This window comes from Engystomops pustulosus, chromosome 1 (assembly GCF_040894005.1).
Source record: "Engystomops pustulosus chromosome 1, aEngPut4.maternal, whole genome shotgun sequence".
Taxonomy (NCBI): domain Eukaryota; kingdom Metazoa; phylum Chordata; class Amphibia; order Anura; family Leptodactylidae; genus Engystomops; species Engystomops pustulosus.
Window position 1 is genome coordinate 36134240 of NC_092411.1, and position 69494 is coordinate 36203733.

General features: G+C 42.6%; 1 protein-coding gene across 1 annotated transcript; it reads left to right on the forward strand.

Moving 5' to 3' along the window:
• The first annotated feature begins 9053 nt into the window (after positions 1–9053).
• Positions 9054–35774, forward strand: TBCA (tubulin folding cofactor A). The gene is made up of 4 exons (XM_072137894.1): positions 9054–9229; positions 31177–31282; positions 34373–34459; positions 35526–35774. Exons 1-4 carry the CDS (start codon positions 9177–9179, stop codon positions 35604–35606), a joined length of 327 nt encoding a protein of 108 aa, XP_071993995.1. The 5' UTR covers positions 9054–9176; the 3' UTR covers positions 35607–35774.
• Positions 35775–69494: the final 33720 nt, after the last annotated feature.

The window sequence follows — 69494 nt, forward strand, 5'->3', positions numbered from 1 at the left end:
TCTTAGTTGGCACCTACAGTAAGGTCATTGGTCACACAATTAGGGACATACACTATACCACACAGCATACACCACAGACACATACAGCTAATATAAATCATGGATACAGTCTATATACATCATATATACACTCACCGGCCACTTTATTAGGTACACCTGTCCAACTGCTCGTTAACACTTAATTTCCAATCAGCCAATCACATGGCGGCAACTCAGTGCATTTAGGCATGTAGACATGGTCAAGACAATCTCCTGCAGTTCAAACCGAGCATCAGTATGGGGAAGAAAGGTGATTTGAGGCCTTTGAACGTGGCATGGTTGTTGGTGCCAGAAGGGCTGGTCTGAGTATTTCAGATTTTGGCGTCAACAACATGAAAGCATGGATCCATCCTGCCTTGTATCAACGGTTCAGGCTGGTGGTGGTGGTGGCATGGTGTGGGGAATATTTTCTTGGCACTCTTTGGGCCCCTTGGTACCAATTGAGCATCGTTGCAACGCCACAGCCTACCTGAGTATTGTTGCTGACCATGTCCATCCCTTTATGACCACAATGTACCCAACATCTGATGGCTACTTTCAGCAGGATAATGCGCCATGTCATAAAGCTGGAATCATCTCAGACTGGTTTCTTGAACATGACAATGAGGTCACTGTACTCAAATGGCCTCCACAGTCACCAGATCTCAATCCAATAGAGCATCTTTGGGATGTGGTGGAACGGGAGATTCGCATCATGGATGTGCAGCCGACAAATCTGCAGCAACTGTGTGATGCCATCATGTCAATATGGACCAAAATCTCTGAGGAATGCTTCCAGCACCTTGTTGAATCTATGCCACGAAGAATTGAGGCAGTTCTGAAAGCAAAAGGGGGTCCAACCCGTTACTAGCATGGTGTACCTAATAAAGTGGCCGCTGAGTGTATGTTATATACATGTTATGCTACAAAATATGCACATCCTCCACTTTTTAGTGTGCCAGGTTGCATGCAGGGGCCCCCAGACACTGTGGGCCCCATAGCAGCAACTACCCCTGTCGTTTCACCCCTGATGTGGTTCATATATATGATGTTATATGATGTTACATATGGTTGACACTACAAAATTGAAATAAGGGGCTATGCTCAGAACTGGCTCCATGTGAGCTCAATGTCAGACAGCTGCAATTAAAACGACTATTCCCATTTAATTGTAAAGAAAATGAAAACGAGCTTTGATGTCATAACATAATGCTATGTAACCATTAGTTTGAGAAACAAAATACCTTACAGCAGCGCTGCTCAGATCTTTAGGATTACTCATTTATTTTAGAATAAAGGCAGCTTCCTCAAAGTGCCCTTCAATGTATTTGATGTCTATTATTCAAAGTTCTAAGGCTAAAGTTGTAACGTCTTCATCTGGCATGTGCTTTATGACACACTATGGAGGTCAGCGCAATGTTATATACAATTAATTGCTGAAATGTACATGTTTACATTATAAAAGAAAGCTTTTTTCAAGTTATTTTCAAGTTATTAAAGCTTGAAGCTTTGAAGATCTAATAAAGAAGAGAGGAAACGTTCATGGAAACCTGTTTTCTTTTCCCAACTAAATGGCCTTTCCTATGGTGCTCAACAATTTGCTTTCTGTTGATGAAAAGTCAGGGTATAAGTCAGACAATGAGGGACACGTTTTTGACCACTCTTGTTTTTGACTTACAATACTTTATTTAAAAAAAAAGAAATTACAGATGTTAACTGGACTGAGGATGTGCCTAATTCATTAGGAGCAATCCACCTCTTAGATAATAGGTCAGACCCCCTTACACTATGGGGCAGATTTACTTACCCGGTCCATTCGCGATCCAGTGGCGCGTTCCCTGCGGTGGATTCGGGTCTTCCGGGTGATTCACTAAGGTAGTTCCTCCGACGTCCAGCAGGTGGCGCTGCTGCGCTGAAGTCCGCCGAGGCCCGCCGGAATGCACTGAAGTTCACTGGCCTATTCTTGGTGAAGGTAAGCACGAGTCCTGCGACACTGTTTTTTTTTTAATGCGGCGGATTTTCCGAATCCGTCGGGTTTTCGTTCGGCCACGCCCCCCGATTTCCGTCACGTGCATGCCAGCGCCGATGCACCACAATCCGATCGCATGCGCCAAAATCCCAGGGCAATACAGGGAAAATTGACGCAAATTGGAAATATTCGGGTAACACGTCGGGAAAACGTGAAACGTCCTTCAGTAGTCTGTCTCCTTCTTGTTTGCCTTAATTTATGAACTTCACAAGAGTTGCTTCTATTCTGTGGACTTGGCCACTTGAATATTGGTGGCTGAAGGGTTGTACTCCGTTTTATTCCCAAGGAGGATGTGAAATTGCACTGATGTTAGTTCCCATCAGGGCCTGCGCCAGTCTGGGCAAGTGCCGGGGCCCATAGCTGCTGAGGGGGCTCAGATTAGACTGTACATAAATCAATGGGGGCTCTATCTAATAAATCCATGGGGGGTGAGGGGGGCTTTATATAAAATAACCATGAGGGGCTATTTGGGTTTATAAACTAGGAATATATTAGGGAACAGGAGTTAGGAGTTTTAGTTTGAATTTTTAATGCCGCCACATGAGTTCACTGCAAAGTTTTGCTATTTTGCCCAGGGGCCTACTGATACCTTAAGCTGACCCTGTTTCCCTTTGTGCCTTTATAACAAAAAGGAAAAAAAAAAACAGCTGATCCTTATGGTTGGGTGGTTCATTCTGGAGCATGCCTGATCATTATCGTTATGCTATATAAATGTTTATCTATTTTGGGGCAAGACCCCATCAACCTGACAGAAACTGATAGCTTGTAGCCCCAAGCTGGACATCACAAGGTGTAATGGGTATGCACACAAACCCCGCTCATGCACCAAGTCCTCAGTGCCACTTCTACCAATGTAGCCCCTAAAATTAGGGATTAGTTTATCTTTGGATAGCAATTTAGTTGTTAGAAAAAAACTACTTTAGAAGCAGCCATATTCATGGTGGATGTGATATGATAAGTGCATCAAAGTTTCTCTCTTTACAGCAGAATATCATCCTAATGGGAAGATTATTTAATATATGCAAATCACACAGCAAAATGTACCTTAGTCTATGTGTAATCCAATAGATTAGGCCAATTAAGGCATCTTTGAAATATAACAGGCCAGGAAGAGGCATGGGTCCTATCGGCATGTCTCACACATGATTTCTTGGGTGATAATTTCCATTTTTTGAAGGCAATGTTAAGATATTAAAGTACTATTTAACTATCCTCATTTTACAATAGCCCTTCATAGTAATTTAAAAGCTCAAGAGCCAAGTTTTTAATGACAGTAAGTGCAAGGCAAATGTCATGGGCATAGTCAAAAAATTAGAATCAGAATTGTTTAATAAGCTCGTGCTATGATCTTAGAAGCGGAAATCACCTACCAAAGTGCAGGAGTCAATTAAAGCAGCTGCTCATTTATACTAATTTTTTACTGTTTCCGTTACAGATAGGTAAGATTAAAGCAGTAATAAGGTCAATCCAACAGAAATCTCAGCTACAGAAGTCTACGTACTCACCGGCCAACGTGCAGGTTATAGTTTAATGGACTTGGTATAAATTACTACTATAAGCACAGTCAGAGGTGAAGCATTATGGTACTAAGTTCTTGTAGTAAAATAAGATGCTCTATGTTGTTTTTGCCATTCATATTTTTGTTATACATTCGTAAATAATCATTTCCAAATTACAGGTTTTACTGCATTCAGAGTTTTGGTTGTCCGGTGGTCCCTAGCACTGGTCATGTGATCTGCTGTCCCCTATCACACATGCATCAGCCTACTCTGCTCTGCTTCCACTACCTTCTCCATTCCCCTGTGTCAATAGATTATTCCAGGATTCTGACATCTTCCCTGTGTTCATCCGATTATACAGAGACTGTGAGAGAGATTTATCACATGATCCTGTCTTTTATCGGACAGACATGGGAGAGAAAAGACTGAGCTGAGACTGTTACAAATGGAGGAGAGGAAGCGGGGAGGAAGGAGGTGAACTGCTGTACATGTCAGTTTAAACTGAACTGTCTGCTGTGAGATGGGATGTAGTTGAGGGATGTGAGCTGCAGGACTTGCTAGATCAAACTGAACTCTCTGCTGTGAGATGGGATGTAGTTGAGGGATGTGAGCTGCAGGACTTGCTAGATCAAACTGAACTCTCTGCTGTGAGATGGGAGGACGTAGTTGATCAAAGTGAGCTGCAGGACTTACTAGATCAAACTGAACTGTCTGCTGTGAGATGGGACGTAGTTGAGGGAGTTGAGCTGCAGGACTTGATAGATCAAACTGAACTTTCTGTTGTGAGATGGGACCGATGCATTTGAGGGAATTGAGCTGCAGGACTTGCTAGATCAAACTGAACTGTCTGCTGTGAGATGGGAGGACGTAGTTGATCGAAGTGAGCTGCAGGACTTACTAGATCAAACTGAACTCTCTGCTGTGAGATGGAGGTTGTGTGGGAGGAGAGTTGCAGGACTTGCTGGATCAGAGGGAGCTGTCTATGCAGTGAATGGTAAGGGGGAGGGTAGAGAGAGAGAGCTGATGATGAGCACTACAATATGTGGTCACCAAAATAAAAACACAACATCTAGGGATTTAAGGTGCCACAGATGGGTGTCATCTGAATGAGGAGCTAATGCCGTGTACAAACTTTCATCTTCTATTATATTACCATTACACCGTACAGGCGGTTTCCTACGTAAGGACACCCGCCTCACAGACAATCCCTAGTTAAAGACGGACTCCTCTGCCCACTGTGACCTCTGGTGAAGCTATCTGGATATTACTATAGTCCCAGACTGCAATGAACAGCTGTAATGTGTCTGTAATGATTATTGATTATCCTTGGCCCCATTACAGCAAAAAATTTTGAAACTCCAATTGTCACTAGGGAAAAAAAATGTTTTGTCTGGATCTACAATTATAAAATATACAGTTTCAACTTACAGACAAATTCAACTTGAGAACAAACCTATGGAACCTATCTTGTATATAACCGGGGGACTGCCTGTATATATATGCGGAACTGAGCAAGGAATGGTATAACCCCTTGGTGGCCACCCATACAGTTTTTACTTCGGTCACTAAGAGGACTAAGGCCCCTTCCACACTAGCGTTGCGTTTCACGTCAGGGTGCAATGCGTGAAAAACGGACGTTTTTGGCTGCGTTTTTGTTCCATTTTTCCTTGGAGTAATTAGCGTTTTTGCGTTTTTCACGCGCGTGTTGTTAGCGTTTTTTTGCGTTTTCGGCGCATTTTTCACGCGCGAGTCAATGGTTTGGGATTAAAATGGGTTATTTAATTGAAAAATAATGTCTTCTGATAATTTGCAAACATCTGCGATCTATTCTTCACTGTTCCCCGTGTATATTATCTCCCGACAAGTTAGCAGATGTGAAGAACAGTGAAGAATAAAATAAAAACAGTGAACACAGTGAACACAGGATCATTTAAGAGAAAAACAGAACACAGTGCAGAATAGATTACAGATGTTCGGCACATCTGCTTACTTGTCGGGAGATACGCGCGGAACGGTGCGCCCAAAATAGCATGTGAAGAACAATATATATGTGTGTGAAGAACAAATTGCAGATGTTTAAATACATCTGCAATGTGTTCTTCACACATATATATTGTTCTTCACATGCTATTTTGTTCGCACCGTTCCGCGCGTATCTCCCGACAAGTAAGCAAATGTGCCGAACATCTGTAATCTATTCTGCACTGTGTTCTGCACTGTGTTTTTCTCTTAAATGATCCTGTGTTCACTGTGTTCACTGTTTTTATTCTATTCTTCACTGTTCTTCATTGTGTTTTTTTAATTAAATGATCGTTCTCGAGCAGGGGAAATACTGTCATTCTTGTCACCTAGCAACCCTTACGTTTAAAACACATTGCACTCGCATTGCACTTGCAATGATTGCGAGTGCAATGCGTTCTTGATGCATCTCCATAGACTTGAATGGGGCGTGAAAAACGCGCGTGACACGCAAAAGTAGAGCATGCTGCGATTTTGACGCGCGTGAAAACGAACGCAAGCACGCGCGTGAAAACCAACGCTAATGAAGAAAGACCCATTGAATACAATGGGACAGAGTGCAATGCAAGTTCTGCGCATCAAATGCACGCGCAGAACTCGCACGTGAAAAACGCCAGTGTGGAAGGGGCTTAAGGCTAGGCTGATGGGTTTCTTAGTTGGCCCAACCTAAGTTGTGCTGTGAAAGTAGAAGTGCAGTGATTCAGCTGTGATATGACAGATGGGCCCCTGCTCTAACAGTACAGATCGGAATGACACCTGATCTGGACTGTTAACCTATTAGATCCAGCAGCAAAAAAAAATAGCAAGTCTGAAAAAGCCCATTGATTACAATGGGTCAAGTGCAATGCAAGTTCTGAACATCAAAAGCAGGCGCAAAACACGCGCGTGAACAATGCTAGTGTGAAAGGGGCCTAAGGGGAACACTTGCTTCCTGGATGGGGTGGTGGGACATGCTGTGTCCCTGGGATTGACACCTTTGTAATAGTCAAAAAGGGTTGGGACTCAAAAATATCACCAAAATACCACCATAAAGAGCTTCTTAACTGGTTCCCGACTGCCTGCCGTGTATTCACAGCGTGTGTCGGGTCCTGGTGCATAGAGGGGGCTTACGGCCTGAGCCCTCTCCATAACCAGTAATTTTTTGCTGCATATTGCAGCAAAGACTTACCGGTAACACCCGTGATTGGTGCTACCGCCATATTGCCGAGGATCGTCGCTCCATGTGACGTCTTCAAGGAGCGGTGATCTGTTGCCATGACAGCCTCAGGTCTTCCAAAGACCCAAGGCTGTCTCATTTTAACCCTTTCATTACAATGTGCTATCAGCACATTGTAAAGAATGAGGAAGAAAATCCCCATATACTGCCATACTGTAGTATGGCAGTATATGATAGGATCAATCAGACAACCTAGGGTTGTAGAAAAAAAAAAGTAAAAAAAATTATAATTAAAAAACCTAAAAATTCAAATCACCCCCCTTTCCCTTGCACTGATATAAATATAAATAAACAGTAAAAATCATAAACACTTTAGGTATCAACACGTCCGAAAATGCCGATCTATCAAAATATAAAAACGTTTTTTCACTGCATTTAACCCTGTAACGGAAAATAGCGCCCAAAGTCGCAAATGGCACTTTTTTGCCATTTTGAAAAATTAAAAAAAAAATCTATAAAAAGTGATCCAAAGGTCGTGCAGTCCTAAAAATGATATAATTGAAAACATCATCAAAATTTGCAAAAAATGATACCACCCACAGCTCCGTACAACGAGGTATTAAAAAGTTATTAGCGCCAGAAAATGGCAAAATCCCCCCAAAAAATATTTTTTTGCATAGGTTTTAATTTTTGTAAATGTATGAAAACATTATAAAACCGATACAAATTTGTTATCCACGTAATCGTATCAACCCAAAGAATAAAGTAGACATGTCATTTTGGGCGCACAGGGAAAACCGTAAAATTAAAGCCCACAAGAAAACGGTGCAAATGCGTTTTTTCACCAATTTCACTGCATTTGGAATTTTTTTCCCGCTTCCCAGTACATGGCATGGAATATTCAATACCACCACTATGAAGTGCAATTTGTGAAAACAAGCCCAAACACAGCGCTTTTTGAAGGTGGGGAGAGAAAAATGGAAATGAAAAAACAAGAAAAGGGCCTGGTCCTTAACCGGTTAAAGGGGTTATACCAAGTTAGAACAGGATAGGAAATAACAAGCTGAATGGTGAGGGTCTAACTGCAGGGACCTGCATCAATCACAAGAACAGGACCAGTAATCCATAGAACATGGTATCACTAACAGGTGGAGCAACAGGTCCTGCTACTACATCCAGAAGTATGGAAGGGTCCGAAATTGCTCAGCCAGGGGCGTAACTTGAGGGGTTGCAGAGGGTGCGGTCGCACCCGGGCCCAGGAGGTTTAGGGGGCCCTTATGGTGTCACTTTCCCATATGAGAAGACTATTACTATAAACCATACAGCAGTGGTGGCGAACCTATGGCACTGTGGGCACTTAGGCCATCACCAGAGAGGACTCCAGGTATCTTCCTGCAGTCCCAGACAGCCCAGGACTTACTGTGCACAGAGCTATTTTAAAGTGACTGTGCTACCTGGGACTACTGGAGGAGTGGGGAGGTGTGGACAGATCTGGATTATCATTAGAGCTCCTGCTCCGGCCCTGACAATTCTTCCTGTTTATGGAACCCCGGAGAGAAGCTACAATGATCATCCAAATTTCTTAGAAGAGAAGGGAGTATAAATCACAAATTAAATTTCTGTGTTGGCACCTTGTGATAAATAAGTGGGTTTTGGTTGTAGTTTGGGCACTCGGTCTCTAAAAGGTTAGCCATCACTGCCATACAGTATAGTCGGGGGCCTGGCACAGACTTTTGGCACTGGGGCCCATCAGCTTCTAGTTACACCACTGGTCCTCAGTGCTCTGACATCTCAGCAAATAAAGCACCAAGGGACATGCTGGACCTGTTACTAGGTTATTAGTCATAACTGGACCCACATTCTCCGCATCGCTGGGGGTCCTATTCTTGTGATCAGTGGAGGTCCCAGCGGTTGAATCCATCAGCTTGTTATTTTCTATATTGTGGATAGGGAATAACATGGAACAACCTCTCTTAGGCAGCAAAAATCTGTTTCAGGGTTTTTTTTATGGTTTTTAATGCGCATTTTTCCTGAAGTGAGGCTCAGTTCACATTACCATCAGTATTTTCGTTATTTACCTCTGGTAAAAAAATAAATAAAAAAGGGTGAGAGGTAAATGGAAATAAAGTAACCACCACAGAGGGCGCAGTGGAAACATAATTCGCTGTGTGAATACACCCTAAAGAAAATATTTGGCTGCCAGTATTATGGGGTGTACAAGTATGTGACAGCCGCTGTGTTACCGCACTGATATTATAGTGTGTGTGTACAGGCCCTGTATACACAGGCGGCAGTGACCCACACTGTACACACCGCTGCATAGCAACCAGAGACACGCACGCATGCGCAGACGCTCTCCCCGTTCTCAGTGACACCCGCCGCCCGGCTCACGCTGCCCGCGCATCCTCCGTGTCCTCCTGGTGACGGCATCGCGCTCTTATCATCCCCGGTAAAGATGGCGGACCCACGGCTGAGGCAAATCAAGATCAAAACCGGCGTAGTGAAGCGGTGAGTGCCGCGGGCGGTGGTCGGGCCTGTCAGTAATGGCTGCTGGGCCTGACACCACACAATGGAGGAGCCTCACCGGCCTGACAGGAGGGGCACGGGAGACCCTGTGTCCGGTGACAATGGAGGGGGCCATCACGTGCTCCTGTGTCGCTATATAATAACCTGTGCCCCTGCAGGAGAGCTGCGTACATCTGTCCACCCATGTATCCCCCCTACAGAAGAGCTGTGTACATCTGTCCTATATATCCCCCCCCGGGGGAATACCTAGACAGACATGTGTACACAGCACTCCTGCAGGGGGATACATAGACATGTGTGCTCAGCACTCCATCTATGTATCCCCCCATGCAGAAGTACTGTGTACACATGTCCATCTATGTATCCCCCCATACCTAGTCATACATGTGTACACAGCACTTCTGCAGGGGGATACATAGACATACATATCTACACAGCACTCCTACAGGGGGTGATACATAGACATGTGTGCACAGCACTCCATCTACGTATCCCCCAATGCAGGAGTGCTGTGTACACATGTCCATCTATGTATCCCCCCAATGCAGGAGTGCTGTGTACACATGTCCATCTATGTATCCCCCAATGCAGGAGTGCTGTGTACACATGTCCATCTATGTATCCCCCAATGCAGGAGTGCTGTGTACACATGTCTGTCTATGTATCCCCCCATGCAGGAGTGCTGTGTACACATGTCCATCTATGTATCCCCCCCATGCAGGAGTGCTGTGTACACATGTCCATCTATGTATCCCCCCCATGCAGAAGTACTGTGTACACATGTCCATCTATGTATCCCCCCATACCTAGTCATACATGTGTACACAGCACTTCTGCAGGGGGATACATAGACATACATATCTACACAGCACTCCTACAGGGGGTGATACATAGACATGTGTGCACAGCACTCCATCTATGTATCCCCCAATGCAGGAGTGCTGTGTACACATGTCCATCTATGTATCCCCCAATGCAGGAGTGCTGTGTACACATGTCCATCTATGTATCCCCCAATGCAGGAGTGCTGTGTACACATGTCCATCTATGTATCCCCCAATGCAGGAGTGCTGTGTACACATGTCCATCTATGTATCCCCCCCATGCAGGAGTGCTGTGTACACATGTCCATCTATGTATCCACCAATGCAGGAGTGCTGTGTACACATGTCCATCTATGTATCCCCCCCCATGCTGAAGTGCTGTGTACACATGTCCATCTATGTATCCCCCCCATGCAGGAGTGCTGTGTACACATGTCCATCTATGTGTACACAGGAGTGCTGTGTACACATGTCCATCTATGTATCCTCCCAATGCAGGAGTGCTGTGCACACATGTCTGTCTATGTATCCCCCCATGCAGAAGTACTGTGTACACATGTCCATCTATGTATCCCCCCATGCAGGAGTACTGTGTACACATGTCCATCTATGTATCCCCCCATACCTAGTCATACATGTGTACACAGCACTTCTGCAGGGGGATACATAGACATACATATCTACACAGCACTCCTACAGGGGGTGATACATAGACATGTGTGCACAGCACTCCATCTATGTATCCCCCAATGCAGGAGTGCTGTGTACACATGTCCATCTATGTATCCCCCAATGCAGGAGTGCTGTGTACACATGTCCATCTATGTATCCCCCAATGCAGGAGTGCTGTGTACACATGTCCATCTATGTATCCCCCCCATGCAGGAGTGCTGTGTACACATGTCCATCTATGTATCCCCCAATGCAGGAGTGCTGTGTACACATGTCCATCTATGTATCCCCCAATGCAGGAGTGCTGTGTACACATGTCTGTCTATGTATCCCCCCATGCAGGAGTGCTGTGTACACATGTCCATCTATGTATCCCCCCCCATGCAGAAGTACTGTGTACACATGTCCATCTATGTATCCCCCCATACCTAGTCATACATGTGTACACAGCACTTCTGCAGGGGGATACATAGACATACATATCTACACAGCACTCCTACAGGGGGTGATACATAGACATGTGTGCACAGCACTCCATCTATGTATCCCCCAATCCAGGAGTGCTGTGTACACATGTCCATCTATGTATCCCCCCCATGCAGGAGTGCTGTGTACACATGTCCATCTATGTATCCACCAATGCAGGAGTGCTGTGTACACATGTCCATCTATGTATCCCCCCCCCATGCTGAAGTGCTGTGTACACATGTCCATCTATGTATCCCCCCCATGCAGGAGTGCTGTGTACACATGTCCATCTATGTGTACACAGGAGTGCTGTGTACACATGTCCATCTATGTATCCTCCCAATGCAGGAGTGCTGTGCACACATGTCTGTCTATGTATCCCCCCATGCAGAAGTACTGTGTACACATGTCCATCTATGTATCCCCCCATGCAGGAGTGCTGTGCACACATGTCTGTCTATGTATCCCCCCATGCAGAAGTACTGTGTACACATGTCCATCTATGTATCCCCCCATGCAGGAGTGCTGTGCACACATGTCTGTCTATGTATCCCCCCATGCAGAAGTACTGTGTACACATGTCCATCTATGTATCCCCCAATGCAGGAGTGCTGTGCACACATGTCTGTCTATGTATCCCCCTGCAGAAGTGCTGTGTACAACATGTATGACTAGGTATCCCCCCCCCCATCCCATAAATACATGTGTACACAACCCTCCTGTGTGTGTGTGGGGGGGTGCCTAGACATACATGTGTACACAACACTTCTGCAGGGGGATACATAGACATGCATATCTACACAGCACTCCTACAGGGGGTGATACATAGACATCTATGTATCCCCCAATGCAGGAGTGCTGTGTACACATGTCCATCTATGTACCCCCCCCCATCCCATATATACATGTGTACACAACCCTCCTGTGTGTGTGGGGGGATACCTAGACATACATGTGTACACAGCAATCCTACGGGGGGATACCTAGCCATACATGTGTTCACAGCACTTCTGCAGGGGGATACATAGACATACATATCTACACAGCACTCCTACAGGGGGTGATGCATAGACATGTGTGCACAGCACTCCATCTATGTATCCCCCAATGCAGGAGTGCTGTGTACACATGTCCATCTATGTATCCCCCAATGCAGGAGTGTTGTGTACACATGTCCATCTATGTATCCCCCCATGCAGGAGTGCTGTGTACACATGTCCATCTATGTATTCCCCCCATGCAGGAGTGCTGTGTACACATGTCCATCTATGTATCCCCCAATGCAGGAGTGCTGTGTACACATGTCTGTCTATGTATCCCCCCATGCAGGAGTGCTGTGTACACATGTCCATCTATGTATCCCCCCCATGCAGAAGTACTGTGTACACATGTCCATCTATGTATCCCCCCATACCTAGTCATACATGTGTACACAGCACTTCTGCAGGGGGATACATAGACATACATATCTACACAGCACTCCTACAGGGGGTGATACATAGACATGTGTGCACAGCACTCCATCTATGTATCCCCCAATGCAGGAGTGCTGTGTACACATGTCCATCTATGTATCCCCCAATGCAGGAGTGCTGTGTACACATGTCCATCTATGTATCCCCCAATGCAGGAGTGCTGTGTACACATGTCCATCTATGTATCCCCCCCATGCAGGAGTGCTGTGTACACATGTCCATCTATGTATCCACCAATGCAGGAGTGCTGTGTACACATGTCCATCTATGTATCCCCCCCCATGCTGAAGTGCTGTGTACACATGTCCATCTATGTATCCCCCCCATGCAGGAGTGCTGTGTACACATGTCCATCTATGTGTACACAGGAGTGCTGTGTACACATGTCCATCTATGTATCCTCCCAATGCAGGAGTGCTGTGCACACATGTCTGTCTATGTATCCCCCCATGCAGAAGTACTGTGTACACATGTCCATCTATGTATCCCCCCATGCAGGAGTACTGTGTACACATGTCCATCTATGTATCCCCCCATACCTAGTCATACATGTGTACACAGCACTTCTGCAGGGGGATACATAGACATACATATCTACACAGCACTCCTACAGGGGGTGATACATAGACATGTGTGCACAGCACTCCATCTATGTATCCCCCAATGCAGGAGTGCTGTGTACACATGTCCATCTATGTATCCCCCCCATGCAGGAGTGCTGTGTACACATGTCCATCTATGTATCCACCAATGCAGGAGTGCTGTGTACACATGTCCATCTATGTATCCCCCCCCATGCAGGAGTGCTGTGTACACATGTCCATCTATGTGTACACAGGAGTGCTGTGTACACATGTCCATCTATGTATCCTCCCAATGCAGGAGTGCTGTGCACACATGTCTGTCTATGTATCCCCCCATGCTGAAGTGCTGTGTACACATGTCCATCTATGTATCCCCCCCATGCAGGAGTGCTGTGTACACATGTCCATCTATGTGTACACAGGAGTGCTGTGTACACATGTCCATCTATGTATCCTCCCAATGCAGGAGTGCTGTGCACACATGTCTGTCTATGTATCCCCCCATGCAGAAGTACTGTGTACACATGTCCATCTATGTATCCCCCAATGCAGGAGTGCTGTGCACACATGTCTGTCTATGTATCCCCCTGCAGAAGTGCTGTGTACAACATGTATGACTAGGTATCCCCCCCCCCCATCCCATAAATACATGTGTACACAACCCTCCTGTGTGTGTGGGGGGGGGGTGCCTAGACATACATGTGTACACAACACTTCTGCAGGGGGATACATAGACATGCATATCTACACAGCACTCCTACAGGGGGTGATACATAGACATCTATGTATCCCCCAATGCAGGAGTGCTGTGTACACATGTCCATCTATGTACCCCCCCCCATCCCATATATACATGTGTACACAACCCTCCTGTGTGTGTGGGGGGATACCTAGACATACATGTGTACACAGCAATCCTACGGGGGGATACCTAGCCATACATGTGTTCACAGCACTTCTGCAGGGGGATACATAGACATACATATCTACACAGCACTCCTACAGGGGGTGATGCATAGACATGTGTGCACAGCACTCCATCTATGTATCCCCCAATGCAGGAGTGCTGTGTACACATGTCCATCTATGTATCCCCCAATGCAGGAGTGTTGTGTACACATGTCCATCTATGTATCCCCCCATGCAGGAGTGCTGTGTACACATGTCCATCTATGTATTCCCCCCATGCAGGAGTGCTGTGTACACATGTCCATCTATGTATCCCCCCCCCCCCTTTCCCAGGAGTGCTGTGTACACATTTGTCTATGTAATCTCTCCACAATAATTTATCTGACATCTACCACCAGGCTGAAGCAATGTAAACCAAGCACACTGACATACTGGTGTGTGCCCCCTTTCGGCTCTAACATCTCTGGATGTCCATTTGCATAATCTGAAAAGCCTTTTTTTGTTGTTGTAAAAACCAGGACAAAAACAAGAGCAGATCCTGCCAGAGGCACACCGGTAGGTCCCTCTGCTTGGTTTACAATCCTTCATGCTGGTGGTAGATGTCCTTTAAGCTAATGGTCCCCAACCTTTTTTTTTTTTGCCCCGGGACCGGTGGGTGGGGGGGATTCAGTCTGTCATGCCCCACCATATCCCCCGGTGTGCCCAGCTTATATTGTCCCCCCTCCTTTAGCTACCCCCAACCTCTTCTTGCAATGTCCCCTTTCCCAGCCAAACTCTGTAAAAAAAAACAAAAAAACAATCCAATACTCTCCATCCTTGTTCCCCTGCAGCAGTCTTCTCTTCCTTTGTCTCTTCTGCATTAGTGCATGGCTCTATTGTCAGGAGACGCAATGTGATGACATCATCACACACATTGGCAATAGAGCAGTGCATTAACACAGAAATGAAGTAAAAGAATAGAGAAGACTCCAGCAAGGGGAACAGGGTAGGTGAGTATTTTTTTTTTATTTTTTTTTTTACAGAGATCGGCCATGGCCCGAAACCTGGTGTTCCACGGGCTGGTCTTGGGCCGCAGACGGGTGGATGGGGAACACTGCTATAAGCAATCGGTATTGTCTTGGCAACCAGACCCCCACCTGTTTTACCTTTGATGTATCCCTATAAAGTGTCATTCCCATTGGTGGAATCCTCCTCTTCAAGAATGGCACCCTTTCAGGAGCAAATTGAGCCCTGCTTGGGTGTTACAAAGCCAAGACCTGGCAGTACGGTCTGTGATCTGAGAGGATACTGTACCTTTAGGGCAGTTTCAGACTACCATAGAATTGTGGACCATGTAGTGTCCTGTTTCACTGACCAAACACAGAGCAGAGTCTGGGACTCTTTGCATTATAGTAATATAGTCCTTTCTTCCCCATCAAATGGCAATCATTACAGTTCACCGCTGCTGTTTTGTGGGGCAAAAGGGACTCCTTGTATTAGGGTCCTGTCCTCAGTGTTGTGGCTGATCCTTGAAATCCAGCTGGTCCACTGTATATGTTTAATAGACCAACCTCTGCCGTTTAACCCCTTACACATATCTGCTGCGGGTGTCTAGAAAGGACTTAATGGATGAGCCCTCTCCATACATGGTGGGTGTGTGCTGCATATTGCAGGTGTTAGCCCTTTTATTATGATTGTCATCGGGGAGAGATGATCTGTCGCCACGAGGATCTGTGTATTTGCTGAAGATCTGTTACAATGTGCCAGTGGCACATTGTAATACATCATGTCTGAAAACCCTATATCCTGCCATACTATAGTACGGCAGGATAATCCGACAACCTAGGGTTAAAAATGTTTTTTAAAATTTTAATAAAGTAAAAAAAAAAAAAAGACAATTGAAATCACTTGATTGCCTTTAACTGATATAAAAATAAACAATAAAAAAATTATAAACCTGTTGGGTATCCCCATGTCCCAAAATGTTTGATCTATCAAAACGTAATGATGGTTAATCTCGGCTTTTAAACCCATAACGGAAAATAGCGTCCAAATGTCCCAAATGCAACTGTAGAGAGTCCGCAATTATGGGGCTAACACTCCCTCCTGGGGCAGAGAAGTAATGATAAATGTCCCCCACTGAATGGAGTGGCTGGTGGAGCATGATTCTCGCTGCTCCATTCAATAATAAGGTAGTGTTTGAAATTGCTTCATTCGATAAGGAAGAACAGGACCCCCCTGGTTCTCATGATTAGCGAGGGTCACTGCAGTCACATAGTCCTGGGGATATGGGATTATTATTTTTATTTAAATGGTTCACATACATATCATTAAGAAAAAAACAGCACACATTCAACGCCTACAGGTCACATACAGCCTATCAAGCCATTATTTGTGGCCCGCAGTTAGAGTTCAGTGAGCACTTCCATAACTGATGAACATGACTGATGGAAGTGCTCATTGATGGAGGAGGCCCGATAGCGGTGAGTTCTCACTTGTATGCATCGAGGTCAGGGCCCAGAACAAAGCGCCGGGAGCAGAGGACCCAGAAATAAGTGCTTGTCAGCTGTACTCTACTACTACCGGGTCCTCTCCTGCTACTGGCGCAGTTCTGCTCCGAGTCCTGTTGCCTTTGCATACAACCAGCACGGGAAACAGAAGAAAGCGGCACAAGGACCCGAGAAGAAGCTGCAATGTGCTGCAGGGAGGAGAAGAGGAGCCATTTTTTGTCTGCTCTACTATCTCCAGTATTATAAGTTTTATACTGGGGGGTCTCCAGTATTATTGTCTGTTCTGGGGGTCGGTCTCCAGTATTATCTACCATGGGGGTCTCCAGTAATATTGTCTTCTCTGGGGGGTATTTATTGCTGTACTGTGATGTGTACAATTTCTGTGGTGGCATTTTGTGCTGTACTGTGGTTATTAGTACATCTAGGGTGCTGGTTACTGATGCGGCCCCCTAAGGTTGGGCAGTATGGCCCTTGGACCATATAAATGTTCCCCTAAATCCAGGAATAGAACAGACATTTAAAGGACATTTTTATAATTGATTATGTTAGTGATGATGTGACTGTAAGCGCTATAGTTCTATTGATCACTACAAGTGTACCATTCGTGTGGGATCAGGCACTTTATCGTTGGTTGATGGACTTTTGGACTTGCAGGTGGTTGGGATGGATTTCTGCTGACATGGAGGTTTAGTGTGTGATTTATGACCTTGGTGCCATCCCGGAGAACATATGTAGAGCTATCTGTGTGATGGGGGCTTCTGGCAAGGCCATAAGTTAGTCTTTAATTGCATAAACTATCCTTAAATATGTCTTTTTCTATTCATTTGGAACTAATAATGGCTTTCAATTTAAAGTGAATACAGAGTGCTGGGGCCATGCAAAAACAGCGCTGACACCGTCCCGTTGTTTCCTTCCGGCTAAATGAAAGTGACATGGGTAGATTAGAATGAGACTAAGACAATTCACATTGCAATTGTGTTAGTTTAACTTTAACAATCTTTTAACACTCTTGTTTAAATGTAGCTGACATCCCATAATTACAAATCTACAAGCCTTGATTAAGAATTTTACATCTGAACCTGTGGGGAGCATGGATTGCAGTATTTTTTTCCAATAATTTTTTTGTGTGTGTGAAATTCATTTCCCAAATCCATTGCAGTAAAGGGTTACATTATAAAAAGAAAATCTAATGCGATGTTTGGACTCAAGTTCTGAATGGGGGTCACAAATTATTTATTGGTGTATTAAGATCTCAACAATGTTACTTCTTGAGAAAAATTCCATGTTTCAGGTCTATTAAAAAAAAAATAGACTTGCGTAGAGGGCGTATTGGACTGGTTTTTGGGCCATTTTTAGTTAGTGCGTTTTCAGATCGTAAAAAACGCATGCGTTTTTGACCAGTTAATTGGTTAACTAAAAACGGCCCAAGAACGGCCTAAAAACGCCATGTGAGTCACCACCCTTATACAAATAAGAACTAAAATGTGCCAGCCAAACATGTATCTCAGTGGTGATCACTATCAACATGTCGCCAATTTTCTAAGTAAATATATTTCAAAAGGTGCTACTGAAAATTCTCATCAAGTGTCCGTAACAACCCATCCAATCCACACTGGCAAAGCAATCAAGTCATATATGTTTATATATAAAGTTATACTGAGAAATAACACAGGGAACAAGCATTGAACACGTGAAGAATAAGGCCCCTTTCACACTTTCGTTTTTCACACGCGTTTTCTGCGCATGCTTTTGACACGCAGAACTTGCATTGCACTCTGACCCATTGTAATCAATAGCTCTTTTCAGACTTGCATTTTTTTCACACGCACGTTTTTTTAACTCGCATTTAAATCTCAGCATGCTCTACTTTTGCAAGTCACGCGCATGAAAAACGCACCATACAAGTCTATGGAGACGCATCAAAAACGCATTGCACTCTGAGACACATGCACGTGCAATGCGTTTTTCACGCAGCAATTGCTATAGAAAAGATAGAGCTCAGTCCTGAGTCCTTTCACACGCATTACCTGCGCATGAAAAACACTTTGAAATTGCATTGAAAACGCGGGTGAAAAACTGAGACTCTGAACAAACTGACTGAAAACTGATTGAACTGATGCAAAATGTGCGTTTTTCACTGACCAAACCCTGATCGCACCCTGATCAAACTGACGTGATCTGCAGCGCAAGTGTGGAAGGGGACTTAGAGGTACAAAAAGCCTTGGGGTGCGGTCACACGTCACGTTTAACGCATGTGTTTAAAAACGCGTTCCAACAGCTGATGATGATTAAACAGCTGTTAACACTTGTGTTTACAAAACGCAACCGTTAACACGCATGCGCTAAGATCGTGTTAACGCATGTGTCAAAGCAAGTGGTAACAGCTGTTTAATTCGGCAGATCTCTCTTCAGCTGTTGCAATGCGTTTTTAAATGTATGCGTTAAACGTGGCGATGTGTGACCGCGGCGATGTCAGTAATTAGAAAGCAATCCTGATATTTAGTGAGAACATATCAACTGGTTTAGCTGAACGCCCCAAAATGGGCAAGGCCATTGAGTTGTCTCCAGACCTCATTGTTGCAAGAACATATTGTTCCGTAAACAATGCAATCTTTAAACTACTTAAAGGAAACCTACCACTTGGGATAGGGCTTATAAGCAGCACATGCGTGCACCAGCTCGGGGTTATGTTTTTAAACTGTTTTAACACTTTATTAATGTTTATATCCTTACTAGCTTCCCCGCACCGAGGTCCGCGCTCGGCGCACCATGCGCACAACCGTGCGCGCATTTGAATAGGAAGTGGTAGCGCGCATGGTGCGCCGAGCGCGGACCTCAGTGCGGGGAAGCTGGTAAGGATATAAAGATTAATAAATTAAAACTCTTTAAAAACGTTTTAAAACATAACGAAGATAAGCGCCGGCACCAGCTCACCCTGAGCTGGTGCACGGCATGTGCTGCTTATAAGCCCTATCCCAAGTGGTAGGTTTCCTTTAAGGTGCCAGTGAACAATGTTTGGACCATAATCCAGAAGCACGCCATAAATAATTCCACCATAAACTGGCTACAACCAGGTTCTCCCTGCCAGATTTCGGGCAAATAGTTGAAAACGATTCTCAGAAGAGTTGTCCAAGGGCCACCTGCGGGAAGCTACAGGAAAGCCTAAAACCAGCAGCTACGAGTGTATCGCCATCCCAGCTGGTAGTGGCAATCGCACGCGGCTCTGCTTCTCAGCCTGGTAGATCGCTGGGCCGTACATGTACGTCTAAATGCATTATGGGGTTAATGAGTGGGACAAGTAGACGACCAATGCCAATGTACATATAGGTGGGTAGAGAGTCGCTTCTTGTTAGCCCTGATATCGGATGGTCGGATTACGCTATGAGACGCCCCGTATCTTGTTGGTTTTGCTATATTTAAGTAACGGCACGTTGTAGATTTTAGGTAATTGTCCTTGTTTGAGACTTATAATGATAAAATGAAAATATGCCTAAAACAACCAATTTTTTAATCAAATTTAATAAATATTTTCACTTCTTTCAACCCTCTTAAATTTTTATGTGTTTCTAAGACAATAATTGGATTTGTATGCTGGCGGTCAGAAACCGTACAGACTTGTCCGTGTAAAGGTTTAGTTTCTGTGAATGTTGTCTGGGTTAGAGAATATACTTGTTGCAGAAGCCAGCAGGCGTCCATAACACAAATATCATGCGTGGCATATTTCTGCTATAGATATTACTGAATAGACATGAGAGTGGTGAACGTATAAGAAAGGCACGTTTTTTTTTTTTTAAAAGCGAGTATAAGGACAAGGTGTTGATATAAAAAAAAGTTTCCAGCTTCTTTTGTTCTGCTAAGTACACAGTACTATAAAGCATTGTGTGTCAGAAGAGACAAATCTAAGGAGAAAATGCACCTAGAAAGCTGCTCCCAAAAGGTTCCAATAGCCTACACTGTGCAGATTTGAAAATTGTCTTTGTCTGTATTCTGAATCATTTCAGTACTTTATAATGGTTTATTTAACATTACCTGGCAGAGGTGGTATTAGGCAAAGGGTTTATAGGGCATCCGGAACACTCCTGAGTGTCTTTAGGCTAATCAGCCCACCCCTGTTGCACTTGCTCCTTATTTGCATATTCAGGCAGTCCCCGGGTTACGTACAAGATAGGGTCCGGAGGTTTGTTCTTAAGTTGAATTTGTATGTAAGTCGAAACTGTATTTTTTATAATTGTAGATCCAGACAAAAAAATTTTTTGGCCCCAGTGACAATTGGAGTTTAAACATATTTTGCTGTAATGGGACCAAGGATTATCAATAAAGCTTCATTACAGACACCTTCCAGCTGATCATTGCAGTCTGGGACTAAAGTCACATCCGGAGACTTCACCAGAGGTCAGAGGGGTCTGTCTGTAACTATGGGTTGTCTGTAAGTCGGGGACCGACTGTCTGTAAGTAGGGGACCGCCTGTACACATTAAAAAAGTTAACCCCTTATCGCTGCACCTGTTTTTCACATTAGTGCCTAGACTGTTTTTTTTTCTGTCAATTCTTTGTACAAGCTATAGACAAATGGGGGTCTTTTTTTGTTTTTGTTTTTCAGGAAGAAATGCAGTTTTTAATTGCACAATCTTGTACACTATATTTTAATAGGTTTTTGAAGTTTTTTCTAATAAGAAGGTTCTTCCTTTCTAGTTGAACCTAAATATCATAACTTTTTCTTTGGGTCAATATGCATAAAATGTTGCAAAATTTTTACATTGTGTTATTTGTTTTGTTTTTCTTTAAATTACCTTCCTTTGCATAATGAAATACCTTTGGGGGCCTTTCAAGCCCCATAACTTTTTTGTTGATATGGCGGGAGGTCAGGGGTTATTTTTGCAAAAAGACCGGTGGTCTTTTTTGTGCACACTAGGGATTTGTAACGTTATTTGATTGCATTTAATATAACTTTTTGTGTGATAATTAAAAAAAAAAAAATTCTATATGGGCATAATTTTTTTTTTTGTTTTTTTGTCATACGAGATAAATACATTTTTAGTTATTTTTTTTTTAACCTGGGCTTGGAGGGGTGTGAAGTTACTGTGCAACACCATCGGCACCCTGTGATTGCCGCCTCAGAGAGCCGGTGGGTGGCAGAGGGAGGTCGCCTTTTCTGCACCCGCTTAGACACTGCAGTCCATATTTGACAGTAAAGTCTAAGAGAGTGTGAGTGAGAATGATGTCAGTCTTTTGAAGGAATCTGCTGAAGTAATTTCCTATTTGTCCCCTTAGAAGTGGAGCTGTTCGAGACATTGCTTGTTTCAGACTAGTCTATAATTAAAAAATTGAGTTCTTGGTGACGGCGCATGGTGTATGTACGTCATCAAGAGGATTCCACTAGATGGTGAGGGCTCGCACGCTGAGCAGGTGGCTGCTGTATTATAAAGCAGACACTAAAGAAACCTTTTTTTTTTTTTTATTCATCAGTCAAACTGCACACATGCCAGTGTCTCCGGCAGGTAAATACATGCTGCCTGTCTATGGCCAGCACCGCTGAGGAAAGGTCCTGTTCAGAACGGACTATCCCATTTATTGACCTCCTGCTAAAACCGCAGAAAAAACTTTTCATGTACAGGTAGAACATTTCTGATATGGGCTGTAGATTGCAGTGTATGCCCTCTTTCTTAACGAGCAGTCGTTCTCTTAATCCACAGCAGTTGAATGAGTTTACATCTGAACTTTACTTGCACGTCAGGTCTGGAGAGTCAACTGCGTTGTCCATGGACCCAAAGAAGTCGGGCTCACATCTGCATTCAGCTTTCAGATTAGGAGTTTCCGTTTTTTCGAATAAGAGATTTTTATTTTAATGGATGTTTTGACGGATCCTAAAAGAGTAAAGTATTGGTTAATCTAACAGATACCTCTATTGGTATAAGTTCTAAAAGACGACTACCTTGCTTTCCATTAGAACGCATTGTAACGCATGTTCAGGATAGAATAGATGGTACAAAACAAGACCATCCGTCTTGTATAGTAATCTTCCGTTAGCTATCCTGTACTTCAGACCAACAATATGGTGCTGCGGTTCATGTCAAACTATCGAACATAACGGAAGGCCTAACAGATGATGGAAAAAACGGACACTTTTTACTTTAAAAATCCGTTTAACGTTACAAAATGGAAGGATTGCGCAGATGTGAAGCGTTTTTGTGTTTCTCCATGACCATAACGATCTATACGCTTTGTTCCAGATCTACGTATGCAACGACCTCAGTATATGACGAACATTCAAGATATTTTCCTCACGTTATTTATTTCCCCCCCCCCCCAAGCTCTTAGATGAGGTCAATGTATCTAATGAAAATGAGGGAACCTTCATTAACTTGTGCGCCAGGCATTGATCTTCAGGTTTTACACAATGCGTTTACAGCTTAACTACCTGCCTATTCAGACCCCGAAAAAGCCAGATTATGATTAATTTCTTGGCTGTAATAAAGAAATCCGTTTGAGTCGGTGGCAGCATATTCCTCGACCGAAATAGAAATTCAGTGAACAGTGGCCTCCATTCCGTATCATTTATAATTCGGCAACGGCGTCGGGCGCACATTTACTAAAGTGTGACCTTGGGCGAGACCTGCAGTCAAGAAAGTAAAGGAAAATGAATCCCTGGCCCCCGGCTTTCCTTCTGGCTGGAAGTTAAAAACACTGTGCATGGCTTTTATACAGTTTTGCACATTTCAGTTAGCTCCGTGCACAGCGGATCCCCTTAATAAAATGACAACAGTAATTTGGTTTTGTCATTTGAACCGGCACCGGCTACATGCCTCAAAAATACAGTATTAGGGTTGCTGAATGTGTGTGTCGGGTCTAATTCTTTTTTCCATTTTCCAGAGAGCGGCTTTTCCATTAACTTTGGGAAAACACACTGGCAGATTCGTTTAAGAGCGTCTCAGCTCCACCCTGGCTCTAAGTGACTTAGCCGCCGCAATCAGAAATTAAGATCAAGGGACGTTTTTCTCATTAGACTGTCGTTTTTGTTATTTGCATTCCGCCGATGGCATTGTGACTCGCAAAGCCTCGGGAAAAGCGCGGTATAACTCATCTCAAGGAGTCTTAAGACACTCGCTGTAGCATATGTTAACTATTACAAGATGCCTTGATGGAAGGATATTAAAATTACTGATAATTGACATAAAATATGACAAAGTGTTTTAGGCTTTCTGAGCAAAGCAACACACATTACGGAGGAGCAGCCCCATAATGTAACTGATTAATGAAGGATTGCCGAGGCATACGCCGCTGATGTTATGAAAAATGAATTCTTTGTTGTCTCGCCGACAACCCAGGAACTGCAGCCGGAAAAGACTATTAGCGAGAATCATTATCAATAGCAATATTTTCAAACTCTATTACGGCAATCAGGTTGGAATTTATTCAATAGATTTACTTCATTTGGCGGTAATTGATAAATAATCAAAATTTATCAATGCGCTTGCACACATTTCACTAACAATCAAGCGAAAATGGTCCATTTACCACCTGACTTGGTCCAAATTAGGATTAAATTGATGATCAATTAATCTTCGAAGGGGCAGTGTTGTATTTTGTAAAGGAGCCGCGTCGAGGAGAGGGAGAGGAGGAGAAAAAAAAAATAAGCCAAATAAATGGAGTTAAGACGGAAGATTAGGAGAATGAGCCGAGCTGCTATGGTTCACAGCTAATAGGCACGCAGCTGGATTACAAATGGCTGATTTTATAGGGATGGTTGGAAAAATAAAGCGCGTTTACGCTGCCAGCGTCGTGTAGCTTCATGCAGTGGATATTAATTTTCTTAGGATTGGAATGACGAGTGCTCAGAGGTTCACCGTATACGAACACCAGACAGTATATGAATACAACATAATAGCACAACCTTTCCTTGGAATATTTTTTCCCACTTGAAGGCTTTAAAGTGTTGAGATTTCAAGTTATCGCCTATCCAACCACTAAGTATGGAAGAATGGGGTTCCTGTATGTAGCCCAAATGAACTTTAACTTTAGGTGCTACGGAATTGTCAGAGGTAATTGAGCATTATAGCGGTCTTCTCTTCACGCAAGTGAATAAGTTCAAGTCCCAGTTCAACATCTGCAACTGGTTTGTATGTTCTCTCTGTGTTTGCAGGGGTCTCCTACGGGTCCTCCGGTTTCCTCCCACACTCCAAAACCTACTGGTAGATTGATTAGATTGTGAGCCCCATTGGGGACAGGGACCTATTGGCAAGCTCTGTGTAGCGCTGCAGAATCTGTGTGCGCTCTATACCTATTATTATAAATGTATACTATGCATACTCCACCCCCTTTATATGGGGCATATAGGACCTCCATACCAGTCAAAATTGAAGTTCTGGTGGGTTGACCACCACTAATCAGACACTTATTACATATCCAATGCATTGGAGATGATTTATAATCTTGGTATAATCCCTTTAGAAGATTATAGGAACATAGAAGTTGTCTAAAAGTGTTGCAACTCTGCAGTTTTCCTCATATCACATGTACCTTTATGGGAGTAACAAAAATAGTGGAGCACATTATACCGTTTCTGTGACTCCCGGCCTAGTGGTGCTCACAGGTCATAATTGGTTGAATCAAGAATATTCCTTTTTAATTTAATTAAATGTCAGTAGAACATAGAAGATGATATATTAGCGTTGTTATTATACAAGACTGTTGCAAATTTCCAGGATTTATACTGATATTTCATATTGCAAAGCTTTTGAATACACTCCTGATTCACCAATTTCTGTTCAATCGGTTGTCCTTGGTTTTGAAGTATTGTGATGTTGCATGTCCGATCCCATTCTCGTGATGGTCCTACCACTGGAACCCCCACCGTGGATAGGGTTTAACTTGTTGTGACTGCACAATGTCTCTAAGGCTCCATGTATATGGCCATATTTTAATACCATTTTCATGTGACCATGTAAAAAAATGAAAACTGCATAGACCACATGCTGTCTTAGTTTTATGCTGCACCAAGATTGTGTCGCTCACCTTATCCTGGAGACACTTTACCAGTTGGAGATTGGGAGATGTTTCCACACATTAGTCAGCCTGAGGAAGTGTCTGTAGCCTGAACCAATAAAGGGAAAGGGGTGTGTTTAAGACTCTCATTAGGCAATGTATCACAACTCTGTCCTAACTAGTACCCAAGATGTAAGAAAAGTCAATGGCGGGTACAATCCAAACAATTGCTTTCCAGCTCTATAATGCCACAAAAATTTAACTTTTAAAGGGAACCTGTCACCACAGATGTCATTTGTGTAGAAATAACTTTTACTCCTCCTCTTGCCCTCTGAAGATAGTCAGGGAGACGCGGGACCTCCAGTACACAGTCAAGCTGCTTCGCCTCCTCTCAGCCGCTCACACTCCTGTGCGTCCCTTGCTGTCGCTGGCCTGCTACCCGTGTGCACCGCACGTGTGCCGCTTTGGTGCATCCCATGAGCGAGCATTAGAGAGGGGAGTTTCTCCTGAAGAGTACTAAAGAATAAGATTACGAAAAGATCCCACAATCCCGGAAATGCACAGGATTGGCACCGAGCACAAGGGGGCACTGCACATGCGTGTGAACCATAGAGGAAAACATTGCCGGAGGGAGCACTGGGCCAGGAGTGTGAACCGTGGGAGCTTGACTATATACCGGAGCTCTCCCGCCTCCTTGACTTTATCTTTGGAACTCAATAGGTGGAATATAACTTACTTTTACATTAATGGGAGCACCAATAATGAAAAAATAAGATATCTTTGGAACACTTTTAAACTTCATTACTGCTTGGAGGGTGACCCGTGGTGACAGGTTCCCTTTGAGATGTGTTTTTGAAGACTAATGTGGTTTGTGTGTTACTTGAGAAAAGCAAGGCCTTTCCAGGGCTCCTTTATTTCTTTTTACCATGGAAGCGATCCGTCTTAGAAGTGCACGTATGGATCATATTTTGATCTTTGTGAACATTTTCTGACACATGAGATAAAGTGATAAAGTAATAGATGTTAGCCTCCATTTGCTGGGAAGAAGAGAATTGAGGAGCTCGGGCTGGCCGGGAATCTTCCTGGCAGATACAATGAACTGGGATTGTCTTGTATGTGACAGATGCTAAAGATAAGGTTGAGATTGTAACAAGCAATATCTCTGTAGTAATAAAGGAGACTGAGCTGTTATTATCATGCGACTCTTCTGTCATACACTCTCTCTTTCACAGCAAAAATTGTTCTATATTTTTCTTCTGTCACGTGAAAGTGTGATACAGAAGACTATATCCCTAGTCCTCCCTTAAGGCGACAGATCCAAACGGGTCGTATTAAAGAGGATGGATCTTGGCTTATCATTGCTATTGGCACCATGTCAGTAACCACTGGAAGCGGTCATCTATATCTATGTAGCAGGGCTTTATCCATGAGGGTAGTCTTTGTACAGTCTCTGTAGCTCTTCCCACATGCCTGACAAATTATAAATTCTTTTCTGAATAAAACTGCATTATTCATTGCATAATGATTTTTTCAATTAAAGGTAGTCTGCTGGTAACATGACCTCAAGTCAGGAGAGATATGTGACTCCACTGTTGTAATGTCCAGGGGGTGGGTTCTTGACACTGAACATACTCGGCCCCTCCCCTCTGCTCTGGAGTGACTGCTCTAGCCTTCACTTTGGAGACCACCGCTTAACTGTATCAGATTGAGTGTGCCATTACTTTGCCACAGAAAATGGTGGTTTTCCCATGAATGAAAATTCTCACATTTCAATCCCTTAGTGATAACACAATATTTTTACCCCTTAGTTTACAATGTTACTCAGTGTTATTGCTGTTTCAGCTCTTATCACTACCTAGGCTGCTCAGTGCAAAATCCCAGGGTGTGAGCGGGGCCTCTTTAAGCAGACACATTATCATTCATCTAGTTTGTGGAGTGACAATGCGGTAACATTATCAGGGTACAGGTGTATATACACTGTCATTTGGCTTCTGACATTGTACTAACACACTGACACAGAAAGAGAATTGAGACAGATCAGAGATGAGATGCAGAAGATTTCTATTAGACAGGGGCTTTCTATTTTACACTGTTACACTTTTAGCTCTGCTACATCTCACAGATATGTGCCTGCCTCCCCCTTCCCCCAGATCACTTATCTCCTTTTAGTTTGCAGCCTCTCTCTCTCTGCTCATGATTTCTTGGCAGGAAGTGATCTGTGAGAGTCTCTGCGCTACATGCAGGGGGCATGGCTACAGGCTCAGAGCAGAGAGAGACAGAAATCTCGGCTCCACGTTGTCACACAGAAATCCAATATGGCGTCCCCGACCCCAAGTCAGAAGTTACAGGGTCATGTCTATGGGCCACTGAAAATAGAGATGCTGTATTTTTGTTAATAACTGTGAAATAGAGAATGTGTTATTTTGATATCCCGAGTACATATAAGAAACTTGTCTTTGTGGGAATGCCCCTTTAAGCCCAGAGACGCCATGAATGTCTTGCATGTCTAGCAAGATGCACCAAATTTATCATAGTGGCCACACCTGTCTCAAATAAATTTAAGGACCATATTCGTTAATCTCATTGAAAAGTATTTCCCTTTGACCTTTCTGACTAAAGCCATTTTCTGAAGTCAGGTTCTGATCCCCTTCTATAATAAAATAGCAGACATCTCTTTCATCCCCCGGCCCCACACTATTAGATGGACCTTCCATTAGCCATCCGTTATTAAGTCTAGTGGGAACAGAATGAATGGAAGACCACCTGTTCACTTTCCAATTTTTTTGTTCCCAGTACACTCTCCTTTAACACAGTAAAAAATGGAAACCCCTGACGCAGGTCTGTACTGAGCACAATTTATTCTCTTTTGTATCAATACTTCTGTTTAACTCCACTTGTAGATCAAAAACTACTAAAGCTGTATTCACACATTCCGGTTAAATAGAGTTTTTAACGCAATACAGCCGAAACGGGGAGGGTCTGACGCAAAACACACGTGATAGTCACCGTGTGTTTTGGAAGCACCTCCCCAGTTTCAAAATGCAATTCACCTGGAACGCGTTAGGGACCTATGTCAAGAACAGGCACAATAAACCTTACTTGCACCACCCACCCCCGTCCTGCTGTGCTTCACCACTTAAGATTGCCTCCTCCCACCAGTAAAATCCTTCCCCAAACTTTTCTGCCTTTGACTATGTTGGCTCCGCCCATCACTAGGTATGTTAAGTGGTGAGAAGATTTCCACACAGCGCTCACTGCTAAAATCACAATGCTGTGAGAGGGACAGCATTTCGGTAGGGACAGCATTTCGGTAAGGACAGGGAGAGGGCTTCCTTTCTGCTCAGGCTGATATCTGAAGACACTGAGCTGTCAATGAAAAGGAGGCGGAGCTCACTGGCAGCATGGACAGAACATGATTCTTCTCTTCAGAATTTGACTCTTCTATACTTATTTGCATATCAGAAAAAACTGCTGTAATTAATTTAGAGAATTGCTTATTTTTGCTTTGTGCAATGTTAGGAAAAAGTTTTTAATACTTTATAGTTGTACTTTGGCAGAAAGATTTCAGCTTATGACCAGTGGATTGTGAATTGTCTTTGTGCGTAGATTATTTACTGGACGGCTCAATATATTTTTTTTTCTCCTACATATGTTGATGGTTTTTTTCCCCCCTGAAGTAGTTTTCTGATGAGGACAAAAGTCAATCCATCATTTCACATTTTCCCTATTTGTCTCCAATGTCTCTGTCAGGTTTGAGGAAGCATAAACCTCTTCTGCCACTGATCTGACTCTAATCAGAGAAACTTGACTGATTTAACAGGGCGTAAAATAATTCTCTCTCAAATGGTCCTCCAGTTGTGTCAGGTCATTTTACTTGCCACTAGCCATTTCCTCGTGATCTTCTAAATGTAAATCCCGGTATTTGTATTTATTTTACTCCTGTATTTTCTCGGTGGTGGCGTTGAAGCGCTGTAATAAGAACAATGAAGGCTTGTCGGCTCTTGTTTAGCGGCTGCAGACATTTTGCGCACATCTCGCGTTGACCTTGTGAGGGGGAAGAAGAGCGTTGCCTCTCAGGTTGGCAGCTTTCATTTGGGCTCTAGGGCCGGAGAGTTGTTGTTCAATTTCATTAGTTGGGGAAGAACCTTGATGATCAATGAACTTGCGTTTCTGTCATGAAATATTTACAGACAATTTTTATTTTTTTTCAATTTCTAGGGGTTTTTTTGGGTTTTTTTTTAAATGTACTATAATTTAGGATAACATCGCCTGTGCAAACTTCTCTAAAACCCCAAAATTCATTTGTAAATTTAGATACAGGCAGTGCCCAAGTTACATACAAAATAGGTTCCATAGATTTGTTCTTAAGTTGAATTTGTATGTAAGTCATAACTACAGTATATATTTTATAATTGTAGCCCCAGACAATTTTTTGTATTCTGAGATTGTGGGACACGAAGGAGTGATGGTTTTTTATCACTGAATAGGACCACCCGCTTGGCTCCTACACCCAGTATGAGGAGAGGGTTAAAGAGAAGCATTTGAACATTTTGAAGCTACAGTATTTGTTTTCATTTCAGAAGTTAATACAGCAGATAAGTAACTTTGTAATACACATAATTTAAGGAAAGCAGCTTCACTGTGACCTTTTCTGCTTCTTTCTCCTGTAGTGAGCAGTGTATCTGAAATCCAACCATCTGAGATCCATCCACCTCAGACAGATAAGGAGGCTAATGATAATGAGTAGATTAGACTGAAGTGATCGCTTTATCAGGTTCTTTTATCTCTGAGCTGTCAGTGGATACAGGGCAGAAAGCTGATTTACACAAACTCCTTAAATAAGGAAGAAAGAGAACAGCAGAACAGATGTATGTAATAAAGTATATTCCAAAGTTTACTATCATCCGCAATATTCATTATATAACCTTTTTTTTTTTTTTTTTTTTTCTAACGCTTGACTACTTTTTAAATGACAAGGTAAGGATCCCTGACTGGCGTTTTTAACATTTGCGTGCTATTGCGTTTTTTCGTGTGCAGAGCGTACTGATCAGCATGCAGACCACGGACCTTAATAGAAGTCTATGGATTCTCCAAAAAAAAATAATTGACATCCATATGTGGTCTGTTTTTTCTCAAATGTTGCAACCTGCTGGGCAGTGCAGGAAGGTGTATGCGCATGTGGGGAAAAAACGGGTGCCAATAGAATTCTGACTGCACATGGACATCACACGTCTGCTTTTTTTTTTTTTTTTTTTTTTTGTACACGCAATGGACACTTCCATCTGAATAAGCACTTATAAAGCAGGAGAGATGAAAGCATTGCTTTGTGGGTAATGATGTAGTTTTACATGGTGTCAGAGATTACATTTTTGTGGTGACCAGTTCACTTTAAAGGGGTATGTCTCCAGATACTAACACTTTCTCATCATTCTGGATCCACGCTCTCCAGAAGTTTATATGGTTCATGTTGTTATCCAGGCGGTATTAGATGACTGGTACTGATGCTGTTGGCTTTTGTTCCATACAGATTGGCAAAGGAAAAGTTAATGTATGAAAAAGAAGCCAAGCAACAAGAAGAGAAGATTGAGCGCATGAAAAGTGAAGGAGGAGATGAATATGTCATTAAAAAGCAGGCAAGTGACCGGGTTACTTGTATTACAGGAATGTGTCGTCAATTTTTGTTTACAGCTTAAAGGAAATCTACCTTTTTAAATCCTTCATGATACCAGAGGCACTTACTCATAGTCCTGGCGCCGTGACTGTGGTAATCTTCTTATATTTGTTATTCATGGCCTTCTTCCTTAAAAGCAACTTTTAAAATTATGCTAAAAAGACAAAAGGGCTTTGAGGGTGTCACTAGACCCCCCCCCCCTCTGTGCTGCATATTCACAGACTGTTCGTGTGCAAGAAGAACTCGCCCCCTCCCCTATCACTGTGTTCTGAAACTTCCTCTGCTGCAGTGAGATAACATCGTGCAGAGGGGGAAGAGAACCCACCCTTTCCAGAAACCTTCAGGATCAAAGCTTACTATGCTACAGACAGGGGAAGGTGGAACAGTGTAACAGCCTATGAAGCTGCAGCATGGGAGGGGGGCTCCCCATGTCATAAATTTAAAAGTTGACTTTCATTTTGATGCTAGATTTTCTTTAAAATCAGTGAACAAAATATAGAACTTTTTTTTTCTAATTTGTGGTTTGTTTGTTTTTTAGTACATTAGTATTCTTCTCCCTTTTTGCATTGGGTCTATTCAGTAGCTACTATTACAACCTCCATTCCTACACAGGTATAAATCCGCTACACAACTGCTGGAGGCGCCTTGTGCATCACTTGATATTTTATGTGTTTTCTTATGTGTTTCCATAATTTTTTTGTTTTTTGCCTTATTCTACTACGCAGGGACAATAAAGTGCTGACATGTTCTAGACGTTAATTTTGTCATTTCTGTTGTATTTTTTTTTTTTTTTGTTTCATGTCGAGGATGAAACGGGAAGGTTCATATTATTACACCCATCACAACATCATCGTCTTACAGTTAAAAATGGTATAATTTGGCGCGTCGTCTGCTGAATAGAGTATATCGATCCCAGTTCAGGCGGCCCGGGCCTCGCGTTCGCAGGGAGACAATAAACCCGCTAGTATTTCTTATCCTTAACCTAAGGATTTTCACAAAACAACATTTAAGAGTATGTAGGCAGGAAAAATGTTCACCTCCGGTGGGGTTCCAGTTTAGTAATTTTCCTCCCGAGCGCATGGTGAGAATATCATCTCTGCTAAAATGAAATGCAGTGATAAGTAATAACTTTTTATGCATGATAAGCATCAAAATATGAACCTGCTGTTTTCTGCTTTTCATTTTCTTTTACTTTTCTCTCTCACTTAAAGCCTCCCGCGGCGGCCGCTCCACATGATCAATATACTCAATGACGCTTTTTTCTCCCGGAGTAATTATCTCTATGTGATATTATCTCAGCACAGTATTTCTTTATTAACCAAAAGATGCCGGCGATTTCCATGCAGCCAGCTGATCCCTTTCACGGGGAAAGGGGGGGAGGGGGGGAAGCAGCAGAAAGAGTTTATTTTTAAGTAAACTTTCCAAGCTCAGGCTGCGATTTCAGCCACTAACAGGGAAGACACGTATACCGCGCTCCGCACACCGGCTGTGGTCATGGAGAGAGGAGTTCTTGCTCTTTAAAGTGGGAATAAAGCTATTAGATTTTTATTGTTTTACTATGTTTTGAGGGGGAGAAGTGGGAATGTGTTCTATATATTTTAAGATGATGGTGTGTTTATTTTAAAAGGTCATATTACTGTGATGTGGTTCGGACTGCTACAGGTGGAAATTGTACTTTTTACGCTTCACAATGTATAGTCACCAGTGAAGACTACTTAAAGGGGTATTCCGGGAATATGAATTTCTAGTGCAAAATTCCATAGTGCCATAAATAAATGTATACAACAAAACTCAAGGTCATTCATCACAAAATTGCACTTTTTATGATCCACAAAATGTAATGTGGATCTTAACTGACTTCCTTAGTAAGGTTATTTTATCTTCAGGATGGCCCCCCATCTACAACTACAACTCCCATGATCCTTCAGTTCAGTAACAGCTCCTCCCTATTATGCTTTGTTCCCAGTGATGATGTAACAGACTGTCCTGCTCCGTTACCATAGTAATGAGGTGTAACTGTCATCACCAAAACACCGGCTATACTGGATACACTGCAACCAACCGACTACAACCAAACGTAGTGCTGATCACATGACCTGCCCAGGCAGGGGAAGGACGTGATATGGACATGTGACCAGCGGACATCTTCTGTCCGGTGTCTCCTCCACAGGGACAACCGCAATGGACTCATTAAAGGGCCGATAACAATTTGATTATTTATTATAGTTATATCCACAATGTTTTTCTGCTAAGGGGAGCAAAATTTTATACTACTACTAAATACATGTTAGCTTATAATTTATTGACCCATCTGAATATGAATTGTGCTTATTCCTGGAATACCCCTTTAAAGAAAATCCAGCATTAAAATCCAGCTTGATAAACCATCGACTCTTACTCATAGATCCAGGCACCGTGACTGGTAAGTCTTATATTTGTTACCCATGGTCTCCTTAGTTTTAGAATCAAGTTCTAAAATTGTGCCCAGTAGCGTTGGGGGGTTATGTTACCTGAGCCCTTCCATTCTGTAGCTTTACAGGCTGTGCAGGACCACTTCCATCTCCTACTGTGTGAGATTCAGCATACATGGAGAGAGGGTGGAGTGCTGAGGGAGACAGTGTAACAACATATGAATCTACACTGTGGAGGAGCTCTCATAACCTCCTCCAGAGCCCTTCTGGATCATTATCATAATTTTAGAAGTTGATTTTGGAAGGAAGGAGGCCATGGATAAGAAATATAAGAAGATAACCACAGCCACGGTGCCTGGATCTATGAATAAGTGTTCGTGGTTCATTATGATGGATTGTGATGTTAGATAACCTTTAAAGTAACCTTATAGCATCTACATTGCATGAAATTCAAAGAAGATCAGATTTAGTATTGCGCCTCTATTGACCGGGACAAAAGCAACAGACCCACATCTACATTGTAAAACCTAAAACAAAATAAAAACTTGTGACTAAGTTCCATCTTTTTCAGTCATCCCCAAGACTCCAGATGACAGAATCCTTCCTTCTGTCATTTCACATTCTCATTTTTATTGTTTCAGACGGAAATTTTACAGGAATCTCGCATGATGATCCCAGATTGTCACCGCAGGCTTGAAGCGGCACATATGGATCTTAAACAGATCTTAGTAAGTATATAAACTATACGGACTTGGCAATATGAGATTATAATCATTTATTATTTTACCTTTATTACATAAAACTCCTGCATATGATATAGATTAGGGGTGGGCTATCAATATTCCTATGGGGGTTACATGAGGAAGTGGAATTGTTTTAGAGGGCCACCTCTCCTTATGCCACCCATATATAGTGCCCCCTCTACTTATGCCTCCACATATATAGTGCCCCCTCTACTTATGCCTCCACATATATAGTGCCCCCTCTACTTATGCCTCCACATATATAGTGCCCCCTCTACTTATGCCTCCACATATATAGTGCCCCCTCTACTTATGCCTCCACATATATAGTGCCCCCTCTTCTTGTGCTCTCTTCATATATAGTGCCACCTCTCCTTATGCCACCCATATATAGTGCCCCCTCTACTTATGCCTCCACATATATAGGGCCCCCTCTTCTTGTGCTCTCTTCATATATAGTGCCCCCTCTTCTTGTGCCCTCTTTTGTATTGACCTCATTTATAATGCACTCTCCTTTTTGTGTCCCATTTGTCCCTTCGTTTAACATTTAAAGCAACATCAACAAAAAGAAGTACTCACCTTTCTGGTCCCTCCAGTGTTGGTTGTCCTCTGCCCTGTAGTAAGGCTCCCGGCAGTGTAGTGACATCTTTACGTTGCAGGTGCAGGGAGCCGTGCGGTGCATAGCGGCAGCACAGGGACAGGTTACGCCATAGCTCGGCAGCTGCACCCAGGCCACGAGCAGTACTACTTTATGGCTTCACTCTCCCCGCATGTCGCCCACCACAATAGTTGCAGGTGATGTGATTGTGGCGGACGGGTCGCTTAAAAGTTATCAGCAGGCCGCACAGTGCCCGGTCCTGATGTAGAAATGATGCTATATATGTCCTGAGTTGTAGGAGGGAAGGAAGATGTGAGACTGTAAGAAACTAAATGACCCTGTCCTGACATCACCTGACATGTGGGGAGAGTCTGGAGCCCCCACACACCTGGATGGATTGCTCCAATACATATGTTACCCTCCATCCTGGAAATGACCATTCTTCTCTCTTAGGATAATGAAAAAGAATTGGAAGAGACGGAGGAATATAAAGATGGCCGTGTCATGCTGGACTCTGTGAAGTTAGAAGCCTGAACGCCCTCCGGCCTGTGTGTTTTCTGCCTTGATACCATTCCACTGTCCTTTTAAAATAAATAAAATAAATGGGAAACTTGAATGCATTTCCAAAAGCCTAATTATACAAGGACAAGATTCCAGTTGTTTCGCTTCAAGGATGTAGAAAATAAATAGCTTTATCTTGTAGAGATGTAGCGGTGCAGTTACTGGCTAGTACAGGGACACTGCCTATGGTGTGACACTGGCACTGAGGGGGTTGGCCATATCCCCTCCAGGGGGTGGGGGACGTATAGTGGAGAAATGCTCATACGCAGATTAATACAAGGTAATATGTAAAACACTAGAGTAGGCGCACACACCTATAGTAGGGAGGGGATGGTAAATCTCAGGAACACCCCATGTCACTAGCTTTATATCCCCGTGTGCACATCTGTCCTTTTGAGGCTTGTAAATTCTATATAGATTTTGCAACCATCCGGTCATGAAAGTCTGTCTATATTCTTACCCGTTACACTATTCGTAGTTAACTTCATGTTTGAGTCGGTAAGTGCTCATGTTCACCGCTGCTCTACTCCGCCATCATTGTCAGTCTTATAGACAGGCAGCAGATGTGGGTGACTACCTCTTCATTTATATGGGGTACATACATCCCCACATAATAGAGGTTCCTGCTGTCAGAACCCAGTGTTTTCATAGTAAGTGTTATTCGTTGGGCAATCTCTTTAAGACAATGAAACAAAGTATTTATTTGGGGTCTCATGGTATTTCCTATAACTAGTGTCTGTAATGCGTGTACACTGTGAGAGCTTCTCTGCTATATACTCCTGTTCACTGTCATCCAAGAACACATGACGGGAAATAAAATCTTACCTTCCTGATTCTCTTGTCTGAAGTCTTCCAATGTTTCCTCACTGGTTACGCTTTCTCTGTCTGCTCCTTCATCTCATTCTAGGACTATTTTTTTTATTTTTTTATTTAAAGGGTTTTACAACCTTTAACAATCTGATCTGTGGGGGTGTGACTCCTGGGACCCCCCCGCGATCACTACAACGGAGGTCCCATTCTCACTAATTGATGGAGTGACAGGTCAAGCATGTGCCCTGCTGCTCCATTCTATGGAAGCCTCAGAAATTGCTGAGCTCAGCACTCGGGAGTGGTGGCGATACCTGAGTGCTATCCTCAGCAATTTCAATAACCCCCTTGTAGCGGCAGAAAGCAGTTGGTAAAAACCAAACCATCGGTTCTCTAGATCGCAACAGAGATGAGGTGACCCAGATTAGATGAATTGAAAGTTAAATTTTTAATTTTTTTTTTTTTTTTTGCTAATAGGGACGGTGATCATATAGGGCAATTGAATATACTAAACCACTGATCAAAATTGTCTGATGGGTTACCCTGGATACAACATATTAAATGTATAGTAGCCCAGCAACTTTTTTTAGTGTTTTTGGTGTGAGCATCTAGAGTTTGATCAGCGGTCTCCTTAAAGATGAAGATATCACATGACATTTCCTTCAAGGAATCTGTTGATCATCCAGATCTGTATTCACAGGAAGGCCGGATAAAGGTTAGTGTCACTGTAGAAAGAAATATTATGGAATAAAATAAGCCTTAATATTCAGTATAGTTAGATAAAGCACATCATTGACAGATCTTGACCCTTTATTTAAAGCCCGAGAAGAACTTGAATGGCATATCCATGAGTAGTATAATTTATGTGGATCAGGAGAGGCCTCTATGAAGGGGATTTAAGTTATACCACACAAATATCATACACTGTTGCCTATTGATGATTGCCAGCAAGTCTTCATAACAGATGATCTACTTAAAGGGAACCTGTCACCAGGAATGTGGTTTTTAGCTGATGACAGATCCATTTATCCTATGCTACATTGATTTTGGAAATATCTTTGTCAGCATTCTGAATCATTTCAGTAGTTTATATAAGTTTGACTCGTATTAGCTGGCTCCCTGTCAGCAGTGTGTGGTGAGTCTCGGGGATGGGGCAGCGGCAGCCTGTGTGTACCTGTGTCAGTTTTCTGTCATTCAGCTCCCTCCTTCCTGTCATGTGCATTGAGCAGGGGAGGGAGGGGGATGGTGTAGAAGAAAGGAAAAATCCATGAGGACACACAGGATCTGCAGCTGAACCTCCCACGGCACTCACCACACACTGCTGGTAGGAAACCAGGTAATGTGAGTCAAACCTATATAAAGTACTGAAATGATTCAGAATTCTGAAGAATGCATTTTTAAAATCCGAATTGGAATCTGTCACCACATGACAGGTTCTCTCTAAAGGGGTTTTCCAATGTTATTTGGGCATTTTCCATTAAGGATTCATCACAGCATATTATTGTTTTTATATTTTAATAGATTGGATGTTTTAAGACGGTGAGATGCGATTTCTAGGGAAAGGGGTGATTTAAAAAAATTTTTTTTCATTTTTTTAACTTTAATTTTTATTTTTTTACTATTATTTCAGCCTTCCTAGAGTACATGAACCCCAGGGCGTCTTATCACTTTACAATTTCAGATGTGTTTGAGTAAATTGTATAAGGCCCAAAAATGACATCACAGAGAACTTCGACTACTATTTAAAGATGGCGGCCCACAGCTGCAGGCATGTTAGGTGCTGCGGTTGGGTTCAGTCGCAGGACCTAAAAGATTAACTGCCGCGAGCAGCTGCAGTTCCCATCAGGGGTCAGCTGTGTAATACAGCTAACACCCACCACGTATGAAGAGGCCTCGCTCCATACTCCCCTTCACGAACGCCCAACTTATATGGGGGATGTGAAGAAGTTAACTTTCACCGCCTCCTCTCTTTATCCCATCCTGGCATAGATTTCCAGACCATAAATTCTGATCCGGAATAACTAAGGAAACCCTAATTGTAGGTTTTTGTGCCGGCTGTGCCTTAAAGAGTAACTGTAAAGGTTTTTTATTTTTCACAAATCAATAGCTCTTGGGATGTGAAACAACTTTGCCTATTATCTTTATTACCTATATTCAGTAGTTTCCTTGCTATAGCCCTCACATTACCTCATTGCTGTAATGGCTGCCTCCTCTCCATGTGCTGATAAGCCTTGTGAATCCGTCAGACAAAGAAAGTGTAAACAACAGATTTATGGAAGGGGAGGTGCTGTTGTTTCAGGAGGTCATGTTTCAGTGAATTTAGCAGAGCTGGAAGTGTTCTGAAAATGAATTCAGCAGAGCTGGATGTGTGTGCAGATGTCTCCTGCACAGAATAGTGAGGTACAAGATCTTTCTGTTACCTATCAGTTCCTCCATCCCAGTCTGTGATTCTACAGAAGTTTCACTGTCTTTGCTCTTCTCAATGCTCCCTTCCCCCTCCAGTATCAGCTCTGTCCAGATAAGCTATTAACCATTTGTGCTCACACAGGCTACAGACTGTATGTTATAATGATTTCTACCACTTATTACATGTTCCCTGCTCCTCCATGTGATGGAAGCTTCCAGGCTGTCACCATATACATCCTGTATGTACTGTGCATGTCCCCTGCTCCTCCATGTGCTGGAAGCTGCCAGGCTGTCACCATAGACATCCTGTATGTACTGTGCATGTCCCCTGCTTCTCCATGTGATGGAAGCTGCCAGGCTGTCACCATATACATCCTGTATGTGTCCTGTGCAGTGTTCACTGGATTTACTTGTGGGAAACTAAATTGATTCAATGCTTACTTTGAGAGAGAACACAAGGCATCATGGTATCTGTGGGCAATCTAATTGGCCTCAGCTTGAGGGCATAGACTGACAGACATTAGTCTCCGCCCATTTCACCTCTGGTGAGAAAAATTTTTGTCAAATACTTTCAGAACAGAAAATGCCATAACTTTGGAAAGAAAAGGACGAGCAGCACAAAGAAGGCAAAGGGGGAATCACATATAATAATTTGGTAAAATCACTATAGCTGTACAGTTATCGCCCCCCCCCCCCCCATATGTGTTTAGTATATCAGTGACCTGGGAGATGACAATGTCCCTTGAAGTCTTTAGTTACAGTAACAATTAAAATTGTTTTACAGTATAAATCAAAATGAGTTTGCAATTCCAGATTTCACGCTTACATCCAGCTTATAGACGAGCAATGGCTCCAGCGATGTAGAGACGCAGTCGTCTTAACAAGCCAACTTTCTTCTATCATTAATACGACTGCCCTCTCCAGGGATGTGTACAGGATGGTGCCACTTACGTTTACTCAATGATTTATGTTTTGCTTGTCACGGCGGTGCGTATCGCCAGTGGCGCTTTAGGTACAATGCTGTTCATTGGTGTGTACAGGCATAACTGTTGTCTCCGAGCTGCTTATGTAGATAAAGCAATCGATATGGGAGGCGACTTCTTGTCTCATAAAACCTTACTTATTTTTGCAAGCATGAAAGCTTTGTACGCCAGGGTTGATGGAACTTAAAATAATAGGAATCTTCTTCTTATGTTCTTAAACTGCAATCCGTCTTGGCAAGCCATCATTCTTCAATAATCACTAACGTTTTATGAGAGAATAAATTGGTTCAGTAAATTATATTATTCTTGAAAGTGAAGAAATGAAATGTGTCTGATGCCGAAACATTCTCCGTGTCACAGCAGCGGCGTCCATGCTTTTCCAATTTTTGCTTTGATTTTCCTCTTAATGTTTAGCCTGTTGCAAATCATTTTTGTATGTATATATATATATTTTACCCAGTTTTGCCATATAATGGTAATCCATTTTTTGACATCCATTACTATAACAATTGCCAATTTTGCACTTCCGTGTAATAGTGTATTAGATTGCATCACTTGTGAAAGTACAGCTATCTATCAAAATGTATTATTTAATTGATTTACATAATTTAAAGAGGACAGAGTTCTGTAAACCTCTGCTCATTTGCCACAGTGCGCTTCATTTATCATAAAACCTTTGGAAGAGGGAGAAAACCTTATAGAGACCCTTCCGCTATTAACTAAAGTAAAGTAAGGCACCAATACAAATTATTTTTATCACTGGAGATCAAAATCGGAGAAGAATGTATGATCACTTTTTCAGAAATAATGTAATCTCCATTCATCAACGTTTGATGGATTATTTTTAGTAAGGGCTACACCATGCCACTAGAACAGTGTTTTAAAGGAAACCTACCACTTGTAGTGGCAGGTTTCTGATGGAAATACCGGGCACCAGCTCAGGGTGAGCTGGTGCCAGAGCTTATTTTCGTTAGTGTTTTAAACCACGGTATCGCGGTTTAAAACACTTTTTAAACTTTATAGCCGGCGCAGGCAGGTACGCGCTCGGCGCTTACCATGCTTGCGGCTACATAGGAAGTGAATGAGAGCCGCGCGCATGGTAAGCGCCGAGCGCGTACCTGCCTGCGCCGGCTATAAAGTTTAAAAAGTGTTTTAAACCGCGATACCGCGGTTTAAAACACTAACGAAAATAAGCTCCGGCACCAGCTCACCCTGAGCTGGTGCCCGGTACAGGCGGTCCCCTACTTAAGGACACCCGACTTACAGACAACCCATAGTTACAGACGGACCCCTCTGCCCACTGTGACCTCCGGTGAAGCTCTCTGGATGCTTTAAAATAGTCCCAGATTGCAATAATCAGCTTAAAATTGTCTGCAATGAAGCTTTATTGATAATTATTGGTCCTATTACAGCAAAAAAATTTGAAACTCCAATTGTCACTGGGGCAAAAAAAAAAATTGTCGGGAACTACAATGATAAAATATACAGTTTCGACTTACATACAAATTCAACTTAAGAACAAATCTACAGTCCCTATCTTGTACGTAACCCGAGGACTGCCTGTATTGCCATCAGAAACCTGCCACTACAAGTGGTAGGTTTCCTTTAACAAAATTTAGCAAAAAACGTGATGATCATAATAAAGAACAGCAATGACTGCAGCTCAGAGAAAGATTATAATTCTGTTTTCACTAGTCTCTCACACTGTTCTTGTGTGTTTTTGGTCAACTTCTCTTTAAAGGGGTATTCCCACCTGGGCATTTACATTTAATTAAAATCATTTGCCATATGTAAACATTTCTTCTGGATGTTAATAAAAAAAATGTTCCCGTGTGAAGATAATTTCCTATAAATGTTGCCATGTTGTCCCTTAGAAACCAGATAGCTTCCTCAGATACAACCACCTCACACTCTGGCAGCTGTGGCCAGACATGCGCTATTGAGTCCTGCCTGACAACCAGGATTCAGCGATCATTACCACAGACTGGCAGTAGGACATGCAGTAACTCCCAGACACTTCATATACAAAAACGTTTTGTTTCTTTGTGCAATCCATCCAGCAGAGGTGGCCGTATCCAAGGAAGCTATCTCATTTCTAAGGGACAACATGACTACATTTATGGGAAATTATCTTCACACAGGAACATTTTTTTTATAACATCCAATTGAAGAAATGTTTATATATAGCAGATTAATGAAACTGAATGTGAGTGCCCAGATGAGAATACCCCTTTAAGTCTCTTCCACAGTTATGTGACTGTTGTGGGTTTCTTGGCCATAACATTCCTTAAACCATAACACTTCCTCCACCACCTTTCACTGACTTCATTACACACTATGGGTTCAGTCTTTCCCCAGTTTGTCAACAAACATAATGTTTCCGATCAGATCCAAATGAAGTAAACTTGCTTTCATTACTAACATGAACTGTGGACCACTTCTCCTCTTTCCACACAACATGCTCCTAAGCAATGATGACTCTAGCTGGTAATGAGCGGTTTGGTCACTGCAAAGTGGGCTCTTAGTCTAAATGCTCTTAAAATTCAAACCACTGTATGATTAGACAGATCCATTCCAATTACCCATGGAGATTCTCTGCATTATCCTGTCCTCTCTTGCATTTCTATTTGGAGGGCAACCTTCTTGGGGGACTTGAATGAGTCTGAGTCTGGTGAGTTTCTGGCACTATGGAACGGACACACCATTTTTGCAAAGTCAGTGGTAACTGGAATGTTATCCTTCCAGGTAAATAGGGTGCTAAGGGAATTAGCAAAAGGTGCCAGATTAACACCAATAACTTGAAGTTATCTGAATTTTGATGATATGCTATATAGATTTTTCACTTTGCCTGTAGGGAAGCTGAAGGGAAATGGATGTTTTTTGCAGCTCTCACCAGGATCAATGAAAGCTTGGTCATACCATGCAAGGTAAGGCCAACCCAACCACAAAGCAAGAGACAAACTGGAGTGATGCCATAGAGAGACCAACAATCACTTTGAAGAAGCTGCAAAATATAAACTTTTCTCCTTAAATAGCAAAAAGTTATATTATCTAGGTCTGTAATGAGTTAAGCTCTTAGAAGCTTTAGCCATCCCGCCTGGGCTGTGCACTCTGCCTACAAAGACTTCATTATTGCTTTCCAATAAAAGACAAGAGAGGAGGAACAAAGGGACAAAAATGTACCTAAATCTAATATATTACAAGGATAACTATGATACCTGCACTATTGAAAAAAAAAAATGGCTTCAAAATTATTTAGGTAAAGGGATTGTCCCAACTTCTCAAGTTATACCCTATCCACAGTGTGGGGTATAACAATCTGATCAGTGAGTGTCTGGCTGCCGTAACCCCCACCTCCCTACTGTGCTTTTGTTGAAAAGTGCAGTGCAGACATCCCAGCTAAATCTGCCTCCTTCAACCAGTAAAATCGTTCCCCAAACATTTTCTGGCTTTGTTTATGTTGGCTCTTCCCCTTTGTGGCTTGGCTCTGCCCATGGCAGGTTATGTGAAATGGTTGTAAGATCTGCAGCTTTGCACACTGTGCTCACTGCTAAATACATCATGCAGTGAGAGGCACATCATTCTGGTAAGGACAGGAAATGGTCAGGCGGATATATGAAGAAACACTGAACTGTCAATCAAAAGTAGGAGGCGGGGTTCACTGGCAGCCTGGAGAATCCATGACTCTTCTTTTCAGAAGTTGACTTTGTCTACTCATTTGCACATCAGAAAATAAGCTGTAAGTAACGTACAGTGCCTCAGTGGCAGATAATTTTTGGTGATATGGAGAGAACTTGTAACCCTTTACCAGCAGGTATTATAGTGTGAGGGGAAAAAATCTTGTGACAGGTCTTCCTTAAGTTTAGATTCTCTTTAGATGTGACGGGATACTTTTGACTTATATGAGAAGCTGTGAGACATGTTCCGCTCATTGTAAAAGCCCGTGAATCTGCAGAAGAAATGAGCTCTGGTAACATCTTCCAGAGACCTTTAGGCTCAATAGCATAGTTATAAAAGTTGATTTTAGAAGGATGGAGGCCTGGAGGAGAAGGATGGATAACAAATATAAGAATATTACCACAATCAAGGTGCCTGGATCTATGAGTAATGTCCCTGGTGTATCATGATGGATTTTGATTGTAGATTTCCTTTAAAGGGGTTATCCGGGTTTAAAAAAATTTTTATGGCCGGGCTGGGGAGGGCTATTTAAACATAATAAACATGTACTTACCTCCTGCGGTGCTGCCGATGTCCCGTGCCGCGGCCCGTCTTCTCCGTGCGCCGGTTTCAGTACAAGGCCGGCCGGAAGCTCCCATGCGCACCCTCTCCCAGTGCTTACAACGCTGAGAGATAGGGACGGATGGGAGGAGCCGTCCACAACGCGGACCGGAAGCTCCCTGTGCGCGGCTTCCGTGCCCCTGTTTGTTTACAGGGGCACGGATCGAAGTGACCGCGGCGCGGGACATCGGCGCCGGAGGAGGTAAGTCCATGTTTATTATGTTTAACTAGCCCTCCCCAGCCCGGCCATAAATAAAAATTTTAAACCCGGATAACCCCTTTAAAGATTAATCGACAGTAAACATCTCACACTAAAATCGTACAATATATCATCTAACATGGACAGGAAAAAGTAGAAGGTGGCAAATGATTGCCAATAAATACAATGACCAAACCAAACTGAGCACTAAATAATATGTAAAAGATCCTGTTGAAGGCAGGTGTGAACCAAGCCTAGACTGCAGCTGATAATTTTGGATAATTCTCGATTGCTTATTTGATGGCTGATTGATGCCATACTCGGATGAATTCCGGCCTCCCGCAATAGTTTTTCTTTGATTCGGTTATTATCTTTTCCTGGAAATCTTTTCATTTTGTAATAAGAGAAAAAAAAAAAAATCGAATTTCAATTACCATATATACTCGAGATTAAGCCTAGTTTTTCAGCACAAACAAATGTGCTGAAAACCCAAACTCTGCTTATACTTGAGTAAAAAAAATATACCGTATATACACGAGTATAAGCCAAGACCCCCAATTTTACCACCAAAAACTGGGAAAACCTATTGACTCGTTGACTTGAGTATAAGCCGAGGGTGGGAAATGCATTGGTCACATACCCCCCCCAGTATATAGCCAGCCAGCCCCCTATAATATACAGCCTGCCCCCTGTAGTATACAGCCTGCCCCCTGCAGTATACAGCCAGCCCAGCTTGCCCCCAGTATTATACAGCCAGTCCCCAGTAGTATACAGCTTGCCCCCAGTAGTATACAGCCTGCCCCCAGTAGTATACAGCCTGCCCTGAATTTAAAAAAATTATAAACTTATATACTCACCCTCCAGTGGCCCCGATGCGCAGCGCTGCTCCCCCGATGTCCGCACGGATCGTCTTCTGGCTTCCCGGCTCCTCTTCTGTCACATTGTGCTGGATGCCGCCATTGTTCTCTCCTGGGCGGTAGGCCAGGGCCGATTCTTGCATATTTGCTGCCTGAGGCGAATATTAAAATGCTGCCCCCCCCCCCGCTGCTCCCTGTTCAGTAAATACTGAAAACTTTACTAACAATTAACATCCCTACAGACACCTTACTGACACTGTGTGACTGACTACAGGTTCTGGGAGTCATTAGTGGCATCTAGAACCTTATAGATGACAATCTCTTCCATCAGGAGGACTTTATTCCGGGTTCTCCAATCCATAACATATCACTGCTGAATTCACGGCCAGATATCTTCAGCTCCGTGCAGCATCTCCACCCGGCGTCCCTAAAAATACCACAGTCACTTACAGTATGAAGTCTCCTGGATAACAACACTGCGCTCCTAAATAATATATACCCCTCACAACGTAATGGACGTCAATCTGCCCACATATAAAACATCCCTTCACTATAATATATACATTCTACTGGAATTATAGCATGCACAGCAGCAATCAATATACAACACCCCCAATTTATTAATACAGACCCCCCCCCCCCCGACATTTGGTTTACACGATGCAAAGTTGTATCCTATTGTATCCTATAACTAATATATCCCACCCTTTTACATAAGATTTTATATATATTTTAATGCACAGCACACCCCCCCCCCAGATAAAAGTATTATGGCCCCATATAATATTAATAGCATTCCCCCCCCAGATAAAAGAATTATAGCCCCATATAATATTAATAGCATTCCCCCCCCAGATAATAGGATTATGGCCCCATATAAAATGAACAGCTCCCCCCCCCCAGATAAAAGGAATATGGGCCGATATATATAAATATATAGAAAAACCTCCCCACCCCTACACAGCTATATTAACTATATAATCCTATATCCCCCCTTATTGGCCACATTTAATTAGTAGCGGGACATCAAAAATAATAAAGCTTATACTTACCTCCGGCAGGGTGCTTCCACGGAGCGCAGCTCCCATGTTCTCGCGGCTCTCCTGTCAGCCGCGGCTCTGATCAGAGACACAGGCGGGTGACGTCATCATCCGCCGCCTGTGTCTCTGCTTAGAACAGAGCGACGCTCCGCTAATAAATCGCGCCTGTCTCTTAAAGAGACAGGCGCGTTTTATTTAGCTGGTGAGCAATGCGGGCGCAGCGGGCGCCCGAATCACCCACATTAGAGCGGCGAATATCGCCGCCCTTTACAGGGACCCGCAATCTGCCGCCTGAAGCGAGATTTTCATCTCGCCTCATGGCAGATGCGGCCCTGCGGCAGGCGTATAGTATGACGTGCCGCTGCTGAAGTCATACTAGGCACCGCCCGGGAGAGAACAATGGCGGTACCCAGCAAAATGTGACAGAAGAGGAGTCAAGAAGCCAGAAGACAAGCCACGCGGACATCGGGAGAGCAGCACTGCACATCGGGGCCACCGGAGGGTGAGTATATAAGTTTTTTATTTTTTAAGCCCATTGACCTAAGTATTGACTCATGTATAAGCCAAGGCTTATACACGAGTATATACGGTAGGTTTTACCAGGTTTTTGTGGTAAAATTAGGGGGCTCGGCTTATACTTGGGTCGGCTTATACTCGTGTATATACGGTATATTGTGACCTGCTTGTATTATTCCACCTTTAGCTGAGGGCAAAAGCCAGGATTCTATTCCATGCCTCTCTAAGAAGATTGGTATTCTGGTGGCATCATCAGATAAAAACATTCCTGCTCCGACAATGGAGCCCCAGGTTCTGCCTGCGGTCTCTGTGCTGTAATGTGTAGATCAAAAACAGAGACAAGAAAAATCTGGTTTAAAAAGTTGGTTACAGTCCAAATGCAAACAAGGTTTTGCTGACAGATGGCACGATAAACATATAAATGTTTTCTATAATTTTTTGGCTTCTCGGTGCGAGAAATTTTGAATATTCACGGAGCAGGTTGGCTGTGGTCTGCTATAAATAATTTAGATGCTACTGTGGGTTCAGCAATCGATGTGATTTAGAAAAATTGAATTGTCTGGACATGTAAAAATGCAGGCACTATGCGTTTTTAACAAACAAGATGGTGGAAGGGAAAAAAAATTGAGAGAGAATAATTGAAAAAGTTTTCTAGTCTAGGAAAGATTGTAAACTCTTACATGTATAATGTTAGCTTTGCCAGATGAGAAGTCATTTATTTGGAATATAATCATCTGTTCTTTTTTCTGTTATCAGTCCATGGAGTATGAGATATAGTATTTGAGCTCCCATTAATAAGCTTCCTCAAATTAGGATTTATCTTTAAGGAGATCATCATTTAAAGGGGTATTCTCATCTGGGCATTCACATTTAATTAAATTCATTTGCCATATGCAAACATTTCTTCAATTGGATGTTATTAAAAAAAATGTTCCTGTGTGAAGATAATTTCTCATAAGTGTAGCCATGTTGTCCCTTAGAAACGAGATGGCTTCCCCGGATACGACCACGTCACACTCTGACAGCGATGGCCAGACATGCGCTAATGAGCTCTGCCTGACCACCAGGATTCAGCGATCATTACCACAGGACGGCTGCGGGACCTGCAGTAACTCCAGGACATTTAATATTCAGAAACTTTTTGTTTCTTTGTGCAATCTCTCCAGCAGACGTGGCCGTAACCAAGGACACAGTCTTGTTTCTAAGGGACAACATGACTACATTTATGAGAAATTATCTTCACACAGGAACATTTTTTTTAATAACATCTAATTGAAGAAATGTTTATATATGGCAGATTAATGAAACTGAAAGTGAATGCCCAGATGAGAATACCCCTTTAATGTCAGATTAGATCAGGGGCAGATTAAGACGGCCATGTGCCCTGGGCTGTATGACTATTATAGCCCCTACAAGTCTGGAATAAATTCCTACATATGGTACTAGAATCAGCTTCTTGGGGAATGGAGGATGTGTCCCTTCTGCTGCTTTCAATCTGCTGTTTCTGGACCTTTTTAGGACCTTCAAAGGTCCTAAAATAGCTCTTGGCTACATGTGTGTTCAGAGCATTAACAAATGTACAAGGATTTCATGGGTGAATGTCCTTTTTATTATAAAATTTGGTGAATGGTTCAGGTGGCCATGCGGCCCCTAGAAGGTGTGGGTCCCGGGTTACCACCCCAACCACCTATTTTATAATCCACTGCTGGATTAGTGGATACCCTACACCCAGAATCTCTACAAATCAGTTTAATATCTTGCAAAGAACTGAATAGAAGGTGAGCTACAGTGACCCACATGGCACCACACAATGTGCTGTAGGTGCCTACTTCTGTTCTCCATTTACTGTTCTATTTTCTGCAGATGTTGGCACTGGGATATGGTAACGGGTGGCCGTGCCCCTGAAGCCAGAAGCTTCCCGAGCATAGCTCCCGTACACCTGTAAACAAGCAGTGAAACGGATCAGATGGACCGAAGCAACAACCCCTTTAATAAAGTTTTAGGTTTGAATATTTAGAGAATGGAAAGGGAAATCATAAATGTAGTAATATTTAATAACCCTAAGGGGATTATTTATCATAATTCTGTCTTTCATCATGAACGAGGAGTACAATAGGTGGGTGAACGTGTGTTCCCAACCTCTTCCACCTAGTGGAGCATATAAGGAAGTACACGTGGTGGAGAACTATGTTAAAAAATGAATTTTATTGGAATCAAAACAGTAAAATCCACACGTAGTGGAGGATCAAGAGGATAAGTGTATCGATACAAAAACCGACAAAGAGGAGGGAAAGTTGGGCTATGGTGGTGCGCCCAATCGGGTGTGTGGGGCAGGCGGTCCCTATGAAACCCTAACGGGGTGGTGTCGGGACCTGATGTGCCCTGCTTGAAATGCCTAAACTCGGGGCCACAGCCCTATGCGGCTGCCGCCCCGACTGGAACCTCACCCTTCGCTCGGTCACCTAACCCTAAGATGAGTGGGGAGAGGGAGGGGTGTGCCAGGATGCATGAAGGGAGAGGGAAATGGCCTTACGTCCTAATTGGTCAGAGGTCGAGTGGGTGGGTCGAGTGGGATATAGGCTCCTCAGGGGAGATGTGACCTGTTGGGAGAATCAGATGCCGCATCAATATATGAGTGCGGCTGGGGCTGAGTAAGTGTGACTAATGAGAGGCACTTACCAGAATTATGGGTGCTTGTCGGGGATCGGGTATCCGGGGTGTGCTTGTATGCACAATGGACCAATTATCTGTGGAGGGGAAGGCACAATAAATGGCCTAAGTGCTGGTGATGTGGGCTAAAGAAGGAATGGAAATCATTCTTACCTTATTAGGAGGGTTTGGGGCAGGATGATGTCAATGCGGTAAGGCACTGGTTGCCTGCCGCCAGATGGCACAGTGGTGTCGTGCTGGTGCGCTGAATTAGGAGCGTCCAGATGCGAGGAGTCAGTGGAACTCGTGGTGAAAGAATGCCGGTGTAGATGTCGCTTTAAGAGCGCGTCAGGTACCCTCCCCCGGGCGGAGCAATGGGCGGGGTTGCGGCCACATGAGGGCTACAACAAAATGGCGCCCATGCTGCGCATGCGCGCCTGGAGGACGGGAGCCGGGACATCCAGTGGAGAGGAGGGGGCGCGGGAGAGGCGTTGCCAGGCGACCGTGAGGACGCGAGGCGGTGGGTGGTGCTCCGACACGTGCTCCGGCACGCCCCCGCTCCCCCTAGTGGTGCCCAGTAAAAACCGTCTAAGCGCAAAGCATGAATCCCATGTCGCCAGGTCCTAGGTAAGTAGAGACATGGATAAGTAAGGTGATTAGATAATGGGGAGGGGTAAAGGAAAGGGTGAATATTTCACCGGATGAATAATAAGAGATAGGTCCGTGGACCTAAAGAGGGGGTTTTAGTCCCAGCCCAAGATTGGGGGGACAAACCCAAGAGGATTTAGGCTGGTTTTCTTAGTAGAAGAACAGGATGAACGGTTGATGGGATGTGGTGCCGCTGTTATGCTAAGTAGGGAAGGTATCGGGTGGTGATACTGCTGTAATCGGAGTCTTGGCTATGGGGATGCCTGATGGGCTCACATAAAGCAAGTAAAATTCAATTGTTCGTTGAGGCCTGAGGGAGTGACTGTTTTGAGGCGATAGATCCATTGTGCTTCCTTCTGAAGCAGGATACGATCCCAGTCTCCTCCCTGTTTGGGTGGATCGATGAGGTCAATTCCTATGAAACGTAGGCCACTGGTATCACCATCGTGGGTTTCGTTGATGTGACGGGCTACAGGTTTATCACGGCCATTCCTAATGTCCCCCAGATGTTCTCCAACGCGGCGGCGAAATTCCCTGAAGGATTTCCCTATATATTCTTTACCACATTTGCATGATGCTCGATAAATGACCCCTTTTGAAAGGCAATTGATGAATCTCCGGATAGTATAAGAGATGCCTGTAACATTGCTGGTAAAAGTCCTAGCGCTGGTCATGACCTTGCAGGCAATGCGTCCGCTGCACCTAAAGCAGCCTTTGATCTCTCTATGGATCCACGTTGCTGGTGTAGGGGGTCTTGTGTAGTGGCTATGGATGATCCTATCTCGGATATTGCGGCCACGGAGGTACGTGATACTGGGGGATGTAGATAGGTAAGGTGATAGATCTGGGTCCATCCTAAGGATGTGCCAGTGCTTGTTGAGGATGTTCTTTATTTGACCAGACGCTCCGTCGAATGTGCCAATTAGGCGAATTATGGAATCGGTCTCAGGTTTTGGTTTGGGAGTCAGGAGGGTAGTGCGGTCCAGGGATACTGCTCTTTGGAATGCCTTCCGTAGAATGTGGTCAGGGTACCCACGCTGTTTAAAGCGTTCTCTCAGGTCCTTTGCTTGTTTGCGGAATTCTTGTGGATTAGAGCAGTTCCTACGTATTCGTAAATACTGTCCAAACGGGATCCCTCTCTTTAGTGCCAGTGGGTGGTGGGACTCCCATCTGAGCAGCGAGTTGGTAGCGGTAGGTTTCCGATAGATGGTGGTTTGTAGTTCCCCGCTGGGGGTTTTTTCTATACTGACGTCTAGGAACGGGAGGGAGGTGTAGTGTGTCTCGAAGGTGAACCTGAGTCCCAGAGGGTTGATGTTCAGGTTGCGGACAAGTTCTGTAAAGGATTCTTTCGTTCCCTCCCAAATGATAAAAATGTCGTCTATGTATCTAGCCCACAATGAGGCCAGTTCGATATTGGGGGGTCCTGAATCCTCGTTGAAAACGCAATTGTGTTCCCACCAGCCCAGGAACAGGTTGGCGTAACTGGGGGCGCAAGCGCTCCCCATAGCCGTGCCCCTGAGCTGGTGGAACAACTTCCCGTTGAAGGTGAAGTAATTATGCGTAAGAGTAAATTCGAGGAGGCGTATGACGAAGTTATTGTGGGCCGTGTATTGGGTGCCCCTGCCCTCTAGGTAGAATCTGGTAGCTTTAAGTCCAAGGTCGTGGGGGATGGACGTGTAGAGGGCCTCTACGTCATCATGAACGAGCAGATCGTGCCTTTTTGTCGCACCAGATTTATCACCAATCTGAGTGTTTCCCCCCCCCCAAAAAAAAAAAAAAAAAAATTTGTATGTTATGTTATGTATGTATGTTACTGCACCATCTAGTTTTTTGTTTACAATGTGTATTATTGCCCAATGCAGCGAAAAATGTTGCTACTTACCAAACACAAGCATTAAGGTTTAAACACATCTGCAATGAGGGAGAAGTTGTTCCACATATACCTTTGGACACTTAATAAATCTTCCCCTCTGTGCTTTAAATTAATATTGGAATAATTTAATAACTGAGCAAAGTGTACAATTTTCAAGTATCAACTCATAAAACTCATGGTCATAAATGCAAAAAAACATTAGGTAATTAATATTGATTATTCAAATATCAATATTTTATATTTTTCACTTTGTGCTTTTTTCCATTTATTAGTTGCACAGGTTATTTTTCACTCAGCGTATTATTAATGGGAGAAGTCATGAACGTGTATATGTAATTATTCCTGGTAAAGTGAATTTTGCTTAAAGGGGTATTCAAATCTGGATATTCACATTCAATTTAATTTGTCTGATATATATACATATATATATATATATATATATATATATATATATATAAATATATATATATTTATAGATTCATTTCTTCAATTGCATGTTATTAAAAAAATGACCTGTATGAAGATAATTTCCCATATATGTAGCCATGTTGTCTCTTAGAAATGAGACAGTCGTCCTTGGAAACGACCACTCCTGCACCCAGAAAATGCACTATTAAGTCCTGACCGCTCACCTGGATTAAGTGTTCATTACCATAGGACAGTTGTGGGACATGCAGTATCTGCCGGCCTTATCATATGTAAAAATTATTTGTTTCTTTGCGAACTCCCTCCAGACGAGGTGGTCATATCCAAGGACAGCTGTCATCCCTTGGTAAGGGACCATAGGACTACATTTATGGGAAATTATCTTCACACAGGAACATTTTTTTTTAAATAACATCCAATTGAAGAAATATTTATCTGTATGGCAGATTAGTTAAATTAAATGTGAATTTCCACATGGAAATACCCCTCTAAACTGTTTTAAAATGTAAATAATTGCTATATTTTTGGGGTGCACTTTTAGATAGAGAAATTCATAACAAACAACACCACTACCACCACTGTTCTCTGACAGATCATGTTAACTTTAAAATGAATGTATTGGTTTTTACTGAGCTGTCAATGGCTAATCATGCAGTGGTATTTTCACCAGAAAATGTTACAGAATCTGTGATGGAGGCTCTAAACATGCAGTGAAGTCAACAAACAGTATGCTATATAGCAGGAGGAGCTATATGTGTGTATACACTATATATATAATATATACAGGCGGTCCCCTGGTTAAGGACACCCAGCTTACAGACGACCCCTAGTTAAATACGGATCCCCTTTGCCCACCTCTGCTTTACTAGCTGAAAGGTGTCTGGAATGAAGTTTTATTGATAATCCTTGGTCCTATTACAGCAAAACATTTTGAAACTCCAATTGTCACTGGGACAAAAAATAATTTTGTCTGGAACTGCAATTATAAAATATACAGTTTCGACTTACATACAAATTCAACTTAAGAACAAACCTATGGCCCATATCTTGTACGTAACACAGGGACTGCCTGTCGTATATATATGGACAAAGACCCTATGTGCCCTGGGCTATATGAAAATTAATTTAATGGTTTAACATTTGCTGCCTACATATGTTACCAGAACCAAGTGCAACATCCCCCACCGGGGCCTAGCCTTTGAGGTGAGGCCTGGAGACAGTCGGGGCCCGCGGTACCGGAGTGGCTGGCGGTTGCGGCCTAAGCACGCTATTGTCACGGTGCTTGGTACGGGGAACCGGAGGGCTGTCCTACAGCCTGGCAGGTCTCCAGCAGGGTGGTGTTGGCAAGAAAAGATGAGGGAGAGGCTGCTATAGCGGATCTCCCTGGGGCAACCCCTTAATGTCCCGAGTGTGAGTCTCTGTGTGATGGACAGGGTGCCGGTGATGAAGGCAGGGGTAGTAGCAGGGACCAGACGGAGGCAGAAGTTGATGAAAACAACTTACAGTTCTTTATTGGAACCACAGGAACATCAGCAAACGTGCCTTTAACAAGGTGGTGGAGTACTGGAGAGGTATTTGGAGGGAGCCACAGGATGTAGTTCACCAGCCTGGATGTATAGGGCAGGCTGGGAGGCAGCTGTGTCCTTAGAGGAGGCTTCAGCTCGGTCCTGGATCTCTTCAGGTATCACCCTTGAAGGTAGGATGATACCCCTTTCCTCACTACACTAGCTCTAGTCTTATCTTCCACTTCAGGCAGGGGCTAGGCTCTTCCTGCACTGGTCTGGTGCGCTAGAGACTCTGAGCTGCTGCTCAGCTAACTACTCTCTGCTTGCGTCCTGCAGACCCAGAGGGCCTGACTAGGACCGGTCTCTTCTCCCTTCTGGGAGAGACTGCTCTCCTCTCTCTCCTGAGAGAGACTTCTCTCTAAGAGCTCTAGAACATTCCTGGCCAGGGGGGTTTATTACCTCCCTTTGGTCAGGTGGTGGCTGCTCCTCCAATTACCTCTCAGTGCACAGAGACAGGATGTAACACAGACATTGGTTGACATAATTACATCACAGATTAACATCTGCCTTGCCAGGCAGGAGTACCCACTGCAATTTCCCCTTTGATCCTATAAGGACCATGTAGTGTAATGTGGTGTTACCTACAGGTGGGACGTATTCGCAAGCACTACCTCGCCATTGCATCGGCGAGGGTGTTGCACAAGCTTTTTGGGAAAGGAGGGGGGTATTTTCTGTTGGCTTTCAGTTCTGCAGTTGAAAGATGTTTGGTGGACCTTAAAACAAAAGTGAGTGGTCTCTGGCGGCTATCCAGACCGCCCATGTTATTATCTGCTACTGTACATATATATATCTCAATCTGCTCAACTACCTTTCACATAGTTTGAAATAACTAAAGATAACATGATTTTGGCCCAAAAAACCATTGTAAAGCTTCGACTTTATGCTATTGATGCCCATTTTCGCAACAAGACAATTACAGTACTTGATGCCAACACAGGATTCATTGAGGACCAGTGAAAAACATTAAAATGTAATAATTCAGGTAAGTAAAACTGTTCATAATCATTTTTATTTATTATTATTATTTAGTTTTTTGCTTTCTACATTCCAATGGCTGTATTCTCCTGTTAGATTTTATGGCATGTTCTTTCTCACGCTGCGCTATGGAGATTTGTCTGTCTCTCCCCCGGGCGATGCAGCAGCTTTGCCTTTTTTAGCTTTATAGATGACCGAGACTGGTGCTGACGTGTTGTCAGGTAACAAGCAAACAGGGGCGTAACTACAGTGGTAGCAGCCATAGCAGCCGCAATGGGGCCCACAGTGTAAGGGGGCCCCGTCACCCGACCTGACACAACAAAGAATGGAGGATGTGCACCATTATATCTATATTGTACTGCACATGTCCAGCATAATATGTATATAAAATATACTGTGATGTATATATGCAGTATCTGTGATGTGTACAGTGATACCTCGGTTCTCGAACACCTTGACTTTCGACCAAATCGGTATTCGAACAGGAAGTTCGAGAAAATTTTGTCTTGGACTCCGAACAAATATTTGGAACTCGAACAGCCGAACGTCCGAGATTAGCCGAGTTGAGCCGAATGGCGTTCATTCGGCCCAGCGCCTTGCCTGCGTCATCATTGTGAGTTAGTGAGAGAGAGAGTCGCTTTGTGGAGAGAGTCACTGCAAATTACTGTACTGTACTGTACACTGAATTTAACCCTTAGACATGGGTCCAAAGAAAGCCAGAAGTGGTAATGCAGACAAAGGTAAGCGGAAAGTTGTGAGAACAACGATTGAACTCAAGAAAGAAATCATTGGCAAATATGAACAGGGCACACGTGTGTATGGCATGCCAAAATCAACCATCTCTACCTTCCTTAAGAATAAAGATGTTATAAAGGCTGCCAGTGTTGCCAAAGGTGTTACACTGTTAACTAAGCAAAGACCTCAGATAATGGAGGAAATGGAGAAGCTGCTCCTTATTTTCATTAAAGAAAAAGAGTTAGCAGGTGACAGCATCAATGAGGTCGTTATTTGTGAGAAAGCACTCCAAATATTTAGTGACCTGAACACAGAAACACCTGGTACAAGTGGTGAATGTGCTTTCACGTTTAAAGCCAGCAGAGGTTGGTTTGAGAATTTCAGACATAGAAGTGGCATACATCGCGTCACTAGGCATGGGGAGGCAGCTAGTGCAAACCAGGAGGCTGCTAATAGCTTCATAAAAGAATTTAGTGACTATGTCAAGGCAGAAGGGTTTGTTCCTGAGCAGGTCTTCAACTGCGATGAGACCGGATTATTCTGGAAAAAAATGCCAGCCAACACCTACATAACCAAAGAGGAAAAAGCACTACCAGGGCACAAGCCTATGAAAGATAGGCTTACTCTTTTGTTTTGTGCAAATGCAAGTGGTGATTGCAAGGTAAAACCCTTGCTTGTCTATCATTCTGACAATCCCCGGCCATTCAAAAGGCACAATGTCATGAAGAGTAAATTGGCTGTGATGTGGCGGTCTAACACCAAAGCTTGGGTTACCCGACAATTCTTTACAGAGTGGGTGCGTGAAGTTTTTGCACCTTGAGTGAAGGAATACCTGACAGAAAAAAATTTGCCATTAAAATGTCTATTAGTGATGGACAATGCTCCTGCTCACCCCCCAGCTTTAGAAGAAGATCTAGTTGATGACTATAGCTTCATAAAAGTAAAATTCTTACCCCCCAATACAACCCCTATTCTGCAACCCATGGACCAACAGGTCATATCCAATTTTAAGAAATTGTACACAAAGGCCCTCTTCCGGAAGTGCTTTGAAGTGACAAATGACACACAGTTAACTCTGAGGGAATTTTGGAAACAACACTTCAACATCCTGAATTGTGTAAACTTGATTGACACTGCTTGGAGTAATGTCACTCATCGCACATTGTATGCTGCATGGCGAAAACTTTGGCCCGAAAGGGACAGTGAGCCTTTAGAACCTGAGTCAGCTCCTGTTGTTGATGAAGATGTTGCTGTGGTTGATGATATTGTGGCCATAGGAAAGACCATGGGCCTTGACATTCAACAAGATGGCATCAACGAACTTGTGGAAGGTCACGCTGCTGAGTTAACCACCGAGGAACTAATGCACCTACAACAACAGCAGCAGAAGGATATGGTTGAAGACATTTCTTCTGAAGAAGAGGAGAGAGGGGAGGATATTTCTAGTGGCCTTATTCATGAAATGTGTGCTAAATGGGCAGAAGTCGCCAATTTTGTTGAACAACATCACCCTGATAAAGTGGTAGCAAATAGAGCAGTTAACATTTTTAATGACAATGTTATGTCCACTTTCCGCAAAATTTTGCAAAGCCGAAAAAAACAGCAAACCATTGACAAATTCTTCCGTAAAGAAATCAGACAAGCAACTGCAGAGCAAGATTCTGATTCTCCTCAGCAAAAGACACCGAGAACAGAAACACCTGAAGAGCAGTTACCCTCTGTTGTTATCGAAGAGGACTTCCCATCAGAACAATAACCATTCCCCTTCCCTCCTCCCTCCACATTCATTCCCTCCTGCCATAAAGGTTGGTACAGGTACAGTAAATGAAACACAATTTACTGTACTGTACAGTACATTTAATTTTTTTTGTTTTAATAAATACACTTTTCTTTCTTATTTCTTGTTGAGACTCATGTTTTTCTACATATTATATACAAATTAGGCCAGTAAATAGGCATTTTCTGGGGCTTGGAACGAATTAATCCAGTTTCCATTATTTCCTATGGGTTTTTTTGTTTCGGTTCTCGAACAATTTGGTTCTCAACCGACCTCCCGGAACGAATTATGTTCGAGAACCGAGGTATCACTGTATATGGCGTCTGTATACACTGTATGTGAGTAGGTTGCATATGGCACTATGTTTGTATGCACATGAGTGTATTTATATGTGTGAGTATACTAATATGTATATTTTCTAAGTCGGAAGGGGGCCCCATGCCGTGAACTGCTAGGGGGCCCAGTCTCTCCTAGTTACGCCACTGCAAGCAAATATATTCTCAGGTAAATGAGGTTGAACAAGGAGCATAAATATGTAATGTTTAAGTTCCAAAGTAAAGAATTAATAACTTTTCACACCTGACTCCTTCCTGACAAACTCTTTCGGTGGTGACAGATGCTTGCCTAAGTGAGCCTTAAAACTATGTGTTGGTTGTAAATGAGCACTGCAACTTTTTTGGCAGAAGGTTTATTAAAATTAATGAAAATATTAGTTACATTATGTTAGGGAAATTCAATTGTTAAGTTGAAGTTTTAATATTCTCTCAACTTTTAGCAATCTGTTCATTTGTTTGTATGGTGGGTTTACAGGATTGGCTTTTAGAGCCTCATAGTCGTATTCGGTCCATGAAGCATGAACACTGAACAGGCTGCTTCAGGGACTGGAGTTCTAGCTTCATAGTCATACGTGATGCAAGGAGTCCCTGCATCCCTGAAAGACAACAGCAATGTGCTGGAAACATGACTCGATATGATGTTGTAGTTCTGTGGGGATGTGGGGGCTCCTTCCATCATGTTTAGCTTGGATGCTTGGTCTCCCATTCCCAAAACAGTGTAAGGCTCGTGAAATGCCATCACCATATGGTTCGATATTTCATGTACCAAGCACTACTTACCCTTAAGAGCACGTCGTAGTCAGATCCATTTTTACGAATTACTTATAGACTATATCTAATGGGGATCATTGTAAAACGGCCACGCCATACTGATGCACATCGGGCATGAAAAAATGGACGTTGGTGTCTGGTTTTTCAATGCCTATTTTGTTTTGTTTGCAGGTTGCCTTAAAAAAGACCTGTCGCCCAAATCACTTTAAAGAAGACCAATTACCAGAATGTTACACCTCACATCAGTAATACTTGAGGCACTGTACCTTCATTACAGCCATTTTTCTGATATGCAAATGAGTTGGCAAAGAGTCAGTTCTGAAGTGAAGAGTCATGTTATCTCCAGGCTGCCAGTGAACCCCGCCTCCTGCTCAAATCTCAGCCTGAGAAGACAGGAAGTCTTCTCCTTGTCCGCTTCCTGTCCTTAACAGAATGCAGTCCCTCTCATTGCATGGTAAATTTAGCAGTGAGCACTGTATAAGAAAGCTCTGGTAACTAGTTCACTTACATACACCAAGGCAGAAAAAGTTTCCTTTAACACCTACCTCTTCTCAGATGCTTAATTCTGGTGTTGTGCATCTGTTTCCAATGAATAAAGGCTGTTACACTGTCTCTCCTTCCCCTCTGCTCCCTCAGAACTTCCCCCTCCTACTTCCAGATGTAATCTCACCATAGAAGAGGAATTTGCAGCACAAAGTGGGAGGGGGAAGTGCTCCTGCACAGTGCAACAGCCTGTGAAGGGACTCTAGTAACATCCCCCAAGAACCCTTCAGGCTTGTAAGCATAATTTTAACAGTTGATTTCAGAATGAAGGTGGCCATGGATAATTTTAATGATTACTTTTCTTCTTAGTACTTTGTACCTTTATAACAACCTTTATTACAGACCCAAACAGAATGACATTGATTTCTCAATATGTCACTAAATTGTCTACATGACATCTCCCATGTTATTTTACAGCTTCCTTCCCTTTGTGCCTTATTTCACAAATTTTCACTTTAAGCTGAATTTTACAAAAATAATAAAAATCCAAAATGTAAGAATTCTGATTTAGATAGGTTTTATCTATTTAGTATATCTATGTAGACTTATATCTGTCATCACACCAGCCTGAACATAATTGTGTTTGCTTGTTGGGGACGTAAGAGCTCGCATCCTACCAGATGTTACTAAAAGTGCATAATGTGAGCGAATTTACTTACACAATTATTTTATTACATGTCATCACAGAAAAACCACTTCTGTCTCATCGGATCAGTACTGGAGGTGTTCATGAGTGTTTTGTAAGGGCTTCATGTAGTTTTTGGAATAGTAAAGTAATGATATGTATCAAATCTAAAAATTATACCATGATATAAACTATAAGGTTTAATGGAAGGCTGAGGAGGTAAGACGGTGGGAAATAGTTCTTCTTCCATGCAGGAAACCCAAACAGGACATTACTGTGAATAGAAGATCTCCAGCATAGAAATATGTCATGGTCTAATGATGTTATGTTACCTGATATCATTTTCTACACACCGGGTATAAGCTGGGCACAGGACAGAAGATGATGAGGGTTTGTGAGCTGAGACTCCCACAGGTTGGTTATCTGAAGGAGCCACGACACAATACAAAGTATAGCAGCTCATCTAATACAATAGTAAATTGATTTCAATACAAATCTGGAGGAACGCCATAAATCTTCAATTTCAAGGGGTCCTTGGGTGGTATTGGATACCAGAACCTATTCAATGCTTAATTAAGATCTCAACTAATGACATAATCTAATAACATATCAGAACATCTGTTTTTGAGTTTCATCAGACAGGTAAAAGCAGCGTTGTGTAGGACACATTTTCATATTTTGCTGAGTTAAGTCATAGCAAAGCTTTCCCAATTTGGCCCCTTAGTGATCGTACTAACCCACAGAATAAAGGGGATGTGTAATTAGGACCACACAGTAAAACCTGTGAAGAACACTAGGCAGCTTTGTTTTTTTGGCAATATACCCTGAATTTAACATTTTTTTAATTTTCCGTCTGCGTGTTACTGAAGGGTTTAAGCACTGCATGACACAGGACGAGAATGCTCGTCCTAATTGGTGGTGACTTCCTGCATTAGGAGAAGCATACTTGCCCCGCAGATTGCGCTGGCACTGCTAGTGTACCAGCATGATAAGCAGGAAGGAGGTATTAGTATGTACTGGTGCGTGAAGGGGTTAAAGTAAACTTTGTTCATATCTTTATACAAATGGGTTTCTCTGTGCCCAAGGGTGTGGCCATGTCTGCTGTTGCAACTATTTTCTTCTTTCTACCTCTTCTTTCTGCAAGTGATGTCAATTACTGTGTATATGGGTGCTAATGGGTGGTGCAGAGTAGAGAAAAGATTAGAAAACTAGTGCACTAAAATATATGAGCCCACCCCTGGTGCACTGAAGAGCTAATTTTTTTAAAGATATAAATCAAATTTTCTCTAAACTGACTGATCACTGGAGAATAGAAAAGGTAGAGTGATTTGGAGGTATCCTCTTAAAATTTGAGACCTGATAGATCCTTCAGAAGGTGCTATGTTGTGTGAATACATAGGGAGGGGGGAGTTCTGGCATAGGAGCACTCAATTAATTGATAGCGCACTGCAAGAAATTGAGATGATCTTTGTCCATGTGGTTGTGAAGGGCACAGCTGTCGGCAAAGTGGACCAGAATTGGGCGTTCCTGCCCTGTGCCTGCAATTATTTGAATTTTTTTAATGCAAAACTACGCCATGTCAACACTTGCATAGTTTTGCAGCACGGCCGCACCATGGATACATCAAGAGACCTATGATGTATCCGTCGGGTCAGGGGGTTGTGGCCTTTATGTTACGATAAATTCCCCCAATAATGTCCATATGCTCCTAAGGTAGCACCTTAATGGACAAATTTAGGTATGTTGGGTCCAGTAGAATCCTCTAGGATCCAAATATAATAATGGATCCTGCCTGGTCTATCTCTGATCCACTTGTTTAAGTACAACTTGTGCCGTAGATGATCGTCAGGTATCGGGGAGCTTCGACATCTCCGTATGTAGCTAAGACTTCATGAAACGCTGTAGTATATATCACATTTATTCCATTGTCTCCAATTTCATGCATTTCCATGATGTGCGTCTTGATGCGCAACAGTAACATATTTTATTAACCCGAATTGACACAACATATCAATGTACACAACAAAGGTACAATATACACAGATACAATATAGCAATAAACCTGTATTAGGTGAGGTCACTTTTCAGGTTCTTTCCTTGGTGCTGATTTATATAAAGCAATTTCCAGAGCCACAATTCACTTTATTTTTTAATGAATTTATTAAAAATATGAAGCGAGAAGGAAATACAACATCTGTTCTTAGGATATTGGCTGGAGAGTCAGAAAAATCTGCTCCAGAGTATTAAACAGGTTCTTGTTTCCACATTTACTACTGGAAGGAAAAATCACATGAATACAAATTATTTTCTCAAGATTCATTGTGCAGCTGAAGGATATTTTCCCCAATGTCATTGCATATATATCAGATATCTGGAAGTACAAACTGGCAGGTCATAAATATGGATTTACTTCTCACTCGTTCACAATCATAAGGAGATTTGCAAACATCCATTAGGGTCATCTGACTGTCCAGTATATAGAATGTATATCTGAATACATTGGATCTCATATACATATATCTACAGGGGTGGATTTACACAAAACACTACCACACAGTCATAGGATGCAGCCACTAACGGCGGTCTAGCAATGGAGTATTTGGGTGGGAGAGTCTGGAGCAGCTGCTCATCATATGGTATATACTGTATACCAGAAATGCCAGTCACAGGAAAGGCACAGAAGATGGTTACCCAAAAATGTATTCCATTAATACAAGTCTAAAGTGGGTACAATAAAGCCCAAATCTATGTATAGTCACCGTAAGTCACCTCCCTACAATATAGATACAGTATGAGAGATGACTGCTATGTATGATGTGTGCCCTGTACCTCCCTACAATACAGATACAGTATGAGAGATGACTGCTATGTAAGATGTGTGTCCTGTACCTCCCTACAATATGGATACAGTATGAGAGATGACTGCTATGTATGATGTGTGCCCTGTACCTCCCTACAATATAGATACAGTATGAGAGATGACTGCTATGTATGATGTGTGCCCTGTACCTCCCTACAATATAGATACAGTATGAGAGATGACTGCTATGTATGATGTGTGCCCTGTACCTCCCTACAATATAGATACAGTATGAGAGATGACTGCTATGTATGATGTGTGCCCTGTATCTCCCTATAATACAGATACAGTATGAGAGATGACTGCTATGTATGATGTGTGCCCTGTATCTCCCTATAATACAGATACAGTATGAGAGATGACTGCTATGTATGATGTGTGCCCTGTACCTCCCTACAATACAGATACAGTATGAGAGATGACTGCTATGTATGATGTGTTCCCCTAACCTCCCTACAATACAGATACAGTATGAGAGATGACTGCTATGTATGATGTGTGCCCTGTACCTCCCTACATTATAGATACAGTATGAGAGATGACTGCTATGTATGATGTGTGCCCTGTACCTCCCTACATTATAGATACAGTATGAGAGATGACTGCTATGTAAGATGTGTGTCCTGTACCTCCCTACAATATGGATACAGTATGAGAGATGACTGCTATGTATGATGTGTGCCCTGTACCTCTCTACAATACAGATACAGTATCATAGATGACTGCTATGCATGATGTGTGCTCTGTACCTCCCTACATTATAGATACAGTATGATAGATGACTGCTATGTATGATGTGTGCCCTGTACCTCCCTACAATATAGATACACTATGATAGATGACTTCTATGTATGATGTGTGCCCTGTACCTCCCTACATTATAGATACAGTATGATAGATGACTGCTATGTATGATGTGTGCCCTGTACCTCCCTACAATATAGATACACTGATAGATGACTTCTATGAATGATGTGTGCCCTGAATCTCTCTACAATATAGATACAGTATGAGAGATGACTGCTATGTATGATGTGTTCTGTACCTCCCTACAATATACAGTATGAGAGATGACTTCTATGTATGATGTGTGCCCTGTACCATCTACAATATAGATACAGTATGAGAGATGACTTCTATGTATGATGTGTGCCCTGTACCTCTCTACAATACAGATACAGTATGATAGATGACTTCTATGTATGATGTGTGCCCTGTACCATCTACAATATAGATACAGTATGAGAGATGACTGCTATGTATGATGTGTGCCCTGTACCTCCCTACAATATAGATACAGTATGAGAGATGACTGCTATGTATGATGTGTGCCCTGTACCTCCCTACAATATAGATACAGTATGAGAGATGACTGCTATGTATGATGTGTGCCCTGTACCTCCCTACAATATAGATACAGTATGAGAGATGACTGTATGATGTGTGCCCTGTACCTCCCTACAATATAGATACAGTATGAGAGATGACTGCTATGTATGATGTGTTCCCTGTATCTCTCTACAATATAGATACAGTATGAGAGATGACTGCTATGTATGATGTGTTCCCCTAACCTCCCTACCATACAGATACAGTATGATAGATGACTGCTACGTATGATGTGTGCCCTGTACCTCCCTAAAATACAGATACAGTATGAGAGATGACTGCTATGTATGATGTGTGCCCTGTACCTCCCTAAAATACAGATACAGTATTTGAGATGACTGCTATGTATGATGTGTGCCCTGTACCTCCCTACAATATAGATACAGTATGACAGATGACTGCTATGTAAGATGTGTGTCCTGTACCTCCCTACAATATAGATACAGTATGAGAGATGACTGCTATGTATGATGTGTGCCCTGTACCTCCCTACAATATAGATACAGTATGATAGATGACTGCTATGTATGATGTGTGCCCTGTACCTCTCTACAATACAGATACAGTATGATAGATGACTGCTATGTATGATGTGTGCCCTGTACCTCCCTACATTATAGATACAGTATGAGAGATGACTGCTATGTATGATGTGTGCCCTGTACCTCCCTACAATATAGATACAGTATGAGATATGACTGCTATGTATGATGTGTGTCCTGTACCTCCCTACAATATAGATACAGTATGAGAGATGACTGCTATGTATGATGTGTGCCCTGTACCTCCTTACAATATAGATACAGTATGATAGATGACTGCTATGTATGATGTGTGCCCTGTACCTCCCTACAATACAGATACACTATGATAGATGACTGCTATGTATGATGTGTGCCCTGTACCTCCCTACAATATAGATATAGTATGAGAGATGACTGCAATGTATGATGTGTGCCCTGTACCTCTCTACAATATAGATACAGTATGATAGATGACTGCTATGTATGATGTGTGCCCTGTACCTCTCTACAATACAGATACACTATGATAGATGACTGCTATGTATGATGTGTGCCCTGTACCTCCCTACAATACAGATACACTATGATAGATGACTGCTATGTATGATGTGTGCCCTGTACCTCCCTACAATATAGATACAGTATGAGAGATGACTGCTATGTATGATGTGTACCCTGTACCTCTCTACAATATAGATACAGTATGATAGATGACTGCTATGTATGATGTGTGCCCTGTACCTCCCTACAATATAGATACAGTATGAGAGATGACTGCTATGTAAGATGTGTACCCTGTACCTCTCTACAATACAGATACAGTATGAGAGATGACTGCTATGTATGATGTGTGCCCTGTACCTCCCTACAATATAGATACAGTATGAGAGATGACTGCTATGTATGATGTGTACCCTGTACCTCTCTACAATATAGATACAGTATGATAGATGACTGCTATGTATGATGTGTGCCCTGTACCTCCCTACAATATAGATACAGTATGAGAGATGACTGCTATGTATGATGTGTACCCTGTACCTCTCTACAATACAGATACAGTATGATAGATGACTGCTATGTATGATGTGTGCCCTGTACCTCCCTACAATATAGATACAGTATGAGAGATGACTGCTATGTATGATGTGTGCCCTGTACCTCCCTACAATATAGATACAGTATGAGAGATGACTGCTATGTATGATGTGTGCCCTGTACCTCCCTACAATACAGATACATTATGAGAGATGACTGCTATGTATGATGTGTGCCCTGTACCTCCCTACATTATAGATACAGTATGAGAGATGACTGCTATGTATGATGTGTTCTGTACCTCCCTACAATACAGATACAGTATGAGAGATGACTGCTATGTATGATGTGTGCCCTGTACCTCTCTACAATATAGATACAGTATGAGAGATGACTGCTATGTATGATGTGTGCCCTGTACCTCCCTACAATATAGATACAGTATGAGAGATGACTGCTATGTATGATGTGTGCCCTGTACCTCCCTACAATATAGATACAGTATGAGAGATGACTGCTATGTATGATGTGTGCCCTGTACCTCCCTACAATATAGATACAGTATGAGAGATGACTGCTATGTATGATGTGTGCCCTGTACCTCCCTACAATATAGATACAGTATGATAGATCGGTCAACATTATACAAATATGTTCACACTACCGCCCAAACCTCTCTTCCCAACCTCTGTTAAAAAAAAGTAAAGAAGGGCAATTAATGTGGCAAATAAAATCCTATTGACATCAATGTAAATTTTACATCATCTGTTTTGTTCAGTTAGGTAGGTATCTGTTATACATGCAGTTTTTGATGGGGAAAATGCAGCGTAACAGATGCAGTGTAACAGATGCAGCCTACAGAACATAAAAGTTACATTAATGTCAATGGGATTTTAGTTGATACATTTAACCATTGTTATTTCCTTTTTTTTAAAGGAGGAAAGGAACGGAAACTGTAGTGTGAACTTAGCCTAAGCTGACTGCTATGTATGATTGTATATATCAATATTATAGATATAAGATTACAAGCGGCTATGTATGATGTGTGTCCTGGATTTCCCAATAATATAGATAGAAGATGAATGGTGGATATGTATGATGCATGTACGGTATCTCCCAATAATCTCCCTGTTTATTATATGTATAGTATCTCAATGCTGTATATTATATGTACAGTATCTCCCTGTATATTATATGTACAGTATCTCCCTGTATATTATATGTATAGTGTCTCCCTGTATATTATATGTATAGTGTCCCCCTGTATATTATATGTATAGTTTCTCTCTGTATATTATATGTACAGTATCTCCCTGTATATTATATGTGTAGTGTCTCCCTGTATATTATATGTATAGTGTCCCCCTGTATATTATATGTATAGTTTCTCTCTGTATATTATATGTACAGTATCTCCCTGTATATTATATGTATAGTATCTAAATGCTGTATATTATATGTATAGTGTCTCCCTGTATATTATATGTACAGTATCTCCCTGTATATTATATGTATAGTGTCTCCCTGTATATTATATGTATAGTGTCCCCCTGTATATTATATGTACAGTATCTCCCTGTATATTATATGTACAGTATCTCCCTGTATATTATATGTACAGTGTCTCCCTGTATATTATATGTATAGTGTCCCCCTGTATATTATATGTATAGTTTCTCTCTGTATATTATATGTACAGTATCTCCCTGTATATTATATGTATAGTGTCTCCCTGTATATTATATGTATGGTGTCCCCCTGTATATTATATGTACAGTATCTCCCTGTATATTATATGTACAGTGTCCCCTGTATATTATATTTATAGTGTCTCCCTGTATATTATGTGTACAGTATCTCCCTGTATATAATATGTACAGTATCTCCCTGTATATTATGTGTACAGTATCTCCCTGTATACTATATGTATAGTGTCTCCTTGTATATTATATGTATAGTGTCTCCCTGTATATTATATGTATAGTGTCTCCCTGTATAATATATGTATAGTGACTCCCTGTATATTATATGTATCTCCTGTATACTATGTGTATAGTGCCTCCCTGGATATTATATGTATCTCATGTATATTATATGTATAGTGTCTCCCTTTATGTTAGAAATCTAGTATCTCCCTGTATATTATATGTACAGTATCTCCCTCTATACTATATGTATACTATCTCCTGTAAATTATATGCATATTGTCTCCTTGTATATTATGTGTATAGTATCTCCCTGGAAATTATATGTGTACTATCTCCTGTATATAATATGTATAGTGTCTCCCTGGATATTATATGTATCTCCTGTATTATATATGTATCTCCTATATATTATATTTATAGTGTCTCCCTGTATATTATATGTGTACTATCTCCTGTATATTATGTGTATAGCATCACCCTGGATATTATATATACAGTATCTCCCTGTATACTATATGTATAGTATCTCTCTGTATATTATGTGTATAGTGTATCCATGTATATTATATGTATAGTGTCTCCCTGTATATTATGTGTATAGTGTATCCATGTATATTATATGTATCTCCTGTATATTATATGTACAGTATCTCCCTGTATATTATATGTATATTTTCTCCATGTATATTATATGTACAGTATCTCCCTGTATACTATATGTATAGTGTCTCCCTGAATATTATGTGTACAGTATCTCCCTGTATACTATATGTATAGTGTCTCCCTGTATATTATGTGTACAGTATCTCCCTGTATATTATGTGTACAGTATCTCCCTGTATACTATATGTATAGTGTCTCCTTGTATATTATATGTATAGTGTCTCCCTGTATATTATATGTATAGTGTCTCCCTGTATAATATATGTATAGTGACTCCCTGTATATTATATGTATCTCCTGTATACTATGTGTATAGTGCCTCCCTGGATATTATATGTTTCCTGGTCGTCCTACGGCAGCACTGAATGGGTTAAGTCTCACGTCCTCCTATTGGACAGAAGATAACAATTGATTAGCAATAGAGATTGGCAGGCTGACTCCCTATAAAATACCCCTGAGCCAATGAACACACGTGTTTTTTTCTTCTGTGGAAGTGGATAACAAGAAGTTTGGTTGAGCGTTGGCTCCCTGTCCCACGGTTTGGGTGTTCCATTCCCTTGGGACCGCTGCCCGATGGCAGCTTGTTGCATAACCCGAGTGTGTTACAGGGTCACTGCACAGCACAGGATGTCTGGCTTGCTGTATGCTGATATCAGCTGTTATCACCTTAGGCAAGTATCCCTGTGTTCCCCGCTGTATTCTGTTTCCCCTGCCTTACCACGCCTGCCAGGGGTGGAGTTGGGCTTGCTGGGTGTCATGGCGCTTGTTGCATTGCCTCGGCGTCTCGGTGAGGCGGTCTGCGCGTGCACGGAGATGCGACAGAAATTCTGTCGCGCCACTTTTCTGGCGCATGCGCACGATCTGTCGCACGGGCGCTGCGGCCATTGCGCATGCGCAGGTAGGAGGTCCGGTCTCGCGAGACTTCCCATTTAAACAGATATGGCGCGGTGCGTGGGTAGCGCTCGCCAGGCAGCAGAGCCTACCCACGGGAATCGTAAGTGCTCACCTCCGGTGCCCTGCTGGTTCTGTTTTATGACAGTGTGATAGTGTTCCTAATGTTGTGTGTCTTCCAGATGCCCTCAGGAAGAAAAAGTGCCAGAAAGAGCAGGCATAGATGTTGTACTACCTGTCACCAGCCCTTACCAGAGGATTGGGAACCAGACTTGTGTGCAGGATGCACTCCACACCAGGAGGAGATGAGCTTACAGGCAGATTCCACCAGGTTTTTTTCTTGGCTTAAAACTACTATCGCTCAGGCGGTAGCTGAAACCTCTCTCTCCCAATGTACAAATAGGAAAAGATCATATCCTGTACCATCAGACTCTCCAGGGCCCTCTAGCCATGAGGAGTATAGGTCTGAGGGGGAGGTCAGCTCAGAGGACGAGGCAGAAGCCTCTCCAGATGATTTCTATCTGTTTAATAAAGAAGGTGTTTCCAGGCTTATAAAAGCT

What these genes read in the sequence shown, in the direction of transcription:
- TBCA (XM_072137894.1), top strand. Translation starts at nt 9,177, where the DNA reads ATGGCGGACCCACGGCTGAGGCAAATCAAGATCAAAACCGGCGTAGTG. An exon ending in AAAACCGGCGTAGTGAAGCG is followed by an intron (nt 9,230 to 31,176) that starts GTGAGTGCCGCG and finishes TGTTCCATACAG; the next exon opens with ATTGGCAAAGGAAAAGTTAA. An exon ending in TGGATCTTAAACAGATCTTA is followed by an intron (nt 34,460 to 35,525) that starts GTAAGTATATAA and finishes CTTCTCTCTTAG; the next exon opens with GATAATGAAAAAGAATTGGA.